Below are 72,089 nucleotides of genomic sequence, written 5' to 3'. Positions count from 1 at the left end.
TTTATAAATTATTAAGTACAGGTGGGTCATGATTAAAATGCATATGAGAAACATTAAACTGATAGATGCATACTGGACAAAATAGACGTGTGCTGGGGCGCCTGGGTGGTTCAGTTGGTTAAGTGACTGCCTTCGGCTCAGGTCATGATCCTGGAGTCCTGGGATCGAGTCCCGCATCGGGCTCCCTGCTCAGCGGGGAGTCTGCTTCTCCCTCTGACCCTCCCCCTCTCAAGCTCTCTCTCTCTCTCATTCTCTCAAATAAATAAATAAAATCTTAAAAAAAAAATAGATGTGTGCTTTTCAAACTGGGGTATACACCTCCCATTCACATTCACACACTGAAAGGTTCGTGAGCATTGATTTTACTTGAAGATTTTGGGGGAAAGATAATTTAGCTTGTAAATCATTGAAGATGTTATTTTATATCAAACAAATATGATTAAACCTGATTTCAGAGAAATGGTGTTCTTGTTGCAGAAATGCCATAGATTCTGCCCAAGGGTCCTGCTAGCTCTCTTGGGCTCTCTGTGGCAGGTGGGGAAGTTGGAGCAGCTTGTGAGAGAAGGCAAAAGAGCAGAAGACAATGCCCAGTTAATAAACACTGAGAACATGCTGCTCTGCACACTTGTGCTAGGTGCTGGGGGTGGAGAGGTGAGGATGGTGCTGCCCTGCAGTAGCTGTTCATCTCCTGGAGGAGACAGATGTATAAGAAGATAAATATATTTTTGGAAACAAATAAAAACCGGGTATGCACAGAATGAGGCTCTGGGTAAATTAGAGGAAACAGCTAGAGAATATAATGGCAAACAATGCAGGGGCTAAAGGGGATGAAACAAAGATCAGACCAAGATTTCTGTCCTGGGAGGCCCAAAGGATGAAGCTGCTTCTAACAGAAAATGTAGATAGATATGTGACTAGGTGCCCAAAGTGGTGACTGTTACTAAACAATGTCCATTTAAGTACAACAGAGAACTCATGCCTAGGAAGAAAACAGCACATGAAAAAGACAAACACCCACTTAGAGAATTTGTGCTTGCACCCACACTGTCTTACCTCGCTCTATAGCTCTCCCACCTACCTGTGTACATGAGTTCATTTCCATCAATGGTTTTAAGGCACAAGTTCTGATATTTTGCAATTTTTAACTTACCCTGCCTATTGAGAATAAAACCAGTTGAAAATTCCAGAATAACATTTTCAGTAAAGAACCCAGAATCTTACAGCTCTTGATAACAATTAGAATAAAGATCTAACCTACAGAAATAGAATGTACCTTGTTGAGGTTGGTACTTGAACTATACACATGACTTAGATTTTTATTTTTTAAGGAAGAAAATTATAGCAAATTCAAAACATACAGTTTCTACTTTTCTTATAGAGCAGTGGTTTATATCCATTGAATTGAATTGAATTGAATACCAATGGCACATTGGCAAATGAAGTCATTTGTTATTAATAGTTTTCAAATAATAATCACAAGTAATTATGCTAGTAACTAACATTTATTGAACGCTTAGTATACACTAAGCACTGGTCTAGCTCAGCAGTTCTCTTGATGCAAGAGATGACTTCATTTAATTGTCACACAACCAAATTTGGTGGATATCATTATTATCTGTATTTTATGGATAAGATAAATGAAGCAGAAGAGGTGAGGATATTTGTCCAAGGTAACATCGTTAGAAAATGGCAGAAGTTAGATTGCTTAAGAACTCCAGAGCTCAAATGTTTAAGCACTGTACTTCACTCTCTAATAACAATAATCATTTCAAATGATTTATATATATATATATCTCCACCAAATTTGGTTGTGTGACAAATATATATATGTGTGTGTATATATATATATGTATATATATTTTTTTTAAGTAGTTATCCCTATGTGACTCTCTAGTAGACAATTCCCTTGAGTAGGAGAGAGAGGGAGGTAATGATCAGGTTATGTCAAGTACTCTAGGAGTTCCACCCCATCTCAGGGAACCTCATGGAAGTATATGATGCCCAGGTACATCATCTAGGTATGCATCTTAGTAGAAAAAAACCTTTCAGACTTCTGCCATAGAAAATGAACTGGTGTTCAATTAAATTCTACTCTATGCAACATTTGAGAAAACTCAGCAACTCTTAATGTGTATTGCCAATAAGCAATAGCATATGAAATATTTTTGAGAAAATTATCCCAAAGCATTTCAAAAATGGGCCAAATATTAGATGGGTATTTCAAACTGTCAGCAGATCACCCACAGCAATTAGTCCTTTGGAAACTGTATCAGACCTGGTTTATGCACCTTTACAGATTTACTCAGGCCCATCTGCTCTCTGGGTTCTTGCTGCTTGGTCGGTGGAGTGCCCAGGCCACCATTGGGAAGTCATCACCTAATACCACCTTCTGTCACCACCTCCTCAGAGTGATTGCTGGGCTCCAGTATGATCTCTGTTTTGCCTGTTGAGAATGCAAATGTGATCTGACTAAACCTACACAGAATCTGGCTCCTCCCATCTCTGTGGTCTCAAATGAAGCATCTTAATGTAAGGTGTGGTATCTGGCCTCTCCAGCAGCTGCCTGAACAACTGGGGTGGAACAACCAAGAAGTGCAAGGGAGTTAATGTGCCATGTGCCAAACTTTGACTATTGAAGCATGGAAGATGGAAAGTGGTTGGCTGATAATTCCTCTCCTTGATAGGTTGTTTGAAAGCAATATGGCTCCAAAGAGCCTGTTTGATCCTATGTGACTGAGCAGTCATCTATGTTTTCTCGTGAAACTGGTCAGCTTGTAAATACAATAGCTTGTATTTGCTTTCTGTCCTTCCTTGCCACATATTTCCTTTCCCCTCACTCTTTCTGCCCTAAGATTGTACCTCCAAATAAAGTCTTTACACATAAACTTTTCCTCAGACTCTGTTTTCTGGGAAATGTAGGCTAGGTCAAACTAATTATCCACTATATAAAAGGCTATTGATCTTATGCACACATGTGTGTTTAGATAATCCCTCTCAAGAAACTTTCTGCTCCTGAAATTCTGTTTTATTTTTCTATTTCAGCCATTCCCAAAATGTGGTTGTACAGAGTTACGAAGCTATGACAAAAATTTTTAAGATAGCTGGGAAATGAATGAAGTTTGGGAAACGCTTTAGAAACCTGTTAGAAAATGAAATCTTGGCATTTGCAATGATGTGGATGGAACTAGGGGGTATTATGCTAAGCAAAATAAATCAGTCAGAGAAAGATAAATACCATATGATTTCACTCATATGTGGAACTTAAGAAACAAAACAGATGAAGATCGGGGAGTGGAAGGAAAAATAAAATAAGATGAAAATTAAGAGGAAGGCAAACCATAAGAGATTCTGAAATCTAGGAAACAAACTGAGGGTTGCTGGAGCGGAGGTGGGGGGGAAGGAGTGATTGGGTGATGGGCATTAAGGAGGGCACTTGATGTAATGAGCACTGGGTGTTGTATGCAACTGATGAGTCACTAAATTCTACCTCTGAAACTAATAAAAAAAATACAAAAGAATATGAAATAGAAGTGGTAAAAGTGGACATCCCTGCCTTGTTTCAGATCTTAGGGAGAAGGTTTTCAGTATTTCATCATCAAGTGTGATATTAGATGTAGGTTTTTCATACGTGTCTTTTATCAACATGAGGATGTTCTCATCTATTCCTGAGTTATCTGGGAATTTTTATCATGAATGGGTGTTGAATTTTGTCAAATGCTTTTCCTGTATCTATTGAGATGATTATATGATTTATTGCTTTAGTCATTTATTAATTTATATTAATTAATTTTTGAGTGTTACACCAATCTTTCATTCATAGGATAAACCTCACTTAGTCATGATATATTATCATTTTTATATATTACTGAATTTGATTTGTTAATATTTTGTTCAAGTTTTTTGCATTTATGTTTGTGAGGGATATTGATCTATAATTTTTCTTGTGATGTCTGACTGATTTTAGTATCACAATAATACTGGCCTTATAAAATGAGTTTGGAAGTGTTCCCTTATCCTTAATTTTCTGAAAGAGATTCTATTAAATGTTTAATAGAATTCTCCAGTGAAGAAATTGGACCTAAAAAATTTTTATTGGAAGATTTATAATTATGAATTCAATTTCTTTAGTAAATAGGACTTTTCAAGTCCTTTGGGGTTTGGGGTGAAAAACAAACAGAACTCCTCCTAAAAGTCCTGTGTCTACAACAAGAAAGGACCTAGGTCATTTTCTCTGTTATTGTTGATTTTTAGAATAATTTAAGTTGACTAAATGTCGTTTAATTGAAGTATCTTTTGGATACGCAGCTTGATTCCTCTCCTCACTCTTCCCTATACAATCATCCCTTCCAGTAAGGAGAAATAGAAATTTGCTAAAAACAACAGCAAGGCTAAAAGAGAGATCTGCAGCATTTGCCCTGTGGAATTTTAGAAAATATGATATGGCGTGTTTGTCAAAGGGAGATGTTGGTATCAGACTAGTGTCATAACGTAACTCCAGCTGAATGGTCCTGGGCAAGGTGTTACCCATTCTGTGCATCAGCTTCCTCAAAATGGAAATGATGATACCCACCTCAAGGTCATTGTGAGTTCATGAATATTAAGTGCTTAATAAAGTGATCGTAGGGAATTCCTCATGAGGCCATAGGTGCAAGCTGGGAGAGACAACAGTGTAGCAGGAGTGGAAACATGGGCAAATGAGCACTTCTTCATGTAAATTACTTGTGCCTTCAGGCCTGATCAGACTTGGTCACATAGATACCACTGCCATCTGATGAGGAGAATGCTGCTGTGCATGTCCAATTCTATGGTTTGGCAGGTCAGACAAAGCCAGTTCATGAGAAGGTCAGGTTACATGGATCAGTGATCCATGGTTAAGCATTCAGTTTCTATGAAGGCCAAGAGCTGTTTCTCAGAAGGTAATTAGTTGTCTGCCAAGGATGGCAGGATTTTGCTCCAGTATCCTAAGGGCCTGCACCTATAGGGACCTTCCAAAGGCTCTAAACAGCATCCTTATCTGCTACTGACACTTCAGGACCATTGGATCTACTGAACCATAGGATCCAAGTGGCAGAGCAGGCTTTCACAGCAGTCTGGCCCTGTTGCAGAGTCTTCTCTTGCATTGAACCCCATACAAGACTAGCAGCTTTTGGGGTAGCCTGATAAATGGGCCAGAGTAACAAATCCAAATGAATGATATGTTGCTTCCAAAATCCAAAGAGGTCCATTAGGCATTGCACCTCTTTTTTGGTTGTAGGAAGAGCCAGATCCATTAACTTATCCTTCACCTTAGAAGTGATATCTCAATGTGACCCACACCACACCCCATTTGTCAAATGACAAATCCACGTTAACATTTCAATCTCCTTAAGCCTTTGACTCCCTTCCTCTACATTAAACCAAGGCAGTTGTGATATTTCCAACTTGCTTGCTGTGGGCTACTTTTTGATCCATGTTTCAGTCAACCAACCAAACTATTAGAACCCTTTCTAACTCCCTGAATTGCAACATTAAATGCAGAATCTCTGCTTAATGAACCGATATCAAATTTGGCCCAATTGAACTTAATGTTCCTTCCTACATTATCCCATGCTCTTAATATTCGTTCCTACACATGTTTTCTGGATATCCGTATAAATTAGAAAACTAAAGTAGTTCTTTTATTGTTCTTTTAAAGTGTAGCATATCTCCTCATGGATCACACTTTGTACCTTACCTTTTTTTTAGAGACTTTATGGGATATGAGTTTAGTCATAGGTCTAGAAGAATGAATGGGTGGTAGAGGTGGTCCTGGAGAGAATCAGCATTGTCTTGTATAGCAGCTGTCTCAAGAGAGGCCATTAGAGTTTCTTTAGGCAATACAGGATTAATCCCCTCAGACGGGTAGAGAGGTAGAGAGGCTACTTCCACTGGGAATCGGGAGGCCTCTTCCACTGACAAAACTCATCAGAATTTAGATACTTAATGTCCCCAGCTTCACCAGAAGTCTTCCCATACATCTCTATTCTAGATCACACTATGGAATATTAGTGCTTTCTTTATTACTGGAAATAGAACCATTAACATCTTTAATCAGAATAAAGAACTAATTCCAGAAACCCCAGAAATAATTCAGAAAACACATCCTTAACATTCTGTTTCTCTAGAACCACTCTCAGTACCAAAAACTATTAGTCAAGTGTTCTCCAGAGAAACAGGACCAATAAGAGATACATGGATAAATACAGTGATTGATTATAAGGAATTGGCTCACATAATTACAGAAGCTGAGAAGTATCAAGATGTAGAGTTGGCAAGCTACAGACCCAGGAGTTCCGGTCTGAAGGCCAGAAAAGATGGATCAATGTCCCAGCTCAGTCAGTCAGTTAAGAGTTCATGCTTTCTCAGCCTTTTTGTCTTACTTAAGTCTTCAATGGACTGGATGAGGCCCACCCACACTAGGGAGGGCAATCTGCTTCACTCAGTCTACCGATTCAAATGTTAATCTCATAGAGAAACACCCTACCAGACACACTCAGAATAATGTTTGGCCAAGAATCTGGGCACCTTGTGACCTAGTAAAGTTGACACATAAAATTAACCTTCATAGCCATCTTGTTATTTTCATAAATTTTGTCCCTAATATTTGTAGAATAGATTTAATTCAGGTCCTCAACATTTCTCACCTGAACTAAAGGAATAAGCTTACATCTAACCTCATGATATCCAACTTCTCCTTCCTTGCATTCATCCCTTATACTACCCAACATTATATTACATTTTTAAAAACACAGATAGATAGTGTTTTCCACCCCCATCCCTTTGCCAGAACACTATAGCAACCTCCAGTGGTTCTCCTGGGCTGCAGGATTCAGTACAATCTCAGTTAGTATGGGCATGAGGAAGTCTTGCTATCATCTTCCACTCCATGTCTCCTCATGGGAATGCCTACTCATCCTCCTGAAGATAAATCAGTGCAATACAATGTATTAACTATTAGGTTGAACCATATGAAATTACCATTTTTGTGGGTAAAAGATGGTAAGGTGGCAGACTATCTTGCAGTTTAATCCCATAATTTTTTTTATTTTTTATTTTTATTTTTTTAAAGATTTTATTTATTTGACAGAGAGAGACAGAGCGAGAGAGGGAACACAAGCAGAGGGAGTGGGAGAGGGAGAAGCAGGCTTCCCGCCAAGCAGGGAGCCTGATGTGGGGCTCAATCCCAGGACCCCGGGATCATGACCTGAGCCGAAGGCAGATGCTTAACGACTGAGCCACCCAGGTGCCCCAGTTTAATCCAATAATTTAAAAGAAGGAGTATACCTGAAAATTCTCAAGAGTAAAGCCCTTATTCATCTCCATTTATCTAGTGGCTAGCATGATTTTTGGCACATCACAAGCCATAGGAAATGTTTACTGAATTAGTCATTTTTATATGAAAGAACAGTCAAGAAGTGAAAAGTTTGGAGTATATAGTGAATTTTCATTATCTTAGATTTTACTCTGACTTTATACACATGACTTTACCTTTTAAAAAAAAATTAGAATTACATTCAAAGATTGAAGTCTAAAACAGTTATTCTCATAGTTAAGAAGTATTTCTAGTTTAGACATTTAAAAATGTTCTTAGTCTGAATGAAAGAAAAAAAATAAGAGACTACCTTAAATTTAACTTGAGCCAAGTTTTCTCCAATCACTTGAAAAGTAGCCCACTGCTTGTGGCCAAAAAACTCCCTTTTGAAAATAGCACCTGGGGTTTGTTGGGATTTTTGGGTGGCTTTTTTCTGGCTTCAGAAAAAATGCTAAAAATATAACTTATTGAACTCATGGTAAACGTGAAACATTGTGATCAGATAGAGCCTGTTCAATCCATGAATGTACTGGAAACAGCGTTTTTAAAAAATATTATTATGTTAATCACCATACATTACATCATTAGTTTTTGATGCAGTGTTCCATGATTCATTGTTTGCGTATAACACCCAGTGCTCCATGCAGTACGTGCCCTCTTGAATACCCATCACCAGGCTAACGCATCCCCCCCCACAGAACCCTCAGTTTGTTTCTCAGAGTCCATAGTCTCTCATGGTTTGTCTCCCCCTCCGATTCCCCCCCTTCATTTTTCCCTTCCTACTATCTTCTTCTTTTTTTTAACATATAATGTATTATTTGTTTCAGAGGTACAGGTCTGTGATTCAACAGTCTTACACAATTCACAGCACTCACCATAGCACATACCCTCCCCAATGTCCATCACCCAGCCACCCCATCACTCCCACCCCCTACCACTCCAGCAACCCTCAGTTTGTTTCCTGACATTAAGAATGCCTCATATCAGTGAGATCATATGATACATGTCTTTCTCTGATTTACTTATTTCGCTCAGCATAATACCCTCCAGTTCCATCCACGTCATTGCAAATGGCAAGATTTCATTCCTTTTGATGGCTGCATAATATTCCATTGTGTATATACACTACATCTTCTTTATCCATTCATCTATTGATGGACATCTTGGCTCTTTCCATAGTTTGGCTATTGTGGACATTGCTGCTATAAACATCGGGGTGCATGTACCCCTTCGGTTCCTCAAAAAGTTGAAAATAGAGCTACCATATGACCCAGCAATTGCACTACTGGGTATTTACCCCAAAGATACAAATGTAGTGATCCTAAGTGGAAACAGCTTTTAATTTGACAGGAAATAGAAAGTTTTTCCATAGAGGATCTCTCAGGGCTAATTATAATCCACATATAGAATTGGAAGACTGGTATGGATTCTGGGAATCTATTTATCTATTCTTCAGTAGTACAATGTTTAAACCATCCCCAACAGGTAAGAGTCTATCCTATTTTTAAAAGGTCTGTAAAGAAGTGGAAATTTAAAATAATAAAGCCTCTTATAGACATAAATAGTATATCCCCAAAGGGATTGCCAGTATTATAATTAATCTAACATATGAAGTACCTGGGACATAAGTGGTCAGTAATTATCAGCTGTAATTAAGTTTGCATAATTAAGATGACCAGAAAAAGATTAAGCATCTTTCTGAGGCTAAGGAAAAATAAACTTCTTTTAATTTAAAAAGGCAAAGTGTATATGCTTATCTATGTAATTATTTTGGAACTGGATGGTACATATGAAACACTTGAGAACATATGAGCTATAGAGCTCCTAGTAAATGTGGGCTTAAATTCTAGCTCTCCTAAATTCCTTCTTAAAATGGGGACAATTATACAAATCCATCTTGCAGGACTATTGTGGAAATTAGATATTTTATTTGTAAAATGTTTTGTACAGTGCCTGCCCATTGTGGGCTCTTCACAAGTAGTTCCTATAATTAGTACCAGGACTCAGCTTAAGCATTAACACATGCTTGCAGAAAGAGTGAAAAATGAATGCACTATATAGTCAGTCTGTGAAGTGATAAGCACAGCTCTATAGGGAAGGTCTCATTTCTTACACCATTCCTACAAAAGCTGGATGCTCACAATTCAAGAATATTAAAGTAGATATTCCTCCATTTGAAAGAAGAGGGAACTGCATTAGTATATCACTGACAGCTAATTCTCTGAATCACCTAGGGAAACTTCTAAAAATACATTCTTGAACTCCAAGTCAGACCTAGAAAATCGGCATCTCTGGGGGTAGGGAGAAGAGAGAAGGAATCTTGTATTAACAACAACAAACAAAAAACCAACAAAAAGCAACCTAGGTGATTCCCATGCTAAGTCAGTGAGATGACCTCTCTATTCCCTTCAAGATTTAGAATCTGTGATTCTGATCACCCCTTCTAAGTGACTCAGAGCTCAGAGTTGTGAAAAATGAAGTAATTTGTGGCTTCCTGTCTTTATGGTAGAGGGAAGTATCACATAATGAGTATTGTCTGATAGATTAAGGGAGATCTGTTACACCATTTTCACAGAAAAATGAAAAATTGCCTCATTAAACCCTTAAGCTTTCCCGCCATAATATTCTGACAAATAAAGCGAACAAAGCAGACTGGATTTTAACATGGATGGATATATTCTGTGCCATAAAAATCCCTGACAAAAAAGGAAAAATATCCCCCAGGAAATATTCAAGCAAACTGCAGTCAAGGGAGCAAGAGAGAATTAAGCTGAAGGTAATAACAGACATAGAAACACCTTGTTTTACCTCATAACTGAACAACTGCAGTCTTGAGACTAAATCAATAAAGAAAAAGTATAAGCCTTTGTAGGAGGACCAGAGTGATATTTTTTAATAGAATTATGGAGCATGATTGCTGTCTGACGCCCATATGGCCAAGGGATATGTTGCTAAATTGGAGTTCACAAATGTGTTTGATTCAATCAAAGGAAGAAATCCCATATGAAGTTTGCAATGTGTCACAGACTTATGCAACAGATCATGACCCCCAGGATAAATCATTCTTCTATGGACTAAGAACAAACTTTTATATTCTCAACACTGTACGTATCCGGCTTTCAGAAAGAAACTAGTGCTTATCATGGCTGTCAGGAAATGAGAGGGTTACCTTTTACTCCTGAATTGATACAGACAGAACGAAGATATAGGCAGTTGATGATGGCACCCCTCAGAAATATTTGCCTACAGCATTGACCTATATGGAGTCAGTTCCTTTGACCCTAGAGTGGTGCTGGTCACACCACACACTAACCTTGGGAATAAGTAGGTTTCCTGAAGACCTCAAGTCTTAGCAAAACAGTAAAACCATTCCATGCTTTCAACCAGGTGTGTAATTTTTTTTTTAATTCTCATTAATTTACGTAATTCTAGGATTCTAGCTACTGGGGTATTAACATACTTTGGAAAGGGCAAGTACCCATGTAGGGCTATCTCTAGGGCCCTAATCATTAGAAAAGCCAATCAGTTGCAAGGTAGAAAGGAATCAGATTCTTAATGACTGATTCTTATAACTCTCAAGTCTTTTCTGGCTTTATACCTGTACACCATCTCATAGCTAGATAACCCTGTCCTGACACTTGTTAATCCACATCATGATGACCTGTATCAGGGTTGATAAAGTTGAGGTTTAGAGGCTAACACTGGCTTCTCTATAGGAGGTAGTTCTCAAGGACTCCATATCCTGTCCTGTTTTTAACTGTCTGAAATATATTAACCTATTCACCCCTGTGTAGATGACACAGAAAAGGAAATGATCGGGTTTTATGACTATTTTTAACTCTCTGATTCATTCCTGGTCTCAGAGATCTGTGGGTGTTTACTACAGTTTAGCAACTTTCTTTCATAAAGTAATGCCCAGTAAACCTCTTCTTGGACCACAGCCAGGTACAAATGGCCTCATAATCCTCTTTTGCATCAGTGCATTTGATTGCCTTCAAAGGTGAGGACCATGCAAAGAGAAATTCCTCCCCAGGAGCTAACCGCTAACTGGAAAGGATTCTTGATTGCTAATGAGTATTTTCCACTTAAACTCCTAGATTCGGGGCTGTATTTTAAAAGGCCCACTTAATGGAAGAACTTAAGTCGAGTTGTAGAGTGATTGGGGGAAAACTAACAAAGCTGTGTGCTTTCCCTGAGTGTCATGTCTGAGGCAATAAACAAAAAGGGGAAAACTGTCTTTCTGGGAGTTCTGTCTTTGGAACAAGGCACTGCGTTGTAAAGTAGTCCCAAAGTACTTGAATCAGCAATTCTAGCAGTATTTCCTGTCTACGATGAAATTAAGATAGTTTGTCTTATAGGCTTTCTTCACTTTCTCTTTCTTTTTCACACTTACACTGCATTCCTTTGTTTCACTACATTTCCCCTATCTGCTTCTTACTCCATTCCTCTTTTCTCTTCCCCCTCATCCTTTAAGAACTTCTTGGATAGGGTGTCAATGGGGATGGTAGGAAAAAAACATGTTTATCTGACTTAAAAGCCAGATGGGAAAAAGTCAGGTAGAGTCAGGGATTTCTGTTTGTTTGTTTTGTAAGTTCAAAATCTCTAAATGTGTTGGGGGAATCGGGACTACGGAAACCCAGTCAGATCAGTTGTGCTACTCAGAAGTTGTTCCAGGTTTGTTGATGCTGTCTTCCAAAGTTTGTCTTTAGTTTGAGGTCAGTTTGGGGTAGCACTTGAAGGTCATCCAGCATTAACTTGAGGTACCACTAACTGGGTCTAAATAGAAGGCCTGGCAGAGTTTGAGTGGTAGAGAGCTGGGTTGGCAGCAAAGTGATGTTGCATCAATTTGTGAAAACCCAATCTTCTTTGTACAAATGAAAGAAGAATCAGTTGGAAACAATCTGTTAGGTTTACCTAGCATGCATGAGGATTTCAGTGGAGGTTGAGTCTTCAGTACTAGCAAATGGTACACAATTCTTGGTTTCAAAACTTGTATCCTAAGATGGCCTGTGACATGATTTTACTGACTAAAGGACAAATTGGTGTCTTTTGGTGTATGAATTACAATAGGGCATTTGACTGATTAACCCAGGACTTGAACACTGCTAACATAGAGAATATCCTCCCCTTTTATCCCACCTGCCTCCACCCCCAGCAGTAGCTTTTGCATCCACAGAAAAGCAGGAGAATTTGGGAGGTGGAGGGGAAGGAAGGAGAAGATTTCTGGGGTTTGAGCCACAGCAGAATAAAGAAATTGAGGAAAATGGGATGATGGTATAGCTTTGGTCTTCTGTCTAGCGCCTAGAGCTGGGGTGGCTGGGGTACTTATCTTCTGCCACCCTTTGAACTAAGGAAGAGAAAGCTAATGGGCAAAGGAGGTGTGTTTTGGATAGTGACAAAGCACAGCAAGTTATAGAGAAGACTACTTTCTTTTTTTTTTTTTTTAAAGATTTTATTTATTTATTTGACAGAGAGAGACACAGCGAGAGAGGCAACACAAGCAGGGGAAGTGGGAGAGGGAGAAGCAGGCTTCCTGCGGAGCAGGGAGCCCGATGCGGGGCTCGATCCCAGGACTCTGGGATCACGACCTGAGCCGAATGCAGGCGCTTAACGACTGAGCCACCCAGGCCCCTGTGCAGCCTTCAAATTCACAGCTTTGGGAGTACTAGAGAAGCACCCTTGACATGGGCCTTAATGTTTCTCATGAGGGGCTACAGTGATGCTCCTTCCAATGGCCCTCTGAACCGTGGACACTGGGAAAGTGTGGCAGATCTAAGTCAGACAAATGTGAAGTATACCCTTTGAATCGGTGCTCTAAATTAGCTGTGGGGGATGTTGAGGGGAAATTGAAATCTGCAATCAAACATAGGGACATGGTAGTTTGGAGATTGCTGATGAAAACTGCTATATGCCTATTAGGAAAATCAGAAATGCCCTCTATATGACCCTGTGTCCATGTCTGTATGCGTATGTGTGTTTCTGTGTATATGTTGAAGGTAGCCAGGATTTAATATTTAGTATAATTACATACAGTGAGGGGCATCTTTATTTTATATCAAGAGATCTTTTTCTTGGCCTTCTCTTTCCTATATAATTCTTAAAATGTCTTTCTTAATCTGGTGATCGAGAACTGGTGGAGACTAGGTCTAACTATGACATTGTTTACTATAAAGAACATTTTCTCACCAAAATTAATCTAAGGAAAAACATTCTAGACCCAAAGATATTTCTGTGTTTTCTCCCCCTAAATCTTGTGATTAATATACTCTCATTCTGCTTTAGTTTACCCCCTTTTTGTGGTAAAATGAAAGTATATGAAGTATAGGATATTTGAAATTATAGAAATTCAGAAAGAAGGAAAAATATCACAAATCATATACTGCCATGGGCTTGTTTTGGAAATCACAACCTGTACTTGCAGGATCAGAGAAATGGATTGCAATTCATTCATAGGTGAGGATCAAATTTGCCCCTCCATTTATTTATAGTAGAAACAAAATTGAAGCAGAATTCCAGTCTGCTTCTAACTGCATTTTAATAATGGCTTTCTGGAGACAAATCCTTGGAGAGCACCTACCCTTGGGGAGGACAACACAGGAGCCTATTGGAGAGCCACTGTATGTTCACAGGGTTCCTGCTGTGATTTGGGCCTGGATAGGGACTTTAATCTAATGGGTTTTGGCAAAGAAGGCACAGGTGGAGGAGAGAAAGGCAAGAATCAAAGAATTCCTGTTAAGGAACCCCAAACCATCAATTTCTGCCCCTGTTTCCCATGGACAAAATATGATACTTCTTTTTTTTAAGATTTTATCTATTTATTTGAGAGAGAGAGAGAGAGCATGAACAAGGGGGAGGGGCAAAGGGAGAGGGAGAAGCAGACTCCCCACTGAGCAGGGAGCCTGATGTGGGGCTTTATCCCAGGACCCTGGGACCATGACCTGAGCCAAAGGCAGACGCTTAACTGACTGAGCCACCCAGGTGCTACAGAAAAGTATGATATTTCTGTTCTCCCTCTCACATTCAGTCCGAAGGAAAATATCAGAAAAAATTAATTTACTCCAATCTAAATACAATGCCTCTCCTAGAAAGTTACAACTGTTATTCATTTATTTACTTGCTTGCTTGCTTTTTTTTTTTAAGAGTTACAACTTTAAAGAGGGACTGAAGATGTAAATCAAGGGAATTAATTTCTAATTGTGAAGTTTCTAATATCACTAAGTAAGATGAAGAAACATTGACTAAGGGGCTATGGCATTTCTTTACACTGAGAAGGTAACTATCTGAGAAGTCCAGGGCAGTCTTCATTCCAAAACCTAAATGAGTCTTACTGAAGCAAGTTCAGAACACTCTCATGGATTTTATTTCAGACACCAAGGAGAATAAGCCCAAAAACGACTTAACTAGACTGAAGATATTCATTCACTCATTCATTCCTTCCTTCCTTCCTTCATTCAATACACATTCATTAAGCACACAGTGTATACAGGATACAATCTTAGGCTCTGGAGAAAATAAAAGATGTTTAAATTTTATCCCTAAACATATACAGAATTAATTTTAACAAAAGGTAGAAAGTGGTGGTGTCATGAGAGAGGTTCTTTAAAAAAAAAAAAAAAACTTGGAAGGTGCTAGAGAATATTATTTAGAATAAAAAATATCAGTGGAGAGGGGATTATTAAAGGGTCAAGAGAAAGATTTTTTTGAGAGAATGATGCTCCTGGGATCAAGTTGGCAGAGTAGTTGGGAAAGAGACATGAAGGAAGAGTTTGTGTGTGCGTGGTGGGCGGGGAGAGAAAGGGAGGGAGAGAGAGAAGGAAGGAGGGAGAGAAATACTTAGAAAATGGAAGTTGAAAAGGAAGAATGCATAGGAGATTTATATTGAGTGTCCTTAGTCTACATTAGGTAGAATGGAAATCTGTTTATTGAGAGTGAATATGGCAGCAGGGCTTGATAGAAAGATTCAGAGTGTCTCGAGACCTGTACCAATGCATCCATAAAAGAGAGAGCCTTGTCAATTAGCAGTGGGGGCCCAAGTAGGGTCATGTTGGGTGGTTTCATTGTGGATCCATTCAGCCCAGGTTTGACTTTATTCAAAGGTTGAAAGCAAGCAAGAATGGATGGGGACTTTAATCTAATGAGGTTTGACAAAGAAGACACAAGTGGAAGAGAGAGAGGAAAGAATCAAGAATGCCAATAGGAACATCACTAAAAGGATGAACCAGGGGGTTTTGTTGGAAGGGAGAAGGCATGTGGAGCTAGAAGGACCAGAGGATCTGAGAGGATACAGTACCTGTACCTCTCCCTGACACATTCATCTGATCTCTACCTCATGATTTCCTTCACTCTGCCCTGCGAGTGAATCCCTTTAAATCTAAACTTCCTTGGAGAGGAGGTGGGTGAGTGTGGTGATTGGGCTCCAAAGGGCAGAATATTAATAATGTAGTGGCTGACTTTGGATGCATCTAGACTTCTTGTTATTCATGGAAATAAAAAAAAACTTGTAAGAATATAAGTTTTAATATAAGAATATTAATATAAGTTTTAATATAAGAATTCCCACTTAAATTCTTAAAAATGTGAAAAAACAAGGCAAAACAAAAAATCCATCTATATAAGTCATATTGCTAAAAAAATACAGAAAAGATGATTAAATAAATAAAAATAGGAACAATAAGGCGCTTTACAAATTCTTAGCTGTCATCAATTATTATTTAATCTTACCCCTGTTTCTCTGCACTTGTATAGATTTCTTTCTCCTCACCTTGAATCTTTATACTTAGAATTGAAAACCATTCCAGAACTGAAAAATATATGCCAGGAGTCAATACACCTAAGGTTTTTATCTTGCTGTAGGCTTTAACTTCCCTGAAATGGGGATTTTTTTTTTTTTAATTTTGATTGGTCCTTTCTTTGTGTTCTAAAATGAGGAAGAAATGGTTTTTCTCTATTGCCACTTCTGAAAGAGAACAGGTGAAGTCACTAAGAAAACCCTGGCTTTCTCTTTGGTTAAGATTTTCTAGTTATTTTTTTCTTGGAAAGGACATATACTTCTGTTCCCATCTCCCAGTAAATATCCTCCACTGGTTATCTCCTTTGGGACAGCTATAGCTCCACATCGATGGATGAATTCTAACATAGAATTTTGGTTGTAAAGTTACACTTACCAGAATGTGTCTTTTTTTTAAGATATTATTTATTTATTTGAGAGAGAGAGCATGAGAGGGAGGAGGGTCAGAGGGAGAAGCAGACTCCCTGCTGAGCCAGGAGCCCGATGTGGGTAGATCCCAGGACTCCAGGATCATGACCTGAGCTGAAGGCAGTCGCTTAACCAACCGAGCCACCCACACGCCCCCAGAATGTGTTTTCAACAAGAGAATTCACCAAGCTTTTAAGGCAGAGCTTAAGTTCCAGGGAAACTTGTGGATGAATCACTTCCACAGCTATGGGCCATTTAGGAATCAGAGGCTCTGGGGCCCCCTAGGACAGAATTAATGGAGTGTTGCCCTTGGCCCTAGCTCCGTCTAGCTGATTTAACAATGGTGTGCACCCATTGCCCATCTCCTGCTTTAACTACTCTGCCATGCCAGGCCTCCATGTGGTCTTCTCTGCCCAGTGCTCGGATTGATTGATTATGTGGGCAACATTTAAAGGAAAAGAGGTTTTATTTTATTTTATTTTTTTAAGATTTTATCCATTTGTGAGAGAGAGAATGAGAGACAGAGAGCATGAGAGGGGGGAGGGTCAGAGGGAGAAGCAGACTCCCTGCTGAGCAGGGAGCCCGATGCGGGACTCGATCCCGGGACTCCAGGATCATGACCTGAGCCGAAGGCAGTCGCTTAACCAACTGAGCCACCCAGGCGCCCAGGAAAAGAGGTTTTAAAACAAATTCACTTAGAACAGCCAATAAAAAGGATAAAGATCACAACTGAAATAGTGGCTTTTCCCTGGGAAGTAGCAGACCGCTCCAAGCTTGGATCCTGGTTTCCTCACTTGTCTGTGAACCTAGGCTAGGTACCAGGGGAGTCCCAACTCCATCAACAGCTAATTCCACTTTCTTCCTGGTATCACCTCTAGAAGGAAAAGGAGTTGAAGTACTGATTGTGTCAGCTTTGTAGAGAGAAATCACTCCGAGGGCAGGGAAGCAAAGAAAGACTGTGCCCAACCCTCCCTTTCCTCTTTTGGTCTCAGCCCAGGAGTCATCTCACTGTGAGGTACCCCCCCCCCCCCGGGGGGGGATGGGATTGGTATTGTTGTGAAACTGTTCCACAAAGTGGTTGGCTTCTCCAGGGCTCTGACCTTGGATGTGCTGACATTAGGACTAGGTGGGCACTGAAGGTTTAGAGTTGGGTTTCAGGTCAGCTTCAGGATAAGAAATGTATAAAATAGCAATGGCAGGAGTTTGTGGTGTGTCTAGAGCAGTGTCTCAAACCTGTCTGCACTTTAGAATCACCTCAGGTACTCTTGAGAAAATTCAGGGGCTGGGCCTGTCCCCCGACACTCATTGATTTAATATCCAGGGAGTGGGGTCCAAGCCCTAGTGTTTTCTTAACAGTTCCCCAGGTGATTCTAACGCACAGACACGGTTGAGAGCCATTGACCTAGAGCTTGGTCGTCTCCAGGGCCTCGCTCATGTCTGCGGCCTGCAGCCTACTGACCCTACTGGCCTCAGAGGAAGCAGAGGTTAATCTTTATTTGAGATGTAGCCACTGATGTGCCCTTGATACTATCTCCTTTTGTTTCGTGTGAGCCTCAGAACATCAGTTATTGAAAGGTCACTGATTAATCATTCAGTTTTCACAAATTCCTATATTGTTTATTTGGAGGCAGGAAATGTCGTGGTTAAAAGCCCAGGCTCTGAAGTCAGCCTGCAGGGTTTCAATTCCAACTCCACTACTTACCAGCTTTGTGATCCTGTGGGTAACTTAGTTAATCTCAATGATTAAAGTATCCATAAGATTGGGAAATGATAGTATCTTCCTTTAGTTCTTATGTGTGTGTGTGTGTATTTAATGAGTTACTGTATCTAAAATGCTTAGAATAGTGTCTGATGTAGTGATTGCTCAGTAAATGTTAGGGTTTTTTTTTTTTTCTTTTAATCATTTTACCACCGAGTCTCATTAGTTAGAAGCAGAAGCCCACATTTAATAACTACTTGTCTTATTCAGGGAAGTATTGCAACTAAAACATCTTTTATGGCTTCCATCTGCTGAGAAGCACAATTTTTTTCCTCAATTATGCACAGCAAACAATATTTTTTAAATATATCCATTTTTGTAACCTAATCCAAATATATCCAAAATGATTTTGATTTCATAGGAAAAGTATATGCCACTGACCCAAACTAAAAGTATTTCCAGTGTAATTCCCCTTAGCTCAGTGTTTCTCTACCTTTATTTTTTTCGTTTTATTGCCTTTTTTCATAGAACATTCATAGATATTTTTCCCCTAATTGCCTCCCACATGAAATTTTAATACCAAAGATATATTATGTGTATGTTTATGTAAGGTATATAGAAATGTTATATACATAAAAAGTAAGATGTTTTGCCTCTGTTGGGAGCAATATCACCCCCAGTGAGAAAGCATGCTTTATCCAAATCCCCCAAATGTTTATGCCATTCTAATGCCACTCAGCCCCAGGGGAAATGTGACAGAATGTAAATTGGAAAGGAGAGAAACATTTGACCATTTAGACACATTGATGGGAACCCTCCTAGTGCTGTGGAAGGGATCGGTTTAAGTGAGGAGTCCCAAGGTTTACCCTGCCTTTCCTTCACTTTAAGTATTCCTCTGCCAACACGATGTGACTTTTGTGGCCTGACAAATAAGAAAAATCACAGGGAAAAATGAGAACATCCCCTCCCTTCAGAAAACCAGGCAAATGTCCTAATATTATCCTTATCCCTCAGAAACAAGACATGTTCGTTCCAGGTCTAAAAGGGCAATGAAACCAACTAAAGAAACCCCAAAAAAGTGACAAATCTACAGATAAACTAATCCCTCCTATTATTTCCAAATCAAGTGACTTCTGGGTGGCTCAGTCAGTTGAGCGTCTGCCTTCGGCTCAGATTGTGATCCCAGGGTCCTGGGATCGAGCCCCATGTCAGGCTCCCTGCTCAGCTCAGGCTCCCTGCTCAGCAGGGAGGCTGCTTCTCCCTCGCTCTCTGTGTGCTCACTCTCTCTCAAATAAATAAATAAATAAATAAATAAATAAATAAATAAATAAATAAATCTATCTTTTAAAAAAATCGAGTGATTTCTCAGGCATATGAGCAATTGATTTCATAATATGGCCATGTATTTTTTTAGATAAATTTTTCTTATAAAGTGTTCATTGATTTTGCAGTGATAACTGAAAACATTTAAAATAATTGAAATATTTATGTAGTTGTCAATATAATACTCAAATTATTGGTTTTGAAAATAAACTTAAACCTATTTTTTAAATGTTTGAGTTTTAACAAGTAATAAGAAAGTATTCAAATTATAACCAGTATGTGTAAATATGGAACATTTGGTACTGTGGTACTACAAATAGAATTTAGTGATTTTCACATTTCTTCATGCTTTGAAGGAAAAGTGAATTTAAAGGATGTGCATATTGATATTACTGTGATTGTAGAATGTGTTTTGAGGATCAATAGGGTCTCATATAGCTAGTTATTTAATCTCCATTGAGCTGTGAAATGCTGCTTGATGTGTCTGTTTGCTAACCGTGGGTCCTGAGAATATTGACTGCATTATAAAGGATCATTCAACATGTTTTTACAAACTTAAAATAGAAAGACAGGTTTTACTTTTTTCCCATGTAGGAGACAGTGGAACATTTTAAAATTGAGAAACTTAAAAAGAATTCCAAGATAAAAGAAAGTGAGACTTGAAATTTCTAAGTAGTTCTGGGTCTTTTAGTCACAGTCCCCAAGTCATTTCTCATAAGGTGCTTTTATCTTTGGTAAATATGCCCCTGCTTATATAAGAAAAAAAATCTTATTTTTAGTATTTAGGAGTACAAGGGTTTAATTTAGGAAATAAATAACGTTTATTACAGAGTATGCCCATAATAAACAGTGTCATGTGCTGTCGTCACTGAAATGTGAAGGGAGGCCCTCAGAGTCCCTTAACTTCCCTAAGCCACAATACCCTCTTCTGTAAAGTATTATAATAAAATATTTCTCAAAAATTTGTTATATGGATTAAATGAGATAACATGCTACAACAGTTCAGGAGTCTCCATTTGCTGTGCAAGTATGAAGAATCATTGCCATTATTATTGTCGTTACGAGTTTAAGTATCAGGAAAAACACAGAGCCTCTTGCTCAAGCTCTCCTGATTACTGGGTGGTGCTCTACTTGTATGTTATCACCTGCATTTTTTAAATACGGGGATTCTCAGGATTTGCTTTGACTATACTGTATATGTATATGTACTGTACATAATTGCCCATTGATTGTATGTGATTGTACTCTGTTGACATTTCCTGTTTACTTGTCTGTATCCACTACTAAACTCTAAGTTAGAAAGGCAGCTTTTCTATCTCATTCATTCGTCGCTCTACCCCAATTCTAGCGTATGTGACTTAGCACCCAGTGTGTGCTCAGTTATATGTTGAATAAATACAAGCATAGGTGGCAATGATATTATGATAGAAAATTATATACTTTGATTTTCTTAGGTAGAATGTTTTTCCCATGTGGTTTTAAAACCTGGCTCAATTGTGACCTGAGACCTCCATGACTCATTCGGCCTCCCAACCAAAAACACCAGGAGTACTAATTACTGTAAAAGGCAATGTCTTCAGAAAGAAAAGTTGTCTACCTACAGTAACTAAACAGAAACCACCTACCATCAAATTTTATGTTGGCTCACGAACCACCAAAGAGCAGGAATTTTCCATTCCCATCTAAGAAGACTGCTACTTAACAAATGGTCTACATCATTTCAGACGTTGTTCTGATTGGAATAAAGAAAGTGATCTACCATATACTCATTAAAGCTTTCTTGGGCCTACAATGTGGACTACAACATGCTAGGTTCCCTGTAGGTTACAAGAGAAATGGAATCCTCCGGTCCTTACCCTCAAAGAACTTGCTACCATGTCAAGGAGATAAGTCCATACTAGAGAAGAGAAGATTGATTCAAGAGCATCTCAAGGGGCAATGGGCATACAAATTATTGACTCTTGCCAGTTTGGGGAGGTTTCTCCTGGAGGGAAAACAATAACTCTGTGTTGATTTTTCTTTTGTAAAGTTTAGACTTAGAATTAAGAATTATTTAATTCTTAATTTTATTTGTATGAATGGAACATAAAAAGGTTGGGGTCGTTTCAGAAGAAAGAGCCTACTATATTTCATTCTGTACAGATTTTTGTTTCTTCTGCATAGTACTATAGTTGAGAAAAACCTTTGACCCAGGGTCCTTCCTGATCCTCTTTGGATATAACATTTCATAAGCACAAATGCTGGCTTCAGGAAGCCAATGAAAGACTTAATTCTGGCAGAACTTGAGGTGGAGGAAAAGGGAGGTGCTCTCATGTTTTGCAGTCTTTTGTTTCCCCATGTTGTTATCTCTGCCCCATCTGAGGAGGACAGGGTAAGGCAAGTGGGAGCAACAGAGGGCACTGTGGTCAGGCTAAAACAGGTTGGCAAGGTAAGAGGGACTGAGAGCTACTGAGTGGGAATGCCACTTAAAGGTTAAAATCCTGAAACATGGTAGATTCTGGGAACAGTGAGATAGTGCTGGGGACAACATGGATAGGTAAAGATAGAGTGATGAGTGGTTCAAAATCAAGGCTAGGCTAAAAACAAGGTGTTGCCAGTAAGACTATCCTACAGCAATTGGATTGGAGCTAAGCTTAAGCATTTTCTTTGAGTTGGTCACCTTTTCATAAAGGAAATGTTTAGGTGAAGCAGTGGCCAGGGGCCTCATGCATGGCCTGGCCTGGCCAAGGCTTAAAGGGAGCCAGCCGTATTGAGATTTGCATTGCCTCTGTATCAATTAGGACTCCTTTCTTCCTCAGGTGTCAATTCATGGTTATAAGAACTGGAGTTCAGGATATCACATCCCTGTTCATTCAAGACACTAGAGGGGAGGGGCAAGAACAGATTAGTGTCAACAGATTTTTCTCTAATGTCTTTTTGCCAGAATAATATCACTTGGTAATGTCTGGGGATTCTAGCAAAGAAGGCAGGAAATAAACTAACTTTTGCATCCTCTTGAATAGATAGAGCCAATAGAGAGCTGGATTTGGGTGTGGGGAAACCAACAAACCAATACGGGGTTCTAATACAAAACCCATACAAGGTTCCAAAACAATCCTTACCACTTGCTTCCTTCCTACTCTGTCCCTCATGACAATGTTTTTTAAAAAATAGAGAATGCTCAAGGATGTTTCTAGTGGAAATAGTCATCAAACTCATTTAAGTTCTCACCTGGCATCCACCCAATCTCCTCAGATACCCAGGAAACCTGTTTCTCTTGTTTGATCACCTTTCATTCTTGTAGCAGATGTTTCCTCTTGGCCCACCTCTGATTTCAACTGCAGCCATGGTGGACATTTCTATGCATGCCACTAAAAATCTTCCGCCTCAGACACCCACCATAACCTCTCCATTTTCCTGCTCCAGGGTTTTCAGCAAACCCAAAAGAATTCATTGGCCCATACCTGTGAGTAGCCCAGAAGTGCTGGAATGCTTATTTTCCTGGAGATAACCCTTCTCCAGGGGCAGACAGGAGTCAGTAGACAATACCCCAATTTTCTGCACTTGAACAATCTTGAGGAGCATTCTATGTGCTTCTTTGAGGGTCCCAGCTAGTTGAACATGGTGGAAACCAGCCCATCAAATCCCTCTTACCTGTTTGTTTTCTTCCTCTGCCTAACTCTCCCTTCTCCATCACTCCTGCTTCTTGGGAATCACCACATGAAGATGTAAGGAGGCCTGCACCCACATCTTTGTCTCAGGCCCTGCTTTGGGAGGAACCCAAACTAAATCTCCTCATTGGAACTCTGTGATAATTTTTACCTTTTGGCATTTCCACAGTATTCTTCTTTTTACATACTACCTTTTGAGGGGAAGCTAGGCTTGATTTCTCTACAGAAACTAAAAATGTAGGTATGTGAACAGTAATTCATTATACAAATATAACCATGTCATATGCTTTTCTTTTGGGAGAAACAAATATATCAGAGAGTATTCTCTCAGAATCACTTATTGGACCAAGGTATTGACTGATTATTGTAAATGTGTATGTGTCTAGAAGAATCAGCAACAATGCAGAAGCATTTACAAAGTAGTCGGTGTATCAAACAGACATATTTCTGCTCTCAAATCATTCGTGGAGTGGAGGTGGGGTTAGTCAGGTAAACAATGATCTATGTGGAATGTGCTATAAGGATCTGGAGATCTTGGTGACTGATGAAATGGGGAATGGGAACAAAAAAGACAGAAAGATCTTGGATGACTCCAAGCTTTCCAGCCTGGGTGACTGGAGGGTGGGTCAAAATTAACCAAGACAGGAAAGGCAAGGGCAATAACAGATTTAAAGAGAAAGATGACATGTTGAACTTTAAATATCTGTAAATTATTCAGATGGAGATCTCTAGTAGACAGAAATATAGGTCTAGAGAAAAGGGAAGAAATCTGGATTGGACTGCAGATTTGGAAATCATTGATGCATAAAGTTAATACTATGGAAATAAATTAGATCAGCAAGAAAGGAAAAGGGAAAAAAAGCAAGTGGAAGATTAACCCCAGGAAATAGCAGGACTAATAAAAGGATTAAGAAACAGGAACTGGCAATAAAACTGAGAAGGATTGATACAGAGGTAGGAGAAGAATCAGATGGGAGTGTTTCTCAAGTCTTGAAAGCCAAGGGAGGACAGGTGCCATTTATAGTGCCTGATGCTATGCTATGGAGAGCTTAAGTAGGATGGATAAAGACAAGGGCCTTCAGTGTCGGTGAGCTCAGATATCAATTTCAGTAGAGGAGTGGACAAAGGATATCTATTACATGATTTTACTCACCACAGCCTGTGTCTCCTTAGTAGCCATAAAAAAAAGGGCATTAACATTACCTTCTAGAGCCTCTATTTATCATCCCAGCTTCTTCTGACAACCAGAAGCAGATTTCTTCACTTTCCTTTTTTCTTCTCCTTCTCCTCCCCAAACATACTGAAATTTATCTTCTTCCAATGTGAAGGATCATTCTCTCCTCCCCCACATTTCTATTTGCCATATAGAAGATGCTGTTGTTTCTTGGCTAATTTGCACACCAAGTTCTGGTAAAAAGAACTGTTATATGAACAGAAACTCTCTGAGCTGGTGGGCAGCTTCTAATTTGTATTAATGAACTTGGCAAAAAAACACCCCCACGGGACCATCACTCTACCAACAAGGCTATGTGGCACATGCCAGATCATTGGGTTAAAAACAATTTGACTGAAAAGACAAATTGGTAAAAACCCAGAACTGGTTGCAAAACCGTATTTCCAGTCACTTGTTTTACGTCTTTTCAGGCATTGATGCTTATTTTACTTTATAATAACGAGTCATGTAAAGAGACTAGTCCTGCATTTGGGGAGGCTTTGCTAAATGCAGAAAAATTAAAAAAAAAAAAAACACCTGATTTTTTTTTTTCGCAAAATGGTCATGGGAATCACTTAAAATCAGAAGTAAATCGTGATGTGAAACATGATACAAGTTACAGCAAGCTGTTTAGGCCGAAGGCAGTAAATACTGAGAGGGTTTGGGGAACTGCCTTATGTGCTGTGAGCTGGTTCTGTGAGTGTAGAGCACTGTATGGAAGCTGGGTTGGTGATTTGGTAAGATGATTATAAATTTGGTTCTAGACATAATGAATTTGAGATAGGTCTGGGTACAATCTAGAGAATCTAGAGAAAGGTCTGGATGGAAAAGTCAAACCGGAATGCATAAATGGGAAAGGAAAAGCTGAAGGGAAATGAGGCTGGAGATTTGGGAGGCTGTCCACGCAACTGTGGGACTAGGTAAGATTACCAGCATAGAATATAGAGGGAGGTAAAAGAAGGTTTGCTGAGACTGCTAGCTACCCACTCAATATGCATTCCTCTATCTTCCTTAGTAACAGAAGGCAAACTTTTAGCTGAGTACATCACCTCCTGAAATAAAACACCACATTTCTCAAAGTGCTGTAGAGCTGTTGGTCACATGACTAAGTTCTGGCCAGTTATTTGTTGTCATAAGTGTTGTATGGGACTTTGAGGACAGAGCAAGTCCTCTTTCCCCATTTCTCCTTCCTGTTGCTTGGAATGAAAAGATAATGGCTGACGCTAGTAGTCATGTTGGTCATGAGGTGGCCTTGAAGGACTCACAAACAGTAGAAACACCTGAATTTCTGTTGACTTCCTGAGGCTGTTACATACCAGTTCTGGACATTCTGTAACTAGATTTTCTCTTATTGGAGAAAATAAACTCTTGTGGCCATTCCGCTCCCTGTTCACCCAGAACTGGCCTGGGGAACATTTGGCATCTTTGCCCTGCCCAGTCCTACTGCTGCTCTCTCCTCCTGTCCTACATATCCTCTTGGGCTACTCTGGTTTCTTATTCACATGTGCCCCTAAGCTCCTGCGAGCACACATGAGTTTGACCCCAAAGCTCATCTCTGTGCACTCTGGTGGTGGCAGCACATGGCAAGTGCTGAACCAACAGACATGAGGTCAGATAAGCTGCTCTATTCTGGCAGATAACCCTCTTCTCTAAAAAAACTTTTCTTGGGGCTTCCCAAATGCATTTAGGGAACATGTAGCTCATATCTTTCCTCACACGGAGAGTAGGGGAAATACCTTCTCTACGATGAACTCTGTGCAAAGAATTCTCTTCCCAGGGAAGAGGTCATGTGCTCACTTCTGCATCAGTAACTCTATACAGGAGAATGGGGTGCTCTAACTGGCTTCAGTATGGGACCACTCTGAAGCCAAGGTTTAGGATTAGTTCTACTTAAAACATAGGACTAGAAATTTGGGGAGTTGTTAGGAAGGAGGAAATAATGAGATGATGAGAAGTATCAACAAATGTCCACTATACCAACTTAGTGGGGGACAAGCAGAAATTATTGTCAAAATTCGGTAATGTCTTATAGAACCTAAGGGTAGCAATGTTCTGGACCTCAAGAAGGTATGGAATTGGTAATGAGAGGTTCTTTATGAATTCTTGCACACTTTTTCACTGCCTCTTGTTTCTCATTAAGCATCTACTTTACATAAGGCTTAGGGGACAGGCCATATAACAGCTTCTCCTAGCTCTCAAGTTCATGTATTACAATTACAGACTCACAGAGAATTTAACACTCACTCTGGTTCCAGACTCCATATTTCCTGGGAGGGATCACTGATTAGCCTAGTCAGGTGGGCTGCCCTTCCTGCAGTCAACTGTTTCCAGGCACCGGGTTATTATAAGCAGACTTTGCTTCTTCTAGGAACCTGCTCCTGTGTATCAGGAAGGCATTAAAGTGACCACAGGGAGCTAGGCACCCTTCACCCAATGTGTCTACCACAGGTAGTAACTGCTTGAGACAGGCACATTACTGCAACCTGTCGGCAACAAGAGAAAAAGAATTTACAAATCAGACACAAAAATTAAAGAATATGGAAATGCATCAAGACAGCTCCACATGACCCAATAGTCTGTATTCATGATGATAATTCTGAGTCATTTAATGTGACACTGGGTTCACTATTTTCTAGTTAAATTGGAATTCTATCCTTGTGGAATAATGTGTGGCCATTATTATCTAGTTAGTATAACCTACAGCTACCTTATTTTGCCTTTTGTGGTTTCCTTAATCTCTATACATTGGCTAGATTAATTGTTAAGATTCCCTTCATTGTGTGTATCTGCAGTTATTTCTGATACCAATTCTGAACCACTACAGTTGTTTCTGACGTGAGTTCTTTCAAAAGACATTTCCCTCTCACTAAATACAGACGCTTGATGATGATTTTCCTCTCACTAAATAGTATGCTTGCCTTCTTCCATAATGTATGCAGTTTTTTTTTACATAGTTTTGACTGAAGTGATGAAGATGGGTGTTATTTATCTTAGTTCCCAGAGGAGAACTTGTCATCAAACTGCTCATAGATATCATTATTCCCAAGTTTTGGTCACAAAACTGAATATATCTAGTGAATGGTTTCTCTATGCTGAAGTCTGATTCACTTGAGAAGTAATGCCATGTCTGTACTGAAAGACCCTCAAGCACAAAGAACTGGAATAAAGTAACAGATTTATTAACAGAGAAACTAAAATAAATTGTACTCATCTATGAGTGTGGCAGGAATGCTGAGAAGCTAGATCCAGGACACCTCCCTTGAACATCTGTCCTGTCTTTCCTTAATTTGTTCCAGATTTACATTCTCTTCTGGAGACGGGACAGCATCATGGTTAAGAATGCAAACTCTGGAGTCAGGAAGCATGGTAGTATTAAGAACCTGGGCTGCTTTAGAATCCGATGTCTTTCACAGGGAAACTCGAGGAAAATTACTTACCTTCCCTCATTCATTGTTCTCCTTTATACAAGAGTATTAATGATAATAATAATACAAGAATATTAATGATAGTAAACACCTACCTCATAGGGTGGCTATATAATTGCAGTACCCATATTTAGTGGGTTCCCCCCTATAACCTCCTTTTGTATTCTTTACCTGTTTTCTTTTTCTTGTCTTTTAGGGAAAGAAAACCATTTTATTGTTGAATAAGCATTAAACCTGAATGCATATCACAGGCAATCTGCTAAAAGATTGCAGAGACAGAAAGATTTTTATCCCCAGTTACGTACATATCTTTAAGATATGTAACTAGTCCTCAAGTAAGACAGTTTGATAGTACCATTTGTCACACATAGTTTATCCTAACTTTACCTGGTAATTAGAGTGATCTTCTATGCTAGCTAATTGACTTTATCTGGAGGAAAAAAAATAACAACTTCCCATTTTTATGGCAGGAGATGGTGTTGTACCTTGGAATAAGGCACCCATCTAAGCTAGGTTCCTATCCTCCTACAGAAACTGGGCGACAGGGTGCTTGTTTCCTTTGCTCTGCCCTAAATTACCCAGCAATTTGATCTTTTCAGTATTTTTTAAGGAAGTCCAACTTTTTTAGAAAAAATTGAGATACAATTGACAAATAGCATTATATTAGACTCAGATGTACAACATAATAATTCAGTATTTGTATATATTGTGAAATAATTACCACGGTAAGTGTAGTTCTTCCAATCTTAATGAATCTTTATATACCAATGTAAAGTATCTGGAAAATCTCACCATACTTGAACATCAAATCATTCTTATTTTGTTTTTCAAATATTTCTCAACACTTTTCTGGAACCATCTACCTTAGTGAAATCCCAAGTCTCTTGGTCAGTTCAGATTTCTTTCTAAGGAGCAAAGCCCAAATTCTTTGGTAGTGACCGGTGCTTTCTTCTGATCTAAAGAAGAACTGCTGGCCTATTTTTTAATCTCTGTTTTCTGGAAAATAGCTAGTAATCCTCTGGTGCTCATTAAGGACTAAATAGTAGTCACAGTTTGAATTAATGACTGAGCATGGCCATGTGTATCATAATACTTACCTTCCTTTGCCAGTACCTTTATTTATAGTAACAAACTCTTAAAAACAAAGCAAAGCAAATAGTGCATCCACATTATAATAGAAGATGCTTAGGGATAATGGAATAAAGCCACTGCTCCTGAGGCAGGGGTTAGGAGTCACCTTGTTCCATATAGCAGCTGGAGCTTGTCAAAGCTGGCCTAGAGGGGTCTAACCAGAACCCCAATACACAGATCAAATCCCAAGGGCCTTTATTTATAATAAAGAGGGCAGTTACTAAGCAGACTGGAAGTACTTCTTACCCACAGGACAATAGCTTCCTTTCAAGTTCAAAGAACCCCTTACTTTGCAATACTGACAACACTATCTGAAGGGGTTTAGTTCTAAGAAATACCTCATTTTATAACTTTGTGGTTCATACCCAAAGGACGCTGAAGTGCAATGTAATGACCTCTGGGTCTGTATTTTGATATATACGTCATAGCACCAAGTGTTAAGTGGCATCTTATAGTAAAAAGGACTTTGACAGAATCCAAGACAGTCCTATTTATAAAAACAGTGATATGAATATAGATTTACAAGTGGGCATATCACCAGAATTTAAGTTTAAAAATGGAAATGTAAAAAAAAAAATCATAGAGAAAGACAAATTTATGGAATGATTTTTATCACTGATACTTCCTAGTCTAGAGCTGCAAACTTCTTGAGCCAGTTTCTTTAACTGCACTGCCCCCTGCTGGTAAGGTGGTTTAGTCCATTGCCAGAAAGAAGCAGGTTGGGAATGAAGAAACATGAGATACTGGAACAAGGCAGGAGCAACAGGTCAGATAAGAAATAAAATGGAAAAGAAGTTTACTGGAAGAGTAGTCAGGAGATCCTGCCAGTGAGAATGTTGGGGATAGCCCATGGCACCTTGTAGGAGCTGCTTTTGCTGCCCATCTGTGTTGGTCAGCTTTCTTGAATTCCTTAGGACAGACAAGATTTTGCTTGGTTTGTTTTGTTTCGTTTTGCTTTGCTTTGAAGCCCTGTGCAGGGTAGGCGTTGTGACACTGAGTCACACTTCTCAGCCACCACTATCCTTGTGCTCCCTATCATCTTGGAGAAGTATGGCCTAGGAAATTGGATGATACTGGTCCACAAGCATACACTTGGCAGAGGAGATGGCAGAATAGCTCAGTGGCCCAGAGGAAGCTCCTCTGCAGAGCATTTTACTCTTTTTACTACCTTGGAGGCTGATAGCTAAACGAGGGTCTTGGTGCTTGTTTATAATTTATGCCTATCTGATTTCAGTGAGGTGAGGAAGCTTATAATGAAGATCACATTTAGAGAGATGTTTGAAAAATAAAAAAGGAAAACTAGCAATGCTGGGGAATAAGCAGAAAGTGCAGGGGCTGAGGCCCCGGGTGACTGTCACAGCTGAGCATTACATTTAGTTCTAAATTTCCTCCTAGCTAAGGAAAAACTGGAAACACAGGGAATAATACAGTGTGCATTTCATGAAAGGAGGAAATACAACTGTCCTTCAGAGATACATAGTTTCTGTGACTGGATGGGGGTGTTAGCCAGTGCTGTGGTGGGAATCATTTTGCAGTAGATAAATGGATCAAATCAACATATACTCCTATACACCATACACTCACACAATGTTACATGTCAGTTATATCTCAATAAAACTGAGGCAAAATTTTAAATAATTTAAGAGATACGGAGTTCCTGGCATTACATTCCAAGAGGAATTTATCCTAGAAATTCTAGACTCATAAATAAACACCACCGAATTGAGAGGCATCCAAATGCCTAGTGGATTCTCTTCCTTGGGAGCTTGCAGCTACTGCGTATAGTTGAGTACTAGCTGTGATGAATAGTTCCCATTTGTCAGCGGTTCCTAGCCTCTGGTGGGACCCCTAGTGGTCCATGGAGTTATTGCAAAGTATCCATGAATCTAGATTCTAGATGCAAAATTTCAGGAGTGAAAAAGTAATGTTTTGTGCAAATGTGCCAGTATTTTTCCAAAATGTAAAGATGACTAGAACTAGCAAAATACAAATTTATGTAAAAGAATACTGAGTTCACACTAGCTTTTGGTTATTATATATTTTCTTGGTTAGAGTCTACTAACAATACAGTTCTTAAGATTTGATATTACAAGGAGGTCCTTTTGCTTGACAGAGCTTTGAACCATCACTGGTGCAGATGGTCTAGATGGTGTTACTGCTCTAAGAAGAGAAGGCGGACTCCCCACCCACACCCCTTCCCTAGTCACTACTCTCAGTAACTGTTTTTCATGTTCTGAGACGAGCTCCAAGAAAGGCACCCATGTGCTCAGATGCTCTGGGGCTTTGTTCAGTAATCAGCTTTGTGGTTTTAGGAGGCCCAAAAGAACTTCAGGGCTTTCCACTCCGAGCACTTTGTTCAGGAAGCTTAAGAGACTTGTTGTGGTTTCAGAAATGACATGCTTGAAGTTCTGGAGTTGGCACAAACTACTGTTCCTGCTCAAACAGATGGTAGGAAGAGAGGCAGCCATAGGGGCTGGTGGCCCAAAAACCGAAGCTGTGGTTATCTCCACAGACAACGGCTCTTTAGCAAGCTTGCAATTGCTCCATACTGCTTTCATGTGGGCAAAGAAAAAACTTTATCAGACAGAGAGTCTGTTCTCTTGAAACGCTGGGCTGAGAGAAGGGGAAGCTGGGCAGTAGACCAGGGCAGAATTTACAACAGGGAAAATCACGTTTCTGTTGAGTTCTTCCTTATCACGGGCGACTCTACGCCCCTGGAGGTGTCACAGATGCTTGTGCGCTGGCTGATGCTCAGACTGCAACATGAACCCCCCCGAGAGGGGAAGGCAGAGCTCTCTGAATGAAGCAAGCCTGAAGTCGTAAGCTACCGTGCTCTGGATTCCCTGTCTTGCCTTGGCTGTTTAAGAACAGAGGCCAGTGGCTGCAAGATTCCAAAGCTAAAGTGGGCGTTGCAAAGCCTTGTGAGAGAAGCAGAGTTGCATATGGTATTTCAGCCATTGCCGTTGCTACAGTGCCATTAAACAAGCCATCCAGTCACCACCCACGGACAAGCTGGCCCATTTGTTAAGGGAACTACCAAGGTCACAATTTGCACGTCTTTAGTTATAACTCTAAGGGCATGTGCAGACATATAAATTTGAGCATCTGGCCAAAAACGTCTTTCCTACTATTTATCACAACCCCTCAGTTGTATCATTGAAAATTTATTTCTACGAGTCAAGAGTCTTTTCGGTCTCTCTTAGAATACAAACATTCTGAGGCACGTGGGTAGTGCAGTCCATTGAGCAGCGGACTCTTGCTTTCTGCTCCGGTCCTGATCTCAGGGTCATAAGATGGAGCCCCGCATCAGGCTTGTGCTCCATGCAGAGTGTGCTTGAGTCTCTCTCCCTCTCCCTACCTCTCTTGCTCTCTCTCTCTCTCTCTCTAAAATAAATAAAATAAATTTTTAAAAAAAGAATACAAACATTCTGGTGGGTATCTCTGGTAGGAGTAGGGGAAATGACATGTCTGAAGGTGAGGCAGAGTGCTGGGAACGGAATGATGAAAGAAAATAAAAAGGCCAGACAGATTGTGCTTATAGCTTGGAAAGCTTGGAATAGTAATCCATGGTCAGAAACAAGGTGGCTTAAGGCAAAATCACAGCCTGGGCAGAGTCTGACTAGCTTAAGGCCCAAATCCTCAGCTCCCCCTCCTTTCCTGCTGGGCCCTCCTCCCCTCTGGCTGACCTAACCTCAAACTTTAAACTCTTTCCTTATTCCCTTTGCTCCAGCAAACCTGTCATACAAAAAAACACCGAACCAAGGAAATATTCACTCACATCTTGATTCTTTAGGTAAGGAATTCCACTTCTGTTTTCTCATATAAAAGAGGGCTAGTGCTACATGGTTCCCTGATGCTAAAATAACAAACAAACAAACAAAAAACATATCTTTCTTGCCTTTCTGAAATCTGGAAATATTTTTAAGTGTGTACATTTAATATGGTAGTGTTTCTTTTTATATATATCCCAAAAAGCTGTTACTAAAATACATGGTATATCTTCTAATTAATGGTCCCATAGAACTGAAAAATATATAGTTTGTTTTTGTTTTGCTCTTTCTCACAAGTTAATATAAGGAATGAATATGATAATTCTTGTGAAAATTTGGCAGTATATCAAGGTAGACAATAAAATGCCATGGGATTTTTTCCTAGTGGGCCTCCTATCTCTTGAATGATGGTTCAGATGATTCCCTATGACATCCTGTGCAACAGATACATGAGGCTCTCTTTCCTAAAGGCACAATGTTACAAGGTTGGGTTCTATTATTAGAAAACTCTTTAATATCATAAAAATGTCCTAAAATAAAAGAGAGAAAATACAAATATATGTTCTTACAAACATTAAAAGTAAACATAATATAAATTACATGTTATATATATATATTTTTTTTAAAGATTTTTATTTATTTATTTGACAGAGAGAGAAAGACAGTGAGAGAGGGACTACAAACAGGGGGAATGGGAGAGGGAGAAGCAGAATTCCTGCTGAGCAGGGAGCCTGACAAGGGGCTTGATCCCAGGATCCTGGGATCATGACCTGAGCCAAGGTAGATGCTTAACGACTGAGCCACTCAGGCGCCCCTGTTATATATATTATATACATTAATTAATATATATTATAAGGAAGCATTATAGATGTTCCTTTGGGATTTTTTCTGCATGGTCTGGGTTGACCAAGGCTTCTTAAAATATGAATCCAATGAAATTTTGATAGGAAATGTCTTTCTATTTTCTTAAGAATCCCATAGAAAACATGGTTGGTCTTGATTACTCTAAGACTTGTTAAGGTATGATGATTGTTTTAGGGATGATGGCTGTTGGGCTTCTGGCAGACCAAGGTTTGGGTACACACCAACCTTGTGGTACCTCTCAATGATACCAGGTAAATGGCCCTTGCTCTTCCTCCTGGTCTATTCTTTAGAAAATTTTTATATAGGAGGTATTCTCTCTCAAGTCTCAGACTTTAGGATATAGAGCGTTAGGGCTACTGGGGGTCTGACTGTGGTCAGCATTTTCCAATTCCAAAAATTTGATTTTCCCAAAGTTAGATGTAAATTCTTGGCAATCAGGATTCAAACTTAGAACTCCTGGCCCTGTGTCCCGTGGGGATAAACATATTTTTGCAGCCAAACAACTGCAAATAACTGTTGAATAACTACTATGTGCTAAGTTCTATACTAGGCATGAGATATGCAAAGATGAATACATGCTCTTACAACCGGATAAGAAAATACGATAAGGACATGAACTAGAAATTCACAGAAGAAAATTCCAAATGGTCAATAAACATTTAAATGTATGTGATTCACTAGCAATTAAAAATATGTAAGTTAAGAGTCTCTGTGGGGAGCCCAGGGCTGCCAGATGCAGGTGACCATGTAGCAGCTGCTGGGTTGAGCCAGGGGGCCACTCCTGTGAGCAACACTCTCAGATTCTTGGGCAGCCCCGCCCCCCCATTGTTGGACTACAGATGCTGCTCCCAGTGGTAACTTTTGAAGATGTTTCCATTCCTGAAAAGCCCAAGCTTAGATTTGTTGAAAGGGCACCATTTGTGCCAAAAGTGAGAAGAGAATCTAAAAACTTGAGTGACATATAGGGACCTCCTACTGAAGGAGAGGCAATTTTACAATCTTGGCACTTGGTGGTGGTTACCTCCATTGGGACCATTTTGAAATGATGCACCTGACAATGAACCACTCTATGGACCCCAAGAATATATTTGCCTTATGGAGAGTACCAGCCCCTTTCAAGCCTGTCACTTTCAAGGGTATAAGACAGCACATGGCTGGAGGCAAAAGTGCTTTTGGCTACAAGTGACTCCTGTGAAGTTTGGCCATCTCATAACAGAGATGGGTGGGCATTGTGAACTCAAAGACATACAAGGTTTCCTTGATCAGGTTGTGCTCAAATTGCCCTTCTCAGCAAAGGCTGTGTGCATGAGAATCTAGAGAAAATGTGGAAAGATCAAGAGGAATTAGGACAGAACAACCCAAACCCCTGGATTTTTGAGCATATAGCCACTGCCAAAGCTGGGGATATGGAAAGTTCTGAGCCCGTATGAATTGACCCAGAAGGGGAGGTCCTGGGGCAAATTCTATATGACTGTCTTCTGGTTTGTCTCTCTTTTTTTCTCCCACTATGTTCATTTGTTTTGTTTCTTAAATTCCACATATGAGTGAAATCTTGTGGTATTTGTCTTTCTCTGACTGACTTATTTCACTTAGCATAATACTCTCTCGCTCCATGTCATCGCAGATGACAAAATTTCACTCTTTTTATGGCTGAGTAATAGTCCATTGTATACATATACCACATCTTCTTAATCCATTCATCAGTCAATGGATATTTGGGCTCTTTCCATAATTTGGCTATAATTGATAATGCTCCTATAAACATCAGCATGCGTGTATTCCTTCAAATCAGTATTTTTGTATCCTTTGGGTAAATACTTAGTAGTGCATTTGCTGGATCATAAGGTAATAATATTTTTAACTTTTTGAGGAACCTCCATACTGTTTTCCAGAGTGGCTGCACCAGTTTGCATTCCTACCAACAGTGTAAGAGGGTTCTCCTTTCTCCACATCCACACCAACATCTTTTGTTTCCTGTATTGTTAACTTTAGCCATTCTGACTGGTGTGAGGTGCTATTTCATTGTAGTTTTGATTTTTATTTCCCTGATGATGAGTGATGTTGAATATCTTTATATGTCCCAGAAAAAGAAGAGAGAGAAAGGGGGGCAGAAGGTTTATTTGAGAAAATTATAGCGGAAAACTTCCCTAATCTGGGGAAAGGAAACAGACATCCAAATACAGGAGGTACAGAGAACTCCCATCAAAATCAACAAAAGCAGGCCAACACCAATACATAGTATAGTTAAATTTGTAAAATATACTGATAAAGAAAAAGTCCTAAAAGCAGAAGACAAAAGAAGTCCCTAAGTTTTAAGGGAAGACCTGTAAGACTAACAGCATATCTCTCCACAGAAACTTGGCAAGCCAGAAGGGAGTGGCATCATATATTCAACACACTGAATGGGAAAAATTGGCCAGGAATACACTAACCAGCAAGGCTGTCATTCAGCATAGAAGGAGAGATTAAGAGTTTCCCAAACAAAAACTAAAGATTTTCATGGCCACTAAACCAGCCCTGCAAGAAATATTAAAAGGGACTCTTTGAGTGGGAAGGAAAGACCAAAAGCCACAAAGACTAGAAGGAACAGAGAAAATCTCCAGAAACAATGACAAAACAAGTAATAAAATGGTACTAAATATATATCTATTGATAATTACTCTGTATGTAAATGGACTAAATGCTCCAATTAAAAGACATAGGGTATCAGAATGGATTAAAAAAACAAGACCCATCTATATGCTCCCTACAAGAGACTCATTTTAGACCTAAAGACACCTGCAGATTGAAAGTGAGGAGATGGAGAAATATTTATCATACAAATAGACATCAAAGGAAAGCCAGAGTAGCCATACTTATATCAGACAAACTAGATTTTAAACCAAAGACTGTAACAAGAGATGAAGAAAGGCATTATATCATAATAAATGGGTCTATCCAACAAGAGGATCTAACAATTGTAAAATATTTATGCCCCCAACTTGGGAGCACCCAAATATATAAAACAAAATCTTGATATTTTTAAGTGCATTATATTTACATTAAATGAAGTTTGAGGATTACCTCAGGAAAAAAATATATATATATATATGTAAGCTAAAATGAGAAGTCATTCTTTTCTTTTTTTACTCTGTTTAAAAACAATGGCTATATCCAATGTTAGAGAAAGTGTGGGTAATCCTCTACTGTCGATGAAATACCACCTTTCTAGAGGAGTTTAGCAGTATGTATCAAAATAAAAATGTTTATCTTTAACCTGACAATTCCCATCTGGGAATTTAAGCAAAGGCAATAATAGAAAAAGGAGCTCAAAGATATGTATATAGATTTTCATTGGAGTATTTTTTATAATAATGGTCTCATATGAGCCTCATTCATAGTATTGTTAAATAACTTATGCAATAGCCTTTCAGTGGATTGCTGTGCAGTTGATTATGTATTCCTATGTTAAGAAAGCTATCCACAATATTTCACCAAGTAAAAATAACAGAATGCTATATACAGGTTCATCCTATTTCTGTTTTTAAAAAAGTATACATACTTATATGCATACTAAGAAATTAAGAAAGATCCTCCAAGATGAGAAACATGGACCAGTCTTTCATTTCTTTTTTACACTTCTCTGTAGTTCCTTATTTTTTTGCAATGAGTTTTAATTACTTTTATTATATGAAAAAAGCTATTAAAATATATATATATATCAAGCACTCTTCCCCCAGAGATATCACATTTGTATACACTGGCATATTTTTCCAAGCTGAAGTAAAAGTTATCTAATGATTCTAGAATTTGCAGAATTGGCAGAGCTAAGCTGTGAGTTCACCTCTCTTTTCAAAGCCAAAAGCCCAGTTCCAGGAAGAGAGCAGGGGATCCAGACAAGTCTTTCCTTCCTGTCCTCCATTGAGCCAGCCACTCCAATCCTTTTCTCAGCATTTTCCTGCTTATGGTAAGTCAGATCCAGGTGATGTAATTTTCTTGAGCAGGGGAGGAACTAAAATTAATCAGAAGGTTCCCATGTTCCAAGCACTCTGTTGAATACTCATATATCCTCCACTGATGAGGTGAGTGCTAATAGACAAAATAAATGGTCTCAGATCGACAGGATCATGCTTCACATCTAGTCCCCTGATTCCAAAACCCATGCTATTTTCATGGGTTCCTCAATGTCTACTTCTGTGTATTTGTGTGTTCTCCAACATATAGATTCCTGCTTTAGTATGAAGTAGTTTGTGCCTAAATGTTTGTACTTAATTGGGTCTTCCTTAGAAGAGGTCTACAGTGGGCACATTTCTCTCATGCCCTAGCTTTCTTTAACTGGCTAGAGATCTGCACACTCCACCCATCCATCCTTTCATCCATCCATCTATCCATCCTTACATATATCATCTCCATTTACCCATTCTTCCATCTAGTATTTGTTAAGAACAATATACTTTAGAGTTTAAAAGCATAGTCCATAGAACCAGATTGGCTGGGTCCAAATCTTAGCTCTACCATTTACCAGGTATGAGACCATGGACAAATCACTTAAATACTCTGTGATTCCTTTTTCTGTAAATTGGGGATAATAACAGTATCTACCTCATAATATTGTGCACATTAAATGAATTAATTAATCTAAAGTACTTGGAGTAATGCCTGGCATGTAATAAATGTATTTCCATCATGATTAATATCATGTGCCGGGCACTAGATACTAAAACTTCAAAATAGAACAAAATAGGGTTTCTGCCTTCAAGACTAGCTTATAGTCTAGAGGAAGGGACAGGCACACGTATGACCAAAAGCATGGAGTTCCGTGGGGGCAGCACTGGAGAGGGTGGGCGTTAAGGAGGCTTCCCGGGGAAGAGATTGTCTAATCTGAAGTCAGCCAGCTAAAAGTGGGAAAGGCAGGGAAGAAGGCCTGGAGGCAAGAATGTGTGGCAAGCTTGAGGCACCCAGGTGGTTCAGAACAACTGAGGGGCAGAGTGCCCGAAGGGCATGGGAGAGATGGAACTGGAGAGGGGAGGTCAGCTGGCTCTGGTTTCTTAAATTTAGTGGAGCTCACTACACCTCTTCCCCTTTACTTGCATTTAAACCTTTTTGTCTATTATTGCCCTTAATTAATAACAACACATCAGACCTAAAAGATAAGGTTGGAGGTCATGGGTAAAAACTCTTCTTTCATCATGCTTTCAGCTTCTGCGGTAAAATGACTAAGTGTCTCAGCTACAACTGTGTCTGGAAACTTCACCATATTTAGAGTCTCAGACTGTGGAAGTGGGATTCACAGTGTCCCCAACTTTGGGGAAAAGTGACTACCCCAGCCATCTGGGTTTGGCAGGCTTTTTGGAACTAGCTGCCTCTCATCACAGAGATCAAGGACATATACTGGACCCACACTCCTGCCTTCAGTGAAAATCTAGTGTGCCTGGCAGGCTGATCAGCTTAAGCAGGCAGATTTATTTTATAGCTCTTATATTGTCTTTCTCAACAATAATTGTGTTCCAAGGAAAGAACTTGAGGGCTGAAACTCCTAACTGACTAGGATTTTTATGACTGTCTTGACTATTCTCAAGTACTTCTCCCTCTATTATTTTTTTGCCTTTAAAGTATTAAGTATTAAAGTGTTGTTTTTTTATTATTCGGTTTTAACTAATGCCTTATTCATCACAAAAATTATGTATTCTTAATTTTTGTCTTCAATTCATTTCATAGATTTTCTCTGTGAAATATGTGTCTCTTGTTCTATTTTGAGATTCTCTTTGAAAGTAACGTAAGGATACTCACTGGACTGGTTGCCAGTTTCCAGAGAAGGTTCAAATCTTGCTACCTATATCTTCAAAAAGATTTCTGTAGGTCTGTCATAACACCTTCAGTGTTTCTCGGTTGGCTTCTGCTTGCTTTTTGTTTTTGGTGTAACATCCTCCATAGGGTATTTTTGGCAACAGAGCTTGTCTGAATCAGTCTCCCTTTCATTTCTGAGGCAAACCAGTGATTCATCTTTGGTACAGGAAGACTTTCACAAACAGCTATATTGTTTTGTATCATTAGCGTTTGAGTTAGGGAGACAGATCAATGGGAACTGTCTCAGGGGCATTCAACTTTCCAGTTAGGTCTTCACTATTGCTCCTGTCAACAGTACCAAGAAGAGTGTGAGTGCAGGTGAAGGTCTCCTGGGCCTGATTTTGACACCACCCCTGCTCAGAAGGCTATGGGATGGGTGGAGGAAGAAAGGCTGAAAGTTGAAACCACAAGTGCATTAAAGAGTAATAAAATCATATGTGTCCTGTTGTGCTATCCTGAGGGCACAGGATCCCCCCTATATTATATTCCTGCCAAAAGTATTTAGTCTAATTATGAGGAAATAATCAGGTACATACAAATTGTGAGATATTTTGCAAAACAGCTAGCTTAGCATTTTCAAAAATGTTAGTGTAATGAAAAACGAAAGATTGGGAATTATTCTAGATTAGCTTTAAAAATATGCCAGCAGCATTAGCATCACCTAGGAGTTTATTGGAAATGCAGAATCTCAGGGCCCACCCCAGAGTCAAAATCAGAATTTGGATTTTAATAAGATCCCCAGGTGATTTGTGTGCAGTCAATTCTGAGAAGCCCTGATCTAACGTACAATTCATATTCAAATTTCCCCCAAGTGACCCAGTCGTATCCCTTTTTTTTTTTTCCTTCCCCAACTCACCCCACTCCAAATTTGAATCTAACAAATATCACAGTGCATTTAGTTGTCAGATCTCGTTTTATCTTTTAATCTGGAACTGTGGCTTGCAAACTTCAGCATGCATCAGAATCACTTGGAGGGTTTGTTAAAACGCAGATTGCCAGATTGCCATCTTCTTTGCAAGGGAAACAAAAGCAAAAATAAACTATTGGAGCTACTCCAAAATAAAAAGCTGTTGCAAAGGAAACCATCAACAAAACAAAAGGGTAGCCTACTCAATGGGAGAAGATATTTACAAACGGTATGTCCAATAACAGGTTAATATCCAAAATATATAAAGAACTTATACAACTCAACACCAAAAAAATCTGTTTAAAAAATGGGCAGAGGATCTGAATAGATTTTTTTTCCAAAGAAGACATACAGATGGCCAACAGGCACATGAAAAGATGCTTAACATCACTAATCATCAGGGAAATGCAAATTCAAAACCACAAGGAGATATCACCTTACACCTTTTAGAATGGCTAAAATTAAAAAAAGACAAGAAATAACATGTGTTGACAAGGATATAGAGAAAAAGGAATACTCATACACTGTTGGCAAGAATGTAAATTGGTATAGCCACTCTGGAAAACAGTAGGGAGGTTCCTCAAAAGCTTAAAAATAGAAATACCATATGATCTAATAATTCCACTATTGGGTATTTACCCAAAGAACACAAAAAAATCTAATTTGAAAACATACGTGCACCACTGTGTTTCTTGCAGCATTATTTACAGTAGCCAACATATGGAAGCAAACTGTGTCCATTGATAGATGAATGGTTAAAGAAGATGTGATATATATATATGCAATGGAATATTACACAACCATTAAAAAATGAGATCATGCCATTTGAGACAACATGGAAAGACCTAGAGGGTATTATGCTAAGTGAAATAAGTCAGACTGAGAAAGACAAATACCATATGACTTCACTCATTATTTGAAACAAACGAAAGCAACAACAACAAAACAAATGAATAAACAAAAAGTAGAATCAGACCCATAAATATGGAGAAAAAACATGGTTGCTAGAGGGGAGAGAGTGGGACGTTGGGCAAAATGGGTGAAGGGGAGTGGGAGATATAGGCTTCCAGTTATGGAGTGAATAAGATGGGAATAAAAGGCATAGCATAAAGAATACAGTCAATGATATTGTAAGAACGTTGTATGGTGACAAATGATAGCTATACTTGTGGTGAACACAGCATAATGTATAAGCTTGTTAAATAACTATGTTGTATGCCTGAAACTAATGTAACATGTGTCAACAATACTCAAAAAATTTTTAAAAATTAAAAAAAAACAAAAAACCAAAATAAACTTGGACTCTTTACAGGATTCCAGGTAGAGCAAAACAAATTCTATAAAATTCAGTGTTTTTGTGGTGCATTTTAGTGGAAGTCTTTGCCTTATCATTTCACACTATGAAAAAATAGGCCTCTTCCTGAGTACAGTATTTCAGGAACTGTTTATTGAGCACCTGAGGTAGGCACTGGATTCCAGGACAGAAAATAGAGACAAGATTGATACTTCCCAATGCATAGGGTGCAGGGTGGGAAAATGTGGGAATAACTGGTCTACATCACAGCTCTGTGTGAATGGTTTTAAGAAAATAGTATATCAAAACAAAGCATATTTATGAAATTCTTTGATTATATTAACAATAAAAATAAAAAATTTAAGAAAAAAAAAAAAACCCCACAGATTCCACACCCCCTCCAACTCCTACATACACCATCTGAGAGTTCCTAGAGGTAAGGTCAGATGCTGCTGGCCCTGGGACCACACTGTGGGTAGCAAGAAATTAAACAATAGTATCAGTTCAATGTTAAATTTCTAAGTGTGATAATTATGTTTGTATAGATGAAAGCCTTTGTTTTTGGAGATTCTTGCTGAAATATTTAGATATGTAGTATCATGATATCTACAAGTAACTCTCAAAAAATTCAACAAAATAAATAAAGAGCTATCTGGATGGATGGATCATGAATACATAGATGAATGGATGGATGGGTAAACAAATGGATAGATTGATAGAGCAAAATTAACAATCAGTGAACAAAGATGAACAGTGAACCTTAGTGAACAAAAGAAGTAGTGAGGTAACACAAACTGTGGGGGGAGGAAAATTTTCTCTGCCCTTTTAGGTTTATCACCTGGGGCTTTGCATATTATATTAACAGAAAAAAAGGCATACAAATTTTATTTGATGTTAATTTTTATGGGACATCGTGGTTTTTCTGGAAAAGAAGTGAGGACTCAAAGAAGTAGGTAGGCCTGAGAGCTTCTACACCGTTTAAAACAAAGAATGAGAAATTATGGAGACGTGGCATGACAAGGGAAAAAGTTTTGGGCTTCCAACAGTGGCAAACTGTGTGAAGATAAATACATGGAGGAAACTAATGAGACATCAGGGCTATCCCAGTCAGGTTTGTTTGTACAAGTCCATCTCGGGGATGAGGGATTTATGGCAGCCCATATTTCTCAGTACTTTCTGCCTTTAGTCAGATAAGGAAATACCTGGGGAGGCTTCTTTATGTATCTGTTGATTCTCAGATATTTTCAGTTCAAAATAATCCTTATGCCAAATGGGTAGCGGGGTTCAGAATACACTAACCCAAAATATGAAACCTTGGTATATTGATTATTTTAAGCTGGAGGGGTTTGAGCAATGGCAGGTGCAGGAAGGACTGTCTGACTTCCTCCATCTCCCCTGAATCAGGTCTTAAGTCCCTGTGAGAGGTGTCCTCCTTATAACTGGAGGAAAGGAGTGTCCTTATCTCCAAAGATAGAGGGACACTGAGAGTAATCTAAACCAAGAGACCTTGCTAAGTTTCCCCCAGTTTACTACCTTAGTTCATACCATTCTGTCCTATCATATTTTCCTATGACTCTCCACACTTCATCAAACCTAGTAAACCACTTCTTTCGATCTCATTTCCTCACACAAAACTTATATTATATAATTTGTGTGCTTTTCTGTTAATCTGTCTTTTATTAATCTAATTTATAGGCTCCCAGCCAGTGAACCTAAGGAAGGTGGAAGAAATCAATTTTTTTTTCCTTTCCTATGGTGGCATATTTTGGAATGGCATAATCTGATCTCCTTCAAAACAAAAGATGCCCACATAGAGATTATAGCTTTTATTGTCCCTATTAACAGTATACCAGTGTGGAGTGTGGTAAGAGCAGTCTTTGGGCAGGTCTGATCTGCACCAAGAAGGCCGCTGGATGAGTGAAATACAGTGTGTGGCTCAATAACTGGCCTTTATCGCTTCAACCTGAAAAGCTGAATGATTTTGATAGATAAACACTCATAGATAACTTGGTGCCCTAAGGACTAAAAGGAGTCGTGACCATGTTGAACTGATTTATTTCATTAATATTATTTAAGTCTCCAGTCAGTCAACCAACATCTTTTACTATTCCTAAGGGATGTCAGGGATATTTGACCCTTGCCATCTGGGTCCGACCAGCAGTCATCCCCGGGGGCCTGCAGCAGGAAAGACTTCAGTCTCTGGGAGGGGTGGTTCAAAGCCCCCTGGTTGAGGTGAGGAAGAAATGCAGATTCTGCTTCAGGTAATGCGAAATTAGAGATCTGTGGCCTGGGAAGGCCACTCAGGCCCTTTGGGATTCTGTTTTCTTATCTGTAGCCTCACCACTGGACTGGAGCAGGGATTTTCAGACTGTGCTTTGTGGAACCTTCAGAGCTTCTTGAAGAGAACTCAGGGACTGCTGGAAGGAGTGAGGAACATGCTTCTGACAGGGCCAGGAGGCAGTCCCTCGCTGCCCCAACCACACCTGTGAACCATCCACCCCTGCACAGCAAACGACACTCCTAATGGGCATTCTAGGTTATCTGATGCTGAGTGGGACGCTGACAGGAGGAATGGGATGGCAGGGTGGAGGCAGAATACAAAGGAAAGAAGGGTCCTCTTCGGGGACTGGAAACACAGCAGAAAGCCTCATTCTTGCCAGCATTTGTTGAGTTCACCTGAGTTAGGCCAGATGGGCTACGTAAGGACTGAGGAGGATGTGAAAACAGCACAAGGTCCAAAGTGGCTACCCAAGGCTTCTTAGAGGAGATATTTTTCAGTTAGGTCCCAAAAAGGAACCCTGATTCTGAAGCTGGCATATGTCCTGCCTTTACCCTCCATGGCAATGCGAGAGGACTCTTCATGCTGTCATTGTAAATGCCTTGTGAAGCTCTGTGCTTTAGTAAGAAATGCCAAGTACCCCCTGGCGTGAGGCAAAATTTGCCATAAATGGTAAACAAAGAACAGGTCACCTTTGTTGGATCATTAATTGTTGCTTATGTTTAGGTATAATTTTAAGCAAACAATTTTGCTAGTGAGCTGTAGTGTTTACACTGACCATTATTCAGAAGCTTTCTTAAGAGCACCTCTTGCCATGGTGGACTGTCCCACCAGCCAGGCCCAGCTCTGTAGGCTGCTTCCTGTTACAGGAAGAAATGGCAGTGCCAGCTAACATTTCTTGTGTTTAGCATCTGCCCTTACCAAAAACACTCTCATCCACAGTTACTGGCTGCTTATTAGTCACCAAGACATAAATTTTAGACAACTCCTTTGAAAAATGTAAATAGTATCATATTTGCTATTGTTTCAGGTTTAGTCCAGTAGTTAGTCCTGGTTTACTACTTACTCATCCAGTCATTACACCAGGCACTAGAAAATAAACCTTTAACATGTTGGAGCCCCATAGTCTCAAATGTTGCAATAGGTAAGAGCTTGGTATATTTCCTTAAAAACATGCATACACACACATACACAGAGACGGAGAGAGAGAGAGAGAGAGAGAGATAAGCCTCATATTAAAGATTTCTTCTGGATTTGCATTTATCCTTACTACAGCCACTGCTGCTTCTGGTTACACTGACCAGTTCACGGTCTTGCATAAGGAACTGAGCCTTTCTGAGTCTTAATTTCTCTTTTATAAAATGAGAGGGTTGCAGGCTCCTGAATGGCCATCCTATCTTTTTCCTGATTCCATGCTGTGTCCTTGGCTTAGAAGCTCATACCCACCCTCTAGACCACTTTTGCCCCTCAAGAGACATTTGGCAACGTCTGGAGAGATTTCAGGTTCTCACAACTTGGGGTGGGGGTGTGAATGGCATCTAAGGGATAGAGGCCAGGAATACTACTAAATGTCCTATAATGCACAAGGCAAGGCCTCACAACAAATGATTATCTGGCCTAAAATGTCCATAGTGTCAGGTTCAGAAACCCTCTTCTAGATTGGGGAATTTCTGCAAGTCCTTTAGCCTGCAAGGTAAATGACACTCCCCACAGGACACCTTATCTAGTGCCCTAAATTGAACATAAAGCTGTCAGGACACTTATCCCCATATAGCTATAATTGTTCTTTGCCCGTTTTTCTCTTTAGGAGCTAAGGTGATGTTTCTCGTTTAGTGTATTTATGTCTCTTTCGAGCTTAGCACATGAGAGGATTGAACAAAGAAATGGATGGACAGATGAATGATTAGTTAGCTAGGGCTGTCATAAAGTACCACAGACTGGGTGGCTTAAACAACAGAAATTTATTTTCTCACGGTTCTGGAGGCTGGAAGTCCAACATCAAGGTGTCGGCAGGTTTGGTTTCTTCTGGAGCTTCTCTCCTTGGCTTGCAGATGGTCATCTCGTTGTGTCCTCCCCTGGCCTTTGCTCTGTGTATATGCAGAAGAATCTCCTCTTATTAGGACACCAATCAGATTGGATTAGGGCCCCCCCTCGTTTTTAACTCATCACCTCCTTGAATGTAATCCCCTCTTTCAAGGCTCTGTCTCCAAATACAGTCACATTCTGAGCTAACAGGCCTGAAGTAGTTAGGACTTCAACATACGAATTTTGGGAGGGACATAATTCAGACCGCAACAGATAGGTTTTTATCATCTCTTACATTCTGAGGTTCAGCTCCATAGGAACGTGTCAGTTGAGGAAGAAAAATTCTCCTGATCCCTTCCCAATTCTGACTTCTCTTCAACAATCTCCCCACCTTCTGCCTCCAAAGCACTGACTGTTGTGAGATCAGAAAATGAAAATCACTTGGTGTAACCTTGGAGCTAACACCCTTACACAGGTGACCAAAGGCAGATATCAGTGCCTGGTTGGATCCTGCCTCCCGCACAAACAAGTCCTTCCTTTTAGCTGACATTATAGATAACTTGAGAAACCCAATGTCATCTAGTTTTTACTCACAACTCCGACCCTAGTACCATGTGTGCCACCAACTCTCCAAAGCTAATGACAGGCTAATGGGAAAACGGGACTCAGATTTCCTCTGTCAACCTTGTCATCCCCCTCTCACCCATCCCAGAATCAATGCCTGCATTAAACTTGTAGATTCTACTTCTTTACTACCACTTGAAGATTTCTGTTTGCCTACAGCCCTCTTTCTCCGTCTTGGCTGGGACCCTCACTCTTTCTTGTTTGGTGCCACTTTAGAGCCCAACTTCCCTGACCCTGGATGAGTCCCTTCACACCCACCCCCTACTCTGCTCTTAGTTTGATCTTGCCAACAAAAAATGCCTCAGCAGCTTCCCCTACTTTCACGATGAACTTCAATCTTCTTAATCCCAAAACCCTTTCCAATTTGGCCCCTACTTCCTTTTCCAGCCTTCTCTCTCTTCTAGCTCCTCCACCTAAAGGCACTGTGCCTTGTCACACTTCTGTGCCTTTCCACATGTCAGTCACACCTAGCTCCAATTATAGCTTTTATTTATTCCGGGAAGTTTGAATACAGTGAAATGCACAGATCTTAAATGTCTAATTCAAGGAGTTTTAATAAATTTATATACATTCATGTAATCACTACCCCAGTTGAGACAGAAAATTCCCTCTTGCTCCCTCCCAATCCACCTCTACCCCACTCCCCACCGCCACATAGGCAACCATTCCTCTAATTTCTATCACCACAGATTAGTTTTTGCCTGTTCTTAAACTTTATATAAATGGAATCATATGGCATATACTCTTTTGTCCATATATATATATATATATATATATATCAGTCTATTCCTGGACTCTAGTCTATTCCTTTATCTATCTATCTTTATACCAATACCGTACTCTCTTAATTGTTATAACTATATGTAGGTCTTGAATTCAGATTATTCAGACCTTCAGCTTTGTTCCTTAAGACTATTTTGGCTAATCTAGGTATTTTGCATTTCTATATAAATTTTAGAATCAACTTGCTAACTTCTACCAAAAAAAATGTCTGTTGGGATTGTAAATGTGATTTACACTGAATTTATAGAATTTTGAATTGCACTGAATTTATAGAATTTTGAATTGAATTGAATTTTGGGGAAAATTGACTCAGCAATATTCAGTCTTCCAATCCATGAACACAATATACTTCTCCATTTATTGAGATCTTTTCAAATTTCTCTCAGCAATGTTTTGTAGCTTTTATTTATTTTTTTAAATTTATTTATTTGTCAGAGAGAGAGAGAGAGCACAAGCAGGGAGAGTGGCAGACAGAGGGAGACTGAGCAAGAAACCCGATGTGGGACTTGATCCCAAGACCCTGGGATCATGACCTGAACTGAGGGCAGACACCAAACTGACTGAGCCACCCAGGCGTGCCTGTTTTGTAGCTTTTAGAGGTTTTGCTTGTCTTTTGTGAAATAAATGCTAAGCATTTTCTAATTTTGATACTATTTTAATGAGATTAAAAATTTTTCATGTATGTTTTTGCTGTTGGTATATACAGAATTGATTTTGTGTATTGGCCTTATATATTGAGATTTTGATAAATTTATGTTATTGGCTGTAGCAGTTTTTTAGATTCCATGGGGTTTTCTATATAATCATGTTATCTGTAAATAAAACAGTTTTGCTTTTTCTTTCCAATATTTGTACTTCCTGTGTCTTTTGTCACCTTATTACACTTTTTGGACTTCCAAAACAGTTTCGAATAAAAGTGAGAGTAGACATCCTCGTCTTGCTCCTGATCTTAAATGTTAAGATTTTAATAGTTCACCATTAAGTTTGATGTTAGCAGTAGGTTTTTAAAAAATGCCTTTTATCGGACTAAGGAAGTTTTTTTTTCTATTTTAGTTTGCAGAGATTTTTTGTTGTTGCAAAATCATGAATAGGTGTTAAATTTTATCAAATGCCTTTTCTGCATCCATTGAAGTAATAATTTGCTTTTTCTCTTTTATTCTATTAAATTGGTAGATTACATTAATTGATTTTTATATGTTAAACAATCCTTTCATTCTTTGAATGAATTACAGTTGGTCATGATGTAATAAATTTTTATGTGTTTCTGGATAAAATGTGACAATTTTAAACCATTTTTTGTATCTATGTTTATGAAGGTTATTGGTCTGTAATTTTTCTTTTCTCAAAAGATTTCTCTCAGTGGAACCTGGGTGGCCCAGTCAGTTAAGTGTCTGCCTTCAACTCAGGTCATGATCCCAGGGTCCTGGGATTGAACCCCATGTCAGGCTCCCTGCTCAGCAGGGAGTCTGCTTCTCCATCTGTCTCGCTCTCCCCTGCCTCTCTCCCCAGCTTGTGCTCTCTCTCTCTCACTCACTCTCTCTCTCAAATAAATAAATAAAATCTTAAAAAAAAAGATTTATCTCAGATTTTGGTGTCAGAATGCTGGCCTCATAAAATGAGTTTGGAAGTATTTCCTCATCCTCGGTTTTCTGAGAGTTTGTATAAACTTGACATAACTTCTTCCATAAATGATTGATAGAATTCCCTAGGAAAGCCATCTGGGCCTAGAGTGTTTTTGTGAGACATGTTTTCATTATGAATTTCATTTCTTTTTAAGATTTATTTATTTATTTGTGTGAGAGAGAGTTAGTGAGCAGTGGGAGGGACAGAGGGAGAGGGAGAGAATTCTCAATCAGACTCCCTGCTGAGTGGGGAACCTAACTCGGGCTCATCCCAGGACCCTGAGATCATGACCTGAGCCGAAATCAGGAGTCAGACACTTAACCATCTGAGCCACCCAGGCACCCCTGCATTCCATTTCTTTAATAGACATAGAGCTCTTCAAATATTCTATTGTTCCTTGTGTCCATTTTGGTAAATTTATATTTTAAGGAATTTTTCCATTTCATCTCATTTTTAAAATTTATTGATACAAAGTTTTAAAAATAGTATTCGTTTGTTATCATAATGTCTACAGAAGCTGTAGTAATGTCTTTTATTCATATTAGCTGTCCACATTTTCCTTTTTGTTCATCAGCCTTGCTAGTTTTTAAAGTGGAATCTTAATTAATTTTAGACCTTTTTGTTGTCTAATCTAAGTATATAATACTAAAAATTTCCTTCTACACACTGCTTTAGATACATCCCACAATTTTGATTTGTTGTGTTTTTATTATTAATTAAAAATATTTTCTAATACTTCTTATGATTTCTTCTTTGATTCATGAGTTATTTAGAAGTCTGTTTCTTAGTTTCCAAATATTTAGGGTTTATTGGGATATGTCAGTAGTAATGACTTCTATTTTAATTTCATTGTAGTCTTTAAACACATTTATAATAGTTGCTTTAAGGTTGTTGTCTGCTAATACCAATATTTGAATTATCCTGGAGTCTGTTTCTCTTGAGTACTTTTTCTCTTGACTATGAGAATATAGTCAAGGTAACATTTTCCTATTTTTTTGCATGTCTACTAATTTTTTATATTGATATTATGTATTATACATTGAAGAGACTCTGCAATCTGCTGTCTTTCTGTAGAGAATGTTGATATTTGTTATAACAGGCATTTATATTACTGGCTCATCACTTGAATTTATGGAGGCTTGATTTTTACATTTTGCTAAGGTAAGTTTCTTTTAGTTTAGTCTGGTCCATGGCCCTCCTCACTCTTGCAGAAGGGAATAGAGATAAATAATATTCAGTCCAGCCTAAATAGGTTTCCCAACTAGCACTATGGAGCTGCAGTGGATTCCAGATCAGAGAAAAAAAATGGAGAGTAAGTAATTTAAAGTGCTGGGATTGAGAAGTCTATGAATTTAAAGCTCTTCCAGTCACAGTGACAGAAATACAACTGAAACTAGATTAAATATAAAAGATTTATTGGCTCACATAGTTAGGTTTAATGGTGAACCTTCAGGCACAATCTGTCTCCCAGTCTCTCACTTCGCTTCTCCGTGCTCAGAAAGCACTCTGCAAAGAGTGGCAAAGCTGACCACTGGCAGCTCCAGCCTGAATCCCATCAGCTTAGTAGCCCCTGTAGGAGGAGAACATTTCGTTCTAAATAATTACAACAAAAGTCACAGGAAGGCTTCTCCAGGCTCTGGCTTATGTTCTGTTCTCACCCCTGGAGCTGGAGAGGGGGTGAGACTAGCCCCAAATGACAACAAGGTTGAGAGTTGGTCAAGGAAGGATTCCCAAAGAAAAAAGGGGGGGTTTAATACCAGAGGAGGCAGAATAGATGCCAGAGGGACAAAAACAAAGGGTTTGGGTTCTTTGTTGGTTTGTGTGTTGCTCCTCAATAGGGAAGAAAGAAGTTTTGGCATTAAAAGTAGAAGCAATAGGGGCACCTGGGTGGCTCAGTCATTAAGTGTCTGCCTTTAGCTCAGGTCATGATCTCAGGGTCCTGGGATCGAGCCCCGCATCGGACTCCCTGCTCCGTGGGAAGCCTGCTTTTCCCTCTCCTGCTCCCCCTGCTTGTGCTCCCTCTCTCGCTGTGTCTCTCTCTGTCAAGTAAATAAATAAAATCTTAAAAAAAAAAGTAGAAGCAATAGAGGCCAGCATATCTGAACCATTATTAGTCTAGACCTGATGAGGAGGGCAGAAATAGGAGATGAGAGAAGCAAAATGATACAGAATTGGTTAAAACACTAAGACTATATTGAGGAGAGTTGTGTTATGCAGAAAATAAACTTTTGGAGGGGAGGGGACATGAACAGAAGCAGCTGAAAAAATGATTTAATTGACGTGTTTAATTAAAGTGCTGCAACTTCAAATCTTTCTTCTGTGGCAACCACTGGGAGCATTTATTTTATTTATTAGGAAACTGCATATTTTTTAAAGATTTTGTTTATTTGTTTGAGAGAGACAGAGAGAACGAGTGGTGGGGAGGGGCAGAGGGGAAGAGAGAGAGCGCGTGAGAGAGAAGCAGACTCCCTGCTGAGCAGGAAGCCTGATGCAGGACTCAATCCCAAGACCCAGAGATCATGACCTGAACCGAAGGCAGATGCTTAACCAACTGAGCCACCCAGGCACCCCAGGAAACTGCATATTAAAATACAGTTCAATAAGGCCAAGGTGAGTTCTGTAGGTCCAGAGAGAAGTGGTTTTCATGGTCCTGAAGCTCCTTTTAGAAATTATCTCAGTACTGAAAATTTTCATAAAGTTCAGGACTGAAAGAGCTGAGGAAATCTTTTGGAGTTGATACCATTTGCTTTTCACAAGGTCCTGACATTTTAGAATTTGGGTGTCTGTGTGTATTTGCATTGTTTCAATAGGTGGCAGCATGTCCTCTTCTTTAAAAGTTATCTTTTTAAAAGGACACCCTCAGTGAAATGCTTCTGTTGGGAAAATTAAGAGGTACTACTGATAATATAGGCAAAAAGTAAATTCTCCCTGTGACCCACCATGAATATGCCCGTGGTCACAAGTCATTCAACAGGTTTTGATCCCACAGTAATAGCTTTAGAACAAATGTTGTAGCATGATACTTATACTTCAAGTTCTGCTATTTCGTTCTCTCCTCATCAGTGACTTAGCATACTGGAAAAACTCTGCCAGACAACACTGAACACTTACCCACCCACCATGTTGTGGATGATTCTGTTTCCATCCTGGCCACACCCTTCCCTTTTGCACCCTCCTCAGACTGACCAGCTCCAAACTTTTCTTTTTTCAAGATTGATTTATCTATCAACATATATAAATGTTTTAATTCCATTTACAATGGCATTTCTCTCAAAGGACCCTCCAAGAAATAGTTGGTTCCAAGTCCAAAAAAAAAAAAAAAAAGGGAGTGGGGAGGCTTACTAGAAGCTCGGAATCCATCAACTGCCCTATATTCTAAGACTATAAATATCTTAACAGGGAAAAGCTCTTCTGTTTGCAGCATGAGACTGATGGCTGCCCTTAAGTAGGGGTGGTAATGAGGGAAGCAGTTCCTGCTGGTATTCAGGACGTGGGGTGCACATCTGTGGTATCATATTCTTGTCCTTGAGCACTCACTCTTTGGGCTAAAATACATTTCTCTACAAAACAGGGCTCCTTTAGGTTAAGTGGGCTTTTGAAAATAAAATTGTGGCCCCCCAAAAGAAATAACCTATATAAAATATATACATAATAAATATATACATAAGTCTATATAATTAAATATGAACAAATATATCCCAACTTTCCTAAAGCTACCTCTGTTTTGTCAATAAAATTAAATTTTGCCCTAAGTCTGAGAAAATAAACTTTTAAAAGAAAAAAAAATCATTCTTCCTGTAGTAGACAGAGCTGGTGCCTGCCCAGATGCCCTTGGATCCTTTCCATCAGCTCTATGTACCCATCCCATCTGTGTGCTTTGATGGCAGCTTGTACTGGGGACACTCAGAGGATGGCCCTTGGGCACTGGAGCAGCCTCACTTCTGTACTGAAGTTCCACAGACGAACAGAGTAGTTGTGGGAATACAAAAGCCCAGTTCCTTTGTCTCCAGGCAGAACTAACAACTCTGAGGTGTAATCCAGGCTCCAGTGCACCTTGCAGAATCAGGTAGAATCTGAGAATTCACTTGAATTTATCCCCAGGCCTGGATTTCCCCTTTCCCAATCCTGCCTTCCACACTCCCTTTTCTGGTTTCCCTGGGAGCATTTCCTTAGTAAGCCACTTGCACCAGAATCCTTGACTCAGGCTCTCCTTCTGGGAAAACCTGACCACTGACCAAGGATATTTACTGTTGTTTCGTTTCATTTTCTCCCTCCCCCCCCCTCTCCTTCCCTCCCTTCCCCTCCCCTCTCCTCCCCTCCCCTCCCCTCCTCTCTTCTCTTCCCTTTCTTTCTCTCCCTTGTAAGTTATATTTGGGAAATTGTTTGAATTAAGATTATAGAGGGAAGACACACAGCAACACAAACTTTTCTTCTCCAAATCAACCATCTCTCAGCCTAATAGGAAGACTTAACATGATCAGAGCCATTTTAAAAATATAATTTTTAAAATGTTATTTTTGACTAAGTTACCACAACCTACAATCTTCCTTTGTAGAACTGCTTAGTTTTTCCCTCCCTCACTTCCTTCCTTCCTTCCTTCCCTCCTTCCTCCTTCCCTCCCTGTTATCACTTAGCCAACTTTTCTCTCTCCATAGCCTTCTCCAAGTTTTGTATTTCTATAAGTGCCATGTATTGTTCATCTGAAAGAGAATTTTTCTAAAACATCTTTTCTATCATTTATTTTCAATAATTGAATTTTAATTTTATTGAATTATAACATACGTAGAGAAAATGGTATAAATCATAAGTGTACAGCTCAATAAATACCCCCCCCCCCGGGTTAAGAAATACAGCATTACTAGTACCCCAGAAGTACCCCTTTATCAATTACTACCTTATTCTCCTCCCCAAGGATTACCACCAATGACCTTCTAATACTATTTATTAGTTTTGCCTGTTTTGAAACTTTATATAAATGGAATCATAAAATATGTATTTTTTGTCTAGCATTTTTGGTTAAACATTTGTGTTTCTTTTTTACAAATTTTTATTTTAATTCAATTTAGTTAACACATAGTGTCTTATTAGTTTCAGGCATAGTATTTAGTGATTCATCAGTTGCATATAACACCCAGTACTTCTTACATCGAGTGCCCTCCTTTATGCCCATCACTCAGTTACCCCATCCCCAGACCCCCTTCTCCTCCAGCAACCCTCAGTTTATTTCCTATAGTTAAGAGTCTCTTATGGTTTCCCTCCCTCTCTGTTTTTATCTTATTTTATTTATGTTTCTGAGATTCAGGCATATAGCTACTATTCATTTTCTTGTTGCTATGTTGAATCCTATTATACGATTATTCCATAATCTATTATTCATCTTTTAAACAAATAATTAATCCCATTTAAAGTATCTCTAAAATTGTCTTTCTGTTATAAAGAGTAAGCTCATCTTTTGGGTGCTGTCTTTGCTGTTAGAGCCTCAGAGAGAATTAAATTGTTGCAAAAAGATAATGCTCTAGAAAATGTACATTAATGTACTCATAATTTTGTAGCATATATCATCTCTCCCTCCTAGCCATAATGAGTCAGCATTGCTTTGATTCATTCTGTGGTTCTCAGCCCTGACTACACACTAGAATCACCTCAAGAATTTTAAAAAATATTAATGACGAGGCCCTCAGACATTCTAATTTTATTTTAATTAAATACCCAGTAGAATATTTTTTTGGTATAAGCTCTAAAGATGACTATAATGCATGCCAGGACCAAAAACCACTTGCTAATTTATTGACATTTGTTAGATGATTCATTTGAACTAACTCTGTTTCAACACTATACCTCCAAAAGAATTCTCTTTCATGTGACTGCTGCTCACCTTTGTAGTATTCCTCACTTAAATTCACTGGAAGTAACAAAAGATTCCACTGGATATAGGTTTTCATTCTACTTAAAACTATTCTCCTCAGGGGCTACTGGGTAGCTCAGTCAGTTGGGCGTCCCACTCTTGGTTTTGGCTCAGGGCATGATCTCATGAGTCTTGAGATCAAGCCCTTCATTGGGCTCCACACTCAGGAGGGAGTCTTCTTGAGGATTCTCTCCCTCTGCCCCTCCCCCACTCTCTTTTTTTCCTCTCTCTCTCAAAAAATAAATAAATCTTTTAAAAAACTGTTCTTCTCCTCATCTGCCCCACACATGCCCCCCACCCAGCCCCTTTCTCTGCTTTTCTTTCTCCAGAGCACTTTATTATCTCATTCAGAATGAATAAATAAAGGAAAACTAAAAAAAATAAAAGTGAAAAAAATAAAATAATTTGTACCATACAAGAAACTTTCTTGAAAATAATATTTTATTATGAATAAAGGTAGAAAAAGACATTTTTAGAGACTCACAAGTGGTTGTATGGATGCTTTGAATTTTCTATGTTTATAAAGGGAGAAGGAATATCATTTGGAAAATACAGAAGAGGTGTGGTCACATTCGATAAGAGGATGGGGATAAATTTTCAGAAGATACAAAGTACCCAGAGATCAGGGAGAAGCTATAAAAGAAAAAATTCAGTAGTAACTGACTAGCATCATAAAGAAAAAGCAAACTATGCGTTGGGAATTAAAACCCTATGGGAGAACTCCAGTGCCAGCTATTGTAGAACCCACCAATTCTTTCTGCAAATTTTTCGTGATCTCATTCTATGTTCAACGCATTGTTTTAGGTGCCAGTTATATAACAGTGAACAAAACAAACAAAAATCTCTGCCCATATTGAGCTAACATTCTGGTGAGAGACAGTGACAATAAACACATAAATTATTAAAATATATATGTTGAGGATGGTAAGTGCTATAGAGAAAAATAAAGCGGTGGCATTTAGGAGAGTTGCAATTTAAAAGAGAATGGAACTACCTGATAGTAGTCAGAGAAGACCTGGTTGAGGAAGGACATGAAGGAGGGGAGGGAATGGACCATGTGGACATTTGGCAGGAGAGCATTCCAAACAGAGGAAACAAAAAATGCAACTGCCATAGGTGGGAGGGTTCTTGGAGTGTTGGAGACAGGAAAGAGTGCCAGTGTGGCTTGAGTTGAATAAGAAGAGTGAAAATGAGGTTAGAGAGGTGAGAGGTTGAGGGGACATGACCATGTAGCCCTTGTTGTAGGACTCAGGCTTTATCCTGAATGAGGCGGGAGCCATTAGAAGATTTTGGGCTAAGGGTGACATATTCTGGTGTTTTAAAAGATCATTCAAGTTGCTTGTTGCAAATAGATTTTGGTGAGGTGGCAAGAACAAAATCAGGAAAACTATTTAGGAAAGTATTACAGTCATCTAAGTGAGAGATTGTGGTGGTATTAAACAAAGTGGAATCTGGAGATAGTGACAGGTGGTTGGCTTCTAGAGATACTTTGAAAACAGAGTTGACTGGCTTTACTGATAATTGGATTCAATCGGTAAGAGAAAGAGATGTCAAGGAAAATTTCAATGCATAATTGTGCATTTTGTATTTGGTTCAGTTCAATTTTGTAAACATTTGTTTCTTACTATATGTTATCTACTATATATAAGGCACTGTGCTAGCAAGATGCAGTTCCTTCTACCAAGGAGGCTTATGTTCTGGAAAGGGAGAGATGTATCTATCATTCAATGAATGTGTGTATACCACATTAAAACTAATAACCAAAATATGATCAAATCTAAAAGTGGGAAGAGATTAACACTGTCACAGAGATAAAGTAAGATGGTGATGGAAATCCTTCTGGAGGCAGTGATGACTACGTTGAATGTTGACAGATGCATGAGGATTTTTCTGGGTGTTGAGGAGTGATATTCCAGGGAAAGGACACTGCAAGTGCAAAGAAACCGAAGAATAAAACAACATGGCATGTCCAGAGAAGTAGAAGCAGATTGGACTGGCTGGAATTTGGAAGTTCAAGGTGAAGAGAGCCTGGAAGCTGAGTGGAGCAGATGAAAAAGGGTCTTACATGCCTAGCTTTAGGCCTGGGCTTTACTCCAGAGAAGAACCAGTGAAGGGCTTTAAATAAGGAGAAACTGTGATTAATCAGAGTTATATTTTTTTTTAAAGACTTTATTTATTTATCTGACAGAGACACAGTGAGAGAGGGAACACAAGCAGAGGGAGTGGGAGAGGGAGAAGGAGGTTTCCCGCTGAGCAGGAGCAGGGAGCCCAATGCAGGGATTGATCCCAGGACCCTGGGATCATGACCTGAGCCGAAGGCAGATGCTTAACCAACTGAGCCACCCAGGCACCCCCAGAGTTACATTTTATAAGATATTCCTGTGACCATGCAGAGATAGATTGGAAAGACGAGAAGGCAAGAGGCCAGAAACTCAATCAAAAGTTATAACCATTGCTGAAAGCCTGCATTAAGATAATGGCAGAGGGAGTAGAAAAGAAAGGATGTACTTAAGAGATAGAAATACCAGGGCCCAATGACCAATTGGTTATAATGAATGAGAGAGAAGGCAGAGTCTGGGAGGCTGGAGATACATTCCCATTAAGATTAGGGAACCCTGGGGTGCCTGGGTGGCTCAGTTGGTTAAGCGACTGCCTTCGGCTCAGGTCATGATCCTGGAGTCCCGGGATCGAGTCCCCCATCGGGCTCCCTGCTTGGCAGGGAGTCTGCTTCTCCCTCTGACCCTCCTCCTCTCATGCTCTCTGTCTCTCATTCTCTCTCTCTCTCAAATAAATAAATAAAATCTTAAAAAAAAAAAGATTAGGGAACACTGAAAAATAGGGGAGGTTATGGAAGTGGGAAACAGTGATGAGATTAATTTTGGCATGTTGAGATGAAGGGCCTGGAGGATAAAGATGGAAATTTTCAGGGAGAAGTTGGATATAGGGGCCTGGGAATCAGCAGAGAGATCTGGCCTTTACCTATAGATTTGTGGGTCAACAACATAGAGAGGGTTTTTTAAAACACCAAGAACCCATTGGACTATTGAGGGAAGAGGTTTAAAGTGAAAAGGTGACCAGGACAGAATCCTTAGGAATATCAACTTCTAACGGGAGGTTACAGGAAAGCAAACCAACAACTGACATTGAGAATGTGTGGTAAGAGAGGTAAGACAAGAACCAGGAGAAGGAGGGCCTTCAGAGTCAAAGAAGGAAAAGAGAGAAGGATTAAAGTTAGCAAAAGCCATGATAAAATCAAGTAAGATAAGGATTTAGACACATTTATGAGTTGGGTAATTTGAAGGTCATCATTGACCTGACAAAGGGCAATTTTGATACAGTGATAGGGTGTAGGATGTTAGAAATCAGATTATAGTGATTTAATGAATGAATGAATAGAAGTTGAGGGAGTATAGACACATATAAAGACTACTCTTTCAATGAGCTTAACTGTGAATTCCAAATCTCTCCCTCCTCATGAGGTGAGGCTATTCCTGGACTAACCTGTGGACTAGAATAGGTGGAGGCAGATACTGAAAGCAGATGAGTGTTCAGAACTAGGCATGAAGTGGGAAAGTAACTCTAGTAAGCCAGGTAGGGAAGTTTGAAAGTATTCCCAAAGATGAGGGGCCAGATTTTTTTTTTTTTAAGATTTTATTTATTTATTTGACAGAGAGAGACACAACGAGAGAGGGAACACAAGCAGGGGGAGTGGGAGAAGCAGGCTTCCCGCTGAGCAGGGAGCCCTATGCGGGCCTCCATCCCAGGACCCTTGGATCATGACCTGAGCCCAAGGCAGACGCTTAACGACTGAGCCACCCAGGCGCCCGAGGGGCCAGATCTTGTGTCTGAAGCTGGAATAGGAAACCAAGATTAAAACAGCTAGGGAGGGAGTTTGTAGGCAGCTACTTGAGAAGATTGCTGGGTCTGAAGTTCAAGGGACTGATCAGAGGCCTAAGCTCTGGGGGTGGGGTGGGGGGTGGGGGCAAAGGGGAATTAATAAACTGAGAGAATGGGGAGGGGCAAAGGCCTGGCTGTTGTGATGGGATCTTGAGATGGATGTCCTGAGAACTAAGAGACTAGCAAATGATGGCTCTGTATATGTAAGGATTTCACACAGAAAATAGTTCCAGGCAATAAAGTCTGGCACATGGCCATGAGAATGGGATGATGACAGGATAAAAGATGTAGGTGTTTTGAACTGAGGTAGTCAAGGTTCTGGGAAGTAGCAGTGTTGGTGGAATCTTCCCCATGGGCACTGAAGTTACCCAAGATGATGGCAGAAGTTGAATTCAAGGGAAAGAACATGCCTAACTCCCCAGGAAAGATGAAGGAGTGACCAGGAGAGGACAATCAATAACAAGTAAGGCGACAGAAAAGCTAAATGGAATAAATGTCAAAGCAGGAAAGAGTTTTAAATAAGAGTGTACACACAACGAGCATTGGGAAGGATATCTTCAAGTCTTCCAGGACTTGCCATACATTTGGGAAAGTTGCAAAAGGAAGTGGTATCCTTAAGGCAGAGACAGGAGTGGAAGGTTCCATTTCAGTGAAGTATGTAAGGAGAGAAGATTGTCTTTGTAATATACGTATAAAAACAATATGCTCCCAGAAACTGAGGATCATCTTTTATTTTATGCTAAGGCTATTGAATTAAGGGTTTCCAGGGAATCACAAAGACAGTAATATGATTTAATATGATCAAGTCTTAAATAAGAAGCCATGAACATAAACATTTAAAACCAAATATATAATAAATAATTATTAAGTTATAAAGTACATAGTTTGCATTAAAACTAAATTCTCAGATGCAAATGTAAATACAACAGAGCAATAATATAGAATAATAATGCTACAATTTTATACAAGTGTCCAAAAAAGACACTTTCAGCTACAATAGTAAGAATCATGATTAATTTTCCCTGAATTTCCGTGACCTACTGCAATGTTCTTCTGTCTTTCTTTTCTTCCTTCCCTCCTTTTTTTTTTTTGAACATCTCTTTTGTTCCTGCAGTGAGTGTTGCTACAAATGCTATTGAATATGATTGTATAACTGAACATTAGATTCAGTAAAAATTTTACTCAAAAGTATGGTCAGATGTTCCCATAAGAGTATCCAGAACTTTAGAAACTCATAAACACATAAAGCTCTAAAAAAAGACAGAATAGACCTTAGAGATTCAGTCCAACACCCTCATTCTACAGAGAAGGAAATGGAAACCCCCAAAATTTAAGCAAGTGACCATGATTTCACAGCCAGCAAAATTTCAGGCCTCCTGTATCACCATCCATAGGTGAAAGTAATGTTTATAGGTAAGCCTTATATCTCTTTTGAGGGCTAGGTAAGCCTTGAACACAGAGGAGTGAAGATGGAGCTGTTCAAGTTTTACTTCTTCATCTTGTTTATTCCAATGCAGTGCTTTTCTTGGGGTGTTGCTAGGATCTTTACCCGAGTCTTTAAACTCAGTTTTAGTGAAGGCTCTTAACCAACACCCCATTAAATTATTTTTACTTTTAAGGTAGAATCTCTGGTCAAAGGATTAGAACAGAGATTTTTAACAGTAAACACCAAAATAAATACATTATTTTAAATATAAAAATCACAGTGTCAAAGAAGTCAACAACTATAAAGCCAGAAACAAGAAATACAGACTTCACCCTTCCCTGGTCAACTTTGTGGCTGCTTTCTACTTTTATCCCAACAGTCTGGGCTAGTACCATTTGATACATAGGTAGGCTCTCCATGCATATTATCATCATTATTGTTTACATGACCCCTCTGTAATAACATTATTGTTTACATGATCCCTCTTTAATAACATTTTAAAAATTTTAAAACAGAATACCTTGTTTCTGATGATACAACATTTCATTGAGAGTTGATGAAATCACTGATGGCTGATATATCTTCTAGAACTATAAATTTATCTGTACTTGTTTTTAAAATACTTTTAAGTAGATAATTTTCTCTTCTCAGAACATACAGTGTTTCCCATCCCATATCCTCTTGCACATTCACAGCCATTTTAACAATAAGAGATTCTCAAATAGCTTATAACGTTCTAGGAAAAATTTTATTTTTCTAGAGTTTTTAACTTCATATTTAAATAAACTCTGCTGGAGTTGATATGAAATGGCAGTTAGAGCAGGTTGCTTATTTTTACTATCCATGGTTGAAAAGATTGGAATGTTTAGGCAAAAGTCTGTTTTCTATGAGGAGAGGAGTCTTGGCCTCTTGATGTGTCTCCTGATTTTGATCTTATATAGGTGATTGAATTTGTCTTACGTAAAGTATGCAAGCACAAGGTGTCTGTCACTTTAAAAAGAAGAAAGAAAAGAAAGGAAGAATGAAAGGTGACAGACATTTGGAGTTACTAGCTCACTCCCATATAATGATTATAACAATTTGAGATGAGAGCTACAAGACTTTTTTTAATGTATTTTGTTCCAGAAGACCACCTGATGTATGTCCCTCTATAGGTTTTAATTGCCATTTCCACAAGCTTGAAATGTTAGCTTATAAGGGGACTTGAACTGGGAAAGTTACTATTAAACCCACTTAAAGAAAAAAAAAAAAAAACTAACAAATGTATTCCATAAATACATTCATATCTATAGCATTTAAATATTTTTGATAAATCCCAATAAAGGAATAAGACTTTTTTTGTAGCCATCTACTAAAACTGTCCCCGGCACATAAATAAACTATATATTTATACATTAGACATTTTGAGATAAAAAGTAAACTCTTCAGATATACATTTTTAAACACTCAGTTTTCACTTCCTTAAAAGAATAAAGACCAATTTTTCATCTTGACTCTATGCTTCTCTATTTCGCAGCTTGAATGAAGGTATATAACTTTTAAGTTATGATCATCAGAGATCTCATTCTTGTGGTAATCAAGATCAAGGTAAAGATAAGATCAATAAATTTTCAAATTACATTTTTGGTAAAAAATTTTAAGCTTCTCCCCCAATAAAGAAATGTCATAGTTGGGCAAAATAATATAAGGTAAAAACTTTAGAAACCATAGAAATCCATAACATAGGAAATCAAACTCTAATTGAGTAGAAAGCTTTTTCAAGTTGACTAAAACAGAGCATGTGATCAAACTTAAGTATTGCATTGTAATTGGGGGGAAATAATCCTGACTTTGAACACTTATCTGAGTCTTTTCCCCCATCACTAATATGTTGTACTCTTCCATTTAGAAACCAAGAAGTGAGTTTCACTACTGTGTTAGAGTATGTAATATAGTGTCCAGCTTCAAGTTAGATCCTCAGGAACCTTCATATCTCATGTGTTCTAGGAGAGATGCTGATGAATCATCTGTGGAAATAATATACCATGAGTAATATAAACATAAGAAGCAATCTGGATAGATAAATATGAAGTAGAAAATCAAATATAATTGCAGTTACATACCCTTTGGATGAGTGATTTCAGTCTTTCTAGGAATTCTTTGGGTGGTGTTTTCTCATAAGAATCACATGAGGGGCATGTCTAGAAATCAATGAAAGAGTAACATTCTCCTTTAAAACATTTTTTCTATTTAATAAAATGTTCAGTTAAAATTTATTTATTTTTAAAGATTTTATTTATTTATTTGACAGAGAGGTAGAGCCAGAGAGCACAAGTGGAGGGGATGGCAGAGGGAGAGGGAGAAGCAGGCTCCCCACTGAGCAGGGAGCCCGATGGAGGGCTCGATTGATCCCAGGACCCTGGGATCATGACCTGAGCTGAAGGCAGACGCTTAACCATCTAAGCCACCCAGGCACCCCCAAAAGTTTTTTTTCCAATTAGAAATATAAATCATGTTTTCTGGAAAAAATTCAAGACGTGCATAAAATTGTTCAGGAAGAAACAATGGGAAAAATCACTTGTAATCCTATCCTCAGAGATAACCACTGCAATCTTTGGATGTATATCCTTCCAGTAATGGCTTTTTCTTTGCATTTATGTTTTTTACACTGGAAGGTAATTTGCTTTATTTACACTCAACATGTCACAAGCATTTCCTACATGTTAAATATTCTTCAAAAATATGATACGTAATGGTTGCTTTGTATTCCAACATTGGATCAAACTATTATTATTTTTGGACACATAGGTTGTTCTAACTTTTCATTATTGAATACAATGCTGCAAGAACATTTCTGAATAATTTTTATATGCATCTTTATTTGATTTGATAAATTTCTAGAAGTAGAATTACTAAATTAAAGGAATAAAAATTTTTGTCTCTTGATGTATATTGTAAAAAAGGTTTACTTCTATTCCTGCAGGCCATTCTCACTATTGTTGGGTGTTGTTAAAAATTTTAATTGGAAAGAAGTAGAATTTCTGAAACTTCCATTTATTTGATTATAGGGAGACTGAACAATTTTTCATATGTATATTGCCCACTTATATTTCTTTTAAAAAAATTCTAGGTTTTTCTTCTTTATCCTTATTCTTTTTGAGAGCAAACACCAGGCCACTGCTTGGTATTCAGCATCTCTAAGTCAGTTTGATGCTGTGGTGAGAGCATTTGACTGAAAGGTAGGAGATACAAGTTCTAGTTCTCATTCTACCACTTAGTAATTGCAAGGCTTGGGACAAGTCACTTAACCTCTTTAGGTCTCATTTTCCCATCTACCAAATGAAGGCGCTTAACAAGAGAGTTCTAAACTCAGTGCCAGCACTGCCATTTCCATGAGTCTTTGCTGTTGTGTTGCAAAGACGGGCTCAGCTCCTTTCTTTCTGAGAAAAGTTTTAGAGGGATACTCTTCACATTGCAACTTGGCTAAGCAATTAAAGGAAATAAAAGTCATTTTGATAATGTCACTAAGATTTCATGTGAATCACATGTAAAATTCCTTGGAGGAGAGAGAACTGATTAAAAAGATATTTTAGAGTAATTTATCTTATGTGTTTATCCAATGGTTTTGATTGGTTCTTGAATTAGTCATGAGACTATCAGCATTGCTTATGAGTTGGCATAAGAAGAGATATACAAGAGGGGATATCTAGTAGGACTCCTAAAACCAGGGACTATTAAAATTCTCCAGTCAAATAATGAAGTCTATCTATTTAAATGTAATACTGACTATGATTGTACAGGACAATAATATTTTTTAAGAGAAGAAGGCAAAGTGTGAGATTTTTCTTAGTCTTTTGTAGGCTCTCTTTTCTTGTGGGAAAACTGGGATCTAGGTCCTGTTAATAAGAATACAAGTTGCATGTGGCCATATAAATGATAGAAAAATATTTAACTCCTAAGTCACAATTGGATTCTTCACCTTGGGAAGTTATATTAACTTATTCTAGCTGCCAGCGACTTTTAGCAAATTCTAAACAGACTTTCTGGGCACTTTCAAGTCTGTGGATTTGGAAGAGGTGACTCCACTTCTCAAAATACACCGGATATGATAACATGTAACTGGAAGGAAGGCACCGGAATCTCTGGCTACAAGTGTGTTTGTTTGTGTGTTATATCATGTAAGAGATACAGTTAGTAAGTACAAATAAGATAGATGACAAATGACAGTCTTACTGGTCTGTGTTTCTGTCTTCTGCCTGCATCTGTGGGAGGTAGTTTCCTCTTCAACTGTTTAGTTAATACATTGATTATCTGTTCATTGCCTCCCGTATTTGCTGCCTTTAGTTGGGTCTTCTGAAAACATGAAAAAGCTGACCGCTCACAATGTCTCTGAAAGAGAAGTAATTTGTATAGATGTTAGCAAAACAAAAGTTATTCAGAAAGTAAAAATGACCTTCCTGATCCTCTTTTCTACTTCTATTGTGGTGTATTAGATCACATTTATTTCAGCAGATGGTGAGGAATGAGTTCACATCCTACTTAATCTTTGGGCTGAAGAGAAGAAGGCGCCTGCAATGCAAAATTTCACCCCATATTAGGGAAGAAAGAACATATCCCTGCCTCACAGGCAAGAGGGAGGAGCCTCACTTTTCCACAGCTCTTTATTCCTAATTCCATTTGAAGTCTGGGTGGTAGGCAGGATCTTTGTGTTTTGTGAGGGAGAGTGGGCTTGGTTTTAGAACAAATTTTCTAAAAGTGACACTGTGACTGGTTGCAGCTTTGGGTGAGATATGCTGTAATCCAATTAACAATCTCTTTTATTTGTTTTTTTGTTTCTCTCTACAGTGTACATGGGAGCATCTAACAGTGACATTGAGCAGCATCTTATCTTGTACAACACCTGGCATCATGTCTTCTTGCTGGCAAATGCTTAATAAATAGGTGTGGAGTTGACAAATGAAGTAAATGAGTGAAAACCCCTACTTTGGGAAAAGGAAGTGGCTACCTACCTCTGATGGCATATTCCACATCTAAGATTCAATACAGCTGCGATAGACTACACATGACTCTTCTAAAATCCTATTCACACTCTTAAGTCAGTTAGGGTAGGATTCTGCCTGAATCAAGCAGTCAAGGAACAGAATTTGAGACTTGCCCAGCCAATGGGAGGGAAGACCGTTCCTTAGAAACTAAGGGTAGTGTCTCAAAGAAGGGAGAAGTGGACCGAACAAGGATCAAAACCTTGTCTCTTGGTTTAGTCAAATAACTACTGAGTAGTGAATAAGTCAAAAATCTTAAAAACCGAACTAAAAAGAAAATGGAATTTATTGGAAGAACAAAATTTTAAAATGACTCGTTGAAAACATTTTAATGCTGATCTAAGAGCTTGTATCCAAGTTTCTTTTTTCTTTCAGCAAATGTGTGTATGATTAGGCTCTTCAACCCCTAGCCCACCCCACCCTAGTTGCTGTGGCTTCATTTCCCTAATGCGTATGGAAGTCACTGCCATATAACCAGAAACCTCAATTTCTCTCAGTCCCTGCAAGGACAGTTCCATATATAACAAAATTACCTGAGTCTTCTCATGGACAATCAGCTGAAAATAGCATCTGGCCTGCTTTGCATTTTCCGACCCATATGCTTACCCATTAATACCATGCATCTTTAAGACACAACCTCATCAGGTTTGCTTTGCATACATAGCCACAAGCCGAGAACCAGCTTATCTGGTTTCCTTATATCAGAGCAGCTTGCCTCTCGCATAAGGGCAAGGTATCCTTTCCATATGTTTGCCAAAATGCTTATTTAATAGAAACTATTTATAAATGTTAATTATAGCACTTTTTTTTCCTTGAAAACCACATGTTCATGTTTGTTGAAGTTTCTTCTTTTCTCTTCTTTTTGACCACAACCGGCTTAACTTACTGGAAAAAAATAATATTCATATTTAAAGAGGTAAATTTTCCAGCTGAAACTGAAAACACTAACTGCTTCATCCGTGATGATCTGAGAAACCAGCATTTCTCACAGAAGCCCATTTTGCTGAGTTAACATTTACATGTGTATGTTGAAAGAAAGTTATGTTCCAAAGAAGTATAGGGGCCCTACCAAATGAACTCCCTTGATATTGCCAGGAATGGTCAAGATCCGTGATGAGTTCACACCTGAGAAAGCTTTTCTGAAAGCCCCTGAATGGCCTCTGGACACTGATGCCCATATCGACCAGCTGTGCTGTCTCTCCTGCCCTTCCTTGTTCACCTGTGTCAGCAAACAGTGGTATGTTGCTTTGTGCTCTCTGCAAGCAGCAGAGCCGTCCCTGGGGATGTGGGGTCCAGGACAAATAGCTGCTGGATTTGGCTTCAGATACACATCAAAGGCAGCCTCAAGGAGGAAAAGAAGTGGAAGAGCTGTCCTGCTAACTGCCTTAAGGATGAACCAAGAAGGGGCGTGAAGAGATTAATCTTGCTTCAGGCAGCCTCGGGTGCCCTGTCACAGGATGAACCCAAATTCATGCAGAGCACCACCATCTGGGAGTGTAACAATTACTTTCCTTTGCTGTGCCTCGGTGGCAGCAAACTGAGGGCAAGGCTTGGACTCCTTCATCCTTGAACACATGATAACACGAAGAGTTTTGTGTCCCACACTAGTATTGCAGAATAGAGGGAGAAGTACGGAAGTCAAAAGCAAGAGTAACAAAGCAAGAGAACAGACAAGTGCTGCTTTTGCAAGGGAGCACATTTGGCTTTGTTGTTTTGCAATTGAGTGTTTGAAAATATTTACCTCCGTATAGCTTTTTTTAACACCCCTCACAGAAAGGCCTTGGCCACTCACACTAGGAAGTCTTGGGTGAGATTACCTTTGTCCCACACACAAGCCAGGCTTATATCAGGGTTTCTCAATAACACACTATTGACATTTTGGGCTAGATAATTCTTTGTTGTTAGGACTGTCCTGTGCATTCTAAAATGTTTAGTAGCATCTCTGGACTCTACTAGATGCCAATAGAAACCACTCCCATACACACAACTGTGACAACCAAAAATTTCTCCAGACAATGTCAGATATTCTCAGGGGGCAAAAGCATTACCAGTTGAGGACCACTGGTTATGTAATTAGAAATAAAGAGAATGATGCCTGGCAAGGCCAATTAGGGATCGGAGATAATCACTATGTATCAAGATTTACATGCAACATGTAAGTGAATTTATTTTCCTTAAACTTTTTAATCTTTTCAAATCTCTTATAGACCCTGCTTTGATGCTAGCCCTGGAAAACTTGATAGAAAGCTACCGTGGCCTTGAACTATTTTCTTTCTTCCTAAGTTTGCCTGCCAGCATAGCTTAAAGATCTTAGTTACACCATTTCTCACTTGTATCATAACTAGCATTGTTGGATAAGATTGTCGGATAGATACAGTGTCACTGAGACAAAATCTTCACATTATGATGTAAGATAAAAAAAAAAAAATCTCTATCTCCAGCAAAGCATAGATACCTAACAAAGGAAGTACCCACTGGATCAACTCAAGTTAGAAAATGGGAAATCTTTCTTATTTTTCATTTTGCAAGTTACAGACAGAGCTGGTGCAAAAGGACTCTAAACACAACAGTTAAACAAAATACGTGAGCTACTGAAAATGCATGTTTTGATAATTAGGTCATGATTAAGAAATATTCTCACTTATTTGAAAAGTCTTTCCAATAAGCTGAATGTGCTACTTTCATTTTAGATGCTGCTTATTAGAAAAGGACCTAGTAAATGAGAGTGGTTAGGTTCAGAGCTAGAGAGTGAATTTTAGAGAAAAGCAATAGTTGTGACTCATTCACTTTCTAAACTTTTACACATAGTCATTTACGATAATTGTTTTCTTTGCAATGTATCTTTATATGTCTCCCCCTTTGTAGTGTCCTAATTACTGGTAGCACTTTTATAGTAACTCTAATTTATGCAGTTAAAGTTCTGTGACAATGAAAATATTTCCTCAATTGCATTTATCTCTTCAGGGTACCAGACGTGAAGACTAGAGCGAAGTTACTAAGGAAAAGATCAGCATGCAGCACTCTTGAACTATATCCTAGATGTTTTCTTCCTGGGACCTAATGGATTTGAATGGCTTAAGAGAATGGGATGAGTTTGTGAAAATAGTCCTTTTGAAAGACCTCTCCAAAGGCCAAAGACAAGACTCACTGAGGCCAAGGTATATGGGAATTATATTCTAAAGGACAGCCCTGATTTCGTCCATGCTGTGCCTGTAATCTATTCTTACTTTTTTCTTTCCTTCTCTTTCTTTCTTCCTTTCTTTTCTTTCTTTCTTGTCATTAAAAGGTGAATTCTGCTTCTTCTGGTCTGTATTTCTTAGATAGGTTTGCCAAGGGCTCTTAAAGTATAATTAGTTGGTCATTGTTCAGAAACTGATCATAGTATAGTTTTGTTATTCTGTCGCAACAATACTACTTGGAAGTATTCTTAGAGATATTTGGAGATAAAAATATATTTTGTAAGGTAATGCAGTGTTTATTGGTTGGCTTGTTGGTAAATCAATGAGTGTTTGACCAAAATAGGAATAACTCTTTTACCAACTATTAAACTCCCAAACTCACTGAAATTAAGTAGATTCCTAAATAATTATGCTAATGCCTTTCTTAGTTGGATTTTAAAACTTGTACCACATATATTTTCACAAATAAATTCAACTGGTCTTACCTTTACATCTTCTGGAGCTGGCAGAGATTCAGGGTCCTAGAGCAAAAGAAAATTAGTTCTGGGTTATTTTTATAAGTCAAAAAGTTCCTTTTCTATTAATTGAAGAATATTATTTAAATTCTGTTGTGACAAGTATGGCCTTACCAAGTCATTCACATAGTTTTTCAGCTGATCAACAATATCTATAAGTTGACGCAATCTAATCAAGAGGAGATCTTGCTCTTGGAAGCTTGATTTATGGGCCACTGTCCCCAAGAAGATGACCATCAGGCAGATGACTATCTTCTCCATGTTGCCAGCACTAGATCTCATAAGTGCCAGTAGACCAAGACCTTGGTCTCAGTTTTCACTGCAGTTTGACTGTGAACAGGTTGTCAGTAAAGCTACCTATTTATTCATCCTTCAGGGAGAGGTAAAGCCCTCCCATTGCAGCCTGGAAATCTTTGTAAAATGGATGAATGTGAGTAACTCTTTTTTCTTTTCCACTGGCTAGGTATACGTGTGCATGTGCTAATGCGTGGGGGCAGGGATTGATGGAGTCAACGAAATGTGCCCCATCTGCATCTTAGACAGGAAAAAGAGAAATGGGTGAATTCCAATTTTCAGCATGAATCAAGAAGTGTGCATGGTAAACAGTAGGTACTACAAAACTTCAAAGAAGTAAACAAAAACACTTTGATCTCTCTTTCTCTGCCTCCTTTAGCATCTTACCTGTTCCCTCTGACAGTCATAAGGGCACTTCAATAATGAGTAAAGTGGCAACATGTGCTTTCTTGCAGGACTTATTCTTAGTGTAATAATGATGCCTTTTGACTGAAATCATCCAGTATTCCATCATAAAGGTAGGAGGGGAGCTACATTTTAGGAAAGTTTAAATATCGGGGTATTTTCCAAACTAGCAAGAATATTTTAGGATTTTAATGAGGTTAAAGGGTTTAAAGTAGAATTTGCTTACAGTTCTTCCCAAGAACATCTTTAAAGAACATTAATCTTGGCTTCTAACGTTTTACTTAACAATGTGGTTTTTAAATATATCATAAATGATTCTAAGAGATGCTGAAGAACTTCATCTTACCTCCCAATCAGGATCTTACCCTACCTTCATCAAAAAACAAAAAACACCTCTAATGTCCATCTCTTCTATATAATGCAACAATTAAATGAATGAAAGGTACTCATTCCTGTCCAAACCAAAAATTTTTTCAACAGCAAAATCAAAAATATCCATAAATGATTCTTTTTCTTTTGAGGTAGTTACTTATTTCTTTTAGATATTGATTCCTCTGGGGATGAGCAACACTATTCTAATTACGACCAGGTAGAGGTTATAAAAGACTCCCAAGTCCAGAAGTGGTTTTATCGTCTTCCTCTCTGATGTTCTTCTGTCCCTGCCGCTCTACCCATTTGAGAAAGTTAAATATAGTATTCCAACCAGATGTAGTTTTGTACAGGCAATTAGATCTTACAAATTAGACTCTTGATTATAGGTTTTACTTATTCATTTATTTTTCACCTATTTCATTGCATGCTTACAACCATACTTTATGCTAGACTGTTATGTACCCAAGATAAATTAGAGTTTGTACTTTCTAAACTTTTACACATAGTCATTTATGATCATTGTTTTCTTTGCAGGTACTTGATTTGCTTGACTATAATTTTTTTATCATAGACTATCTTATCCAAGGCTATTCAGGTTTGGTCTTACAGAGTAGATAAGAATTTTTACTGTACGATCAAGAGGTCCTCCCTATAATCATTTAAATTCTATAGGGGAGGGTTCTAGGTAAACCTACGAAATACGGTGGACTAGGGGTTGCCACTTGGCACCTCAGCACTGCCTGCATAGTCTTTGTACACGCTTTCCTTATCTGCCTAAAGAGACGTGAGTCTCTTTGTAGACACTAACCACAGTGGTTAAGAATTCAATTTCTAAAGTAGAGTGCTTAAATTCAAATCCAGGCCTTAGCAATTAATAGCACATCTGACCCCAGGTATATGTTAACGCAAAAGGAATATAAGTACAGATCTAATCATAGGGTTGCGGTGAGGCTTAAGTAGACATTCCAAGTAATAGGGCTGAATACCGCACATGATAAAATCCCAGAAAGTTTGTGTGTTGATTATGGATAAGGAAGAGCATGGCAGGTCAGTGGTCAGCCAAAACACACAGGTACGGCTGTGCTGATTGTAAAAAGATCAAAAGTCTTTCATACTGCTTAGAGAGAACCCCTTCTCTCAGCCCCAGAGTGCCTCGCCAAAGTCCCACGCATCCCAGTCCTTCTCTGAGACCTCCCAGCCCTCACTACTGTCCATCCACCAGGGTGTCAGGATCTCCAGGGTCCTGCTTCAGCATTATGACAAGACCTTTCTGAGAATCAGACACCCTGCCTTAAGTGGCGTATCAGTTGTAAAGCATTTTGAATATCACTGCTGGTGTGGTAGGCTAATCCCTGGAAACTGTGAATATGCTACCTTCACAAGTAACAAAAGGATAGTAGATGCAGATGTGATAAATTAAGGGTCTTGAGATGTGAGAGTAGCCCAGATTACCCAGGTGTGCCCAATATAATCACGGGGTTCCTTATAAGAGGAAGGCAAGAGTGTCAGAGTCAGAGATGTGAGAACAGAAGCAGAGGTCGGAGTTACAGGGGGCCGGAAGCCAGGGAATACAGGCAGCCTCTAGAAGCTGGGAAAGGCAAGGAACAAATTCTCCCCTGGAGCCTCCAGGAGTGCAGTCCTGCCAACACCTTGACTTTAGCCCCCAAAAGCTCCATTTTAGACTTCAGACCTCCGGAACTGTGAAATAATAAATTTGTGTTGTTTTAAGCCACTGATTCTGTGGTAATTTGTTACAGCAGCAATAGAAAAGAAATACAAGAGGGGGAAATCGGAGGGGGAGACGAACCATGAGAGACTGTGGACTCTGAGAAACAAACTGAGAGTTCTAGAGGGGAGGGGCGTGGGGGGATGGGTTAGCCTGGCGATGGGTATTCAAGAGGGCACGTACTGCATGGAGCACTGGGTGTTATATGCAAACAATGAATCATGGAACACTACATCAAAAACTAATGATATAATGTATGGTGATTGACATAACATAATAAAATTAAAAAAAAAGAGGGCGCCTGGGTGGCTCAGTTGGTTAAGCGACTGCCTTCGGCTCAGGTCATGATCCTGGAGTCCCGGGATCGAGTCCCGCATCGGGCTCCCTGCTC

At 39.0% G+C, this 72,089-nt stretch overlaps 1 protein-coding gene and 1 pseudogene across 1 annotated transcript; one reads left to right on the top strand and one right to left on the bottom strand.

The window, feature by feature from the left end:
- Positions 1-34,346: 34,346 nt before the first annotated feature.
- LOC110573063 lies at positions 34,347-44,798 on the top strand (annotated as a pseudogene).
- Positions 44,799-62,171: 17,373 nt separating this feature from the next.
- On the bottom strand, positions 62,172-69,183 carry IL21 (interleukin 21). The gene is made up of 5 exons (XM_021681479.1): positions 69,016-69,183; positions 68,872-68,907; positions 64,402-64,557; positions 62,292-62,369; positions 62,172-62,195 (listed from the first exon to the last, which is right to left on the bottom strand). Exons 1-5 carry the CDS (start codon positions 69,181-69,183, stop codon positions 62,172-62,174), a joined length of 462 nt encoding a protein of 153 aa, XP_021537154.1.
- Between the last annotated feature and the right edge of the window lie 2,906 nt (positions 69,184-72,089).

Source organism: Neomonachus schauinslandi, chromosome 2 (assembly GCF_002201575.2).
Source record: "Neomonachus schauinslandi chromosome 2, ASM220157v2, whole genome shotgun sequence".
NCBI classification, from domain to species: domain Eukaryota; kingdom Metazoa; phylum Chordata; class Mammalia; order Carnivora; family Phocidae; genus Neomonachus; species Neomonachus schauinslandi.
The sequence above is the reverse complement of the archived record's forward strand: the minus strand, read 5'-3'. Positions and strand labels throughout refer to the sequence as shown.

What these genes read in the sequence shown, in the direction of transcription:
- IL21 (XM_021681479.1), bottom strand. Translation starts at nt 69,183, where the DNA reads ATGAGATCTAGTGCTGGCAACATGGAGAAGATAGTCATCTGCCTGATG. An exon ending in CAGCTCCAGAAGATGTAAAG is followed by an intron (nt 64,558 to 68,871) that starts GTAAGACCAGTT and finishes CTTCTCTTTCAG; the next exon opens with AGACATTGTGAGCGGTCAGC. An exon ending in TGAAATCACTCATCCAAAGG is followed by an intron (nt 62,196 to 62,291) that starts GTATGTAACTGC and finishes TTATTTCCACAG; the next exon opens with ATGATTCATCAGCATCTCTC.